Consider the following 63,055-nt stretch of genomic DNA (forward strand, 5'->3'; position numbering starts at 1 on the left):
GTGTCTAATCAGGTAAAATAAACTAAAGGTGTGTCTAATCAGGTAAAATAAACTAAAGGTGTCTAATCCAGGTAAAAATAAACTAGATTGTCTAATCAGGTAAAATAAACTAAAAAGGTGTCACAATCAGGTAAAATAAACTAAGGTGTCTAATCAGGTAAAATAAACTAGGGGTGTCTAATCAGGTAAAAATAAACTAGAGGTGTCTAATCAGGTAAATAAACTAAAAGGTGTCTAATCAGGTAAAATAAACTAAGATGTCTAATCAGGTAAAAATAAACTAGAGGTGTGTAATCAGGTAAAATAAACTGGGAATACAATGGGTAAATAAACTAAAGGTGTAATCAAGTAAAATAGCTGAGTGTCAAAATCCCGAATTGGAAAATAAACTAAGGGTGTCACAATCAGGTAAAAGAATAGGCGGGACATTGTCCGAATTGGAAATAAAACTAGGGATTGTCTGTCGGGTAAAATAAAACTGGGGAATTGTCACAATCAGGTAAAATAAGAAGCTAAAGAGGTGTCACAATCGGGTAGAATAAGCTAGGGGTGTCTGTCAGGGTAAAATAAAACACAAAAGATTATTACCAATCAGGTAAAATAAACTAGGGGTGTCTAATCGGGTAAAAATAAACTAGGGTGTCTAATCAGGTAAAAATAAACTAAAAAGGTGTACAATCACAGGTAAAAATAAACTAGGGTGTCCTAATCAGGTAAAAATAAACTAAGGGTGTCTAATCCCAGGTAAAATAACTAGGGAGGTGTCTAATCAGGTAAATAAACTAAAGGTGTCTAATCAGGTAAAATAAGCTAAGAGATTGTCTAATCCAGGTAAAATAAACTAGAGGTGTCTAATCCCGGGTAAAACCAAACTAAGGTGATATAATCAGGTACAAAATAAACTAAGGGTGTCTAATCAGGTAAAATAAACTAGGGAATTTAATCAGGTAAAAATAGAAAGCTAGGGGTGTCACAATCAGGTAATGGCTAAAGAAATTGTCTAATCAGGTGAAATAAACTAAAGATTGTCTAATCAGGTAAATAAACTAGGGGTGTCTCTATTCAGGTAAATAAACTAGGGGTGTCACAATCAGGTAAAATGACTAAAGGTGTCTAATCAGGTAAAATAAACTAAAGGTGTCTAATCAGGTAAATAAACTAGGGTGTCTAATCAGGTAAATAAGCAGGAGTGTCTAATCAGGTAAAAATAAACTAAAAGGTGTCTGAAATCAGGTAAAATAAGCTAAAGGTGTCTGTCCAGGTAAAAATATAAACTAAGGTGTCTAATCAGGTAAATAAACTAAGGTATACAATCAAGGTAAATAAACTAAGGTGTCTAATCAGGTAAAAATAAACTAGTGGTGTCTAATCAGGTATTAAAATAACAAACTAGAATTGTCTAATCAGGTAAAATAAACTAGAATTATCTAATCAGGTAAAATAAACTAGTAGTGTCTAATGTCCGGTAAAACAAGCTAAAAAGGTGTCTAATCGGGTAAAATAAACTGGGTGTCTAATCAGGTAAAATAAACTGGTAGTATACAATCAGGTAAAATAAACTAAAGGGTATCTAATCAGGTAAAATAAACTAGGGTGTCTAATCAGGTAAAATAAACTAGGGTGTCTAATCAGGTAAAATAAACTAGTGGTGTCTAATCAGGTAAATAAACTAAAGGGTATACAATCCAGGTAAAATAAACTAGAATTGTCTAATCAGGTAAAATAAACTGGTGGTGTCTAATCAGGTAAAATAAACTAAAAAGGTGGTGTCTAATCAGGTAAAATAAACTAGGGTGTCTAATCAGGTAAATAAACTAAAAGGTATCTGTCAGGTAAAATAAGCTAGGGTGTGTACCAATCAGGTAAAATAAACTAGGGTGTCTGTCAGGTAGGCAAGCTTTGAAAGTACGAAAGAATTGTCACAATCAGGTAAAATAAACTAAAGGTGTCTAATCAGGTAAAATAAACTAGTGAGGTGTCTAATCAGAGTAAATAAGCTAAAAGTGTCTAATCAGGTAAAATAAACTAGAATTGTCTAATCAGGTAAAATAAACTAGGGTGTCTAATCAGGTAAAAATAAACTAAAAAGGTGTCTATCCAGGTAAAATAAACTAAAGGTGTCTAATCCAGGTAAATAAACTAGGGTGTCTAATCCAGGTAAAATAAACTAGTGGTGTCTAATCAGGTAAAATAAACTAAAGGTGTCTGTCAGGTAAAATAAACTAGGGTGTCTAATCAGGTAAAAAATAAACTAGGGTGTCTAATCCGGGTAAAATAAACTAGTGGTGTGTCACAATCAGGTAAAATAAACTAAGGTGTCTAATCAGGTAAAAATAAACTGAGGTGTCACAATCAGGTAAAAATAAACTAGTAATTGTATCAGGTAAAATAAACTAAAAGGTAATACAATCAGGTAAAATAAACTGGTGTCACAATCAGGTAAATAAACTAAAAAGGTATCTAATCCAGGTAAAATAAACTAGGGTATCACAATCAGGTAAAAATAAACTAGAATTGTCTAATCAGGTAAAATAAACTGAAGAATTGTCACAATCAGGTAAAAATAAACTAAAGGTGCTAATCCAGGTAAAATAAACTAGGGGTGTCTAATCAGGTAAAATAAACTAAAGTGTCACAATCAGGTAAAATAAACTAAAAGGTGTCTAATCAGGTAAAAGTAAACTAAGGTGTCACAATCAGGTAAAAATAAACTGGTAATTGTCTAATCAGGTAAAAAATAAACTAAAAAGGTGTCTAATCAGGTAAAATAAACTAGGGGTGTCTAATCGGAGTAAAATAAGCTAAGGGGTGTCTAATCGGGTAAAAAGGCAGCTAGGGGTGTCTGAAATCAGGTAAAATAAACTAAAAGGTGTCACAATCGGGTAAAATAAACTAGGGGTGTCTAATCAGGTAAGCCAAACTAGGGGTGTCTAATCAGGTAAAATAAGCTAGGGTGTCTAATCCAGGTAAAATAAACTAAGAATTGTCTAATCAGGTAAAATAAACTAAGGGTGTCTAATCAGGTAAAATAAACTAAAGGTGTCTAATCAGGTAAAATAAACTAAGGTGTCACAATCAGGTAAAATAAACTAAGGGTGTCTAATCAGGTAAAATAAACTAGGGGTGTCTAATCAGGTAAAATAAACTAAAAAGGTGTCTTATCCAGGTGGAAAATAAACTAGGGGTGTCTAATCAGGTAAATAAACTGAGGTGTCTAATCAGGTAAATAAACTAGGGTGTCTAATCTAGGTAAAATAAACTAGGGTGTCTAATCAGGTAAAATAAACTAGGGGTGTCTAATCAGGTAAAATAAACTAAAGGTGTCTAATCAGGTAAAATAAACTAGGGGTGTCTAATCAGGTAAAATAAACTAAAGGTGTCTATCCAGGTAAAATAAACTAGGGGTGTCTAATCCCAGGTAAAATAAACTAAGGGTGTCTAATCAGGTAAAAATAAACTAAAGGTGTCACAATCAGGTAAACAAAATAAACTAGAGGGTGTCTAATCAGGTAAAATAAACTAGGGGTGTCTAATCAGGTAAAATAAACTAGGGTGTCTAATCCAGGTAAAATAAACTAGAGGTGTCTAATCAGGTAAAATAAACTAAAAGGTGTCTAATCAGGTAAAATAAACTAGAAATTGTCTAATCAGGTAAAATAAACTAGGGTAATACAATCAGGTAAAATAAACTAAAGGGTGTCACAATCAGGTAAAATAAACTAGGGTGTCTAATCCAGGTAAAATAAACTAAGGTGTCTAATCAGGTAAATAAACTAGGGGTGTCTAATCAGGTAAAATAAGCTAGGGTGTCTAATCCAGGTAAAAATAAACTAAAGGTGTCTAATCAGGTACAAAATAAACTAGGGGTGTCTAGTAGGTAAAAAATAAACTAAAAAGGTGTCTAATCCGTCAAAATAAACTGGTGTCTAATCAGGTAAAATAAACTAAGGTGTCTAATCAGGTAAATAAACTAGGGGTGTCAATCAGGTAAAATAAACTAAAAAGGTGTCTAATCAGGTAAAATAAACTAGGGTGTCACAATCAGGTAAAATAAGCTAAAAGGTGTCTAATCAGGTAAAATAGGCTAGGGGTGTCTAATCAGGTAAAATAAACTAAAAGGTGTCACAATCCAGGTAAATAAACTAGGGGTGTCTAATCAGGTAAAATAAACTAGGAGTGTCTAATCAGGTAAAAATAAACTAAAGGTGTCTAATCAGGTAAAAATAAACTAGGGTGTCTAATCAGGTAAAATAAACTAAAAGGTGTCTAATCAGGTAAAATAAACTAGGGGTGTCCTAATCAGGTAAAATAAACTAAAAAGGTGTTCTAATCAGGTAAAATAAACTAAGGGTGTCTAATCAGGTAAAATAAACTAAAAAGGTGTCACAATCAGGTAAAATAATAAACTGAGGTGTCTAATCAGGTAAAAATAAACTAAAAGGTGTCTAATCAGGTGTTAAAAATAAACTAGGGGTGTCTAATCAGGTAAATAAACTAGGGTATCTAATCCAGGTAAATAAGCTAAAGAGTGTCTAATCAGGTAAAATAAACTAGGGAATTGTCTAATCAGGTAAAATAAACTAAAGGTGTCTAATCAGGTAAAATAAACTAGGGGTGTCTAATCCAGGTAAAATAAACTAGGGGTGTCTAATCAGGTAAAATAAACTAAAAGAGTGTCTAATCAGGTAAAATAAGCTAAAAGTGTCTAATCGCAGGTAAAATAAACTGAAAGGGGTCTAATCGGGTAAAATAAAGCTAGGGGGTGTCTGAAATCCAGGTAAATAAACTAAAAGGTGTCTGTCGGGTAAAATAAGCTAAAAGGTGTCTGTCAGGTAAAATAAACTAAAGGTGTCTAATCAGGTAAAATAAACTAGGTGTCACAATCAGGTAAATAAACTAAAAGGTGTCTGTCAGAGTAAAATAAACTAAAAGAGTGTCACAATCAGGTAAAATAAACTGAGTGTGTCTAATCAGGTAAAATAAACTAAAAGGTGTCTAATCAGGTAAAAACAAGCTAAAAGGTGTCTATCCAGGTAAAATAAACTAGAAGTGTCTATTGAGTAAATAAACTAAAAAGGTGTCTAATCAGGTAAATAAAACTAAGAATTGTCTAATCAGAGTAAAATAAACTAAAGGTGTCTAATCAGGTAAAATAAACTAAGAGGTGTCTAATCGGGTAAAATAAGCTAGGGTGTCTAATCAGGTAAAATAAACTAAGGGTGTCTAATCAGGTAAAATAAACTAGGGGTGTCTAATCAGGTAAAATAAGCTAAAGGTGTCTAATCAGGTAAAATAAACTAAAAGGTGTCTAATCAGGTAAAATAAACTAAAAAGTGTCTAATCAGGTAAAATAAAAACTAGGAATTGTCTAATCAGGTAAATAAACTAAGTGTCTAATCAGGTAAAAATAAACTAAGAATTGTCTAATCAGAGTAAAATAAACTAAAAGGTGTCTAATCCAGGTAAAATAAACTAAGGGTGTCTAATCAGGTAAAATAAACTAGGGAGGTGTCTAATCAGGTAAAATAAACTAAGGTGTCTAATCAGGTAAAATAAACTAGGGTGTCTAATCAGGTAAAATAAACTAAGGTGTCTAATCAGGTAAAATAAACTAAAGGTGTCACAATCAGGTAAAATAAACTAAAAGTGTCTATTCAGGTAAATAAACTAGGGGGTGTCTACAATCCAGGTAAAATAAACTAAGGGTGTCTAATCAGGTAAAATAAACTAAAGGTGTCTAATCAGGTAAAATAAACTAGAAATTGTCTAATCAGGTAAAATAAACTAAAAGGTGTCACAATCAGGTAAAAAAATAAACTAAGGTATCACAATCAGTAAAAAAAATAAACTAGGGGTGTCTAATCCAGGTAAATAAACTAAGGTGTGTCTAATCAGGTAAATAAACTGAGGGTGTCTAATCAGGTAAAATAAACTAAAGGTATCTAATCAGGTAAAATAAACTAAGGAGGTGTCCTAATCAGGTAAAATTAAACTAGGGGTGTCTAATCAGGTAAAATAAACTAGGGTGTCTAATCAGGTAAAATAAACTAAGGTGTCACAATCCAGGTGCAAATAAACTAAAGGTGTCTAATCAGGTAAAATAAACTAAAAGGTGTCACAATCAGGTAAAATAAACTAAAAGAAAGTGTCTATTCAGGTAAATAAACTAGGGTGTGTCTAATCAGGTAAATAAACTAAGGTGTCTAATCAGGTAAAATAAAGCTAAGGTATTCTAATCCAAGGTAAAAATAAACCCCGCTAGAATTGTCTAATCCAGGTAAAAATAAACTAAAAGGTGTCATCAGGTAAAATAAACTAAAAGGTGTCACAATCAGGTAAAATAAACTAAAGGTGTCTAATCAGGTAAAATAAACTAGGGGTGTCTAATCAGGTAAATAAACTAAGGGTGTCTAATCAGGTAAAATAAACTAGAAATTGTCTAATCAGGTAAAATAAACTAAGAGTGTCTAATCAGGTAAAATAAACTAAAAGGTGTCTAATCAGGTAAAAATAAACTAAAAGTGTACAATCAGGTAAAAATAAACTAGGGGTCACAATCAGGTAAAATAAACTAGGGGTGTCTAATCAAGGTAAAATAACTAAAGGTGTCTAATCAGGTAAAATAAACTAAAGGTGTCTAATCAAGGTAAAATAAACTAAAAGGTGTCACAATCAGGTAAAATAAACTAAGAATTGTCTAATGGTAAATAAAGCTAAAAGGCAATGCAATGAGTAAAAATAAACTAAAAGGTGTCTAATCCCAGGTAAAATAAACTAGAAATTGTCTAATCCGGTAAAATAAACTAAAAGAGTGTCTAATCAGGTAAAATAAGCAAAAGTGTATCCAGTAAAATAAACTAGGGGTAATGTGGTAAAAAATAAACTAAAAGGTGGCCATCAGAGTAAAATAAGAAACTAGGGTGTGTCTAATCAGGTAAAATAAACTGGTATACCATTCCAGGTAAATAAACTAGGGGTGTCTAATCCAGGTAAAATAAACTAAGGTGTCTAATCCCAGGTAAAATAAATAAGGTGTCTAATCAGGTAAAAAATAAACTAAAAGGTGTCTAATCCAGGTAAAATAAACTAGGGGGTGTCTAATCAGGTAAATAAACTAAAAGGTGTCTAATCAGAGTAAAATAAACTAAAAGGTGTCTAATCAGGTAAAATAAAACTAAAAGGTATAATCAGGTAAAATAAACTAAGGTGTCTAATCAAGTAAAATAAACTAGTGGTGTCTAATCAGGTAAAATAAACTAGTGTGAATTGTCTAATCAGGTAAAATAAACTAAGGTGTCTAATCAGGTAAAATAAGCTAGGGGTGTCTAATCAGGTAAAACCAACTAAAGGTGTCTAATCCCAGGTAAAACCAACTAAGGGTGTGTCTAATCAGGTACAAATAAACTAAAAGGTGTCTGTCAAAGTAAAATAAACTAGAGGTGTCTAATCAGGTAAAATAAACTAGTGATAATTGTCTAATCAGGTAAAATAAACTAAAGGTGTCACAATCAGGTAAAATAAACTGAGGGTAAATACAATCAGGTAAAAATAGCTGAGAGTGTCACAAGTAGATGGAAAATAAACTAGAAAGTGTCTAATCAGGTAAAATAAGCTAAAAGTGTCTAATCAGGTAAAATAAACTAGAAATTGTCTAATCAGGTAAAATAAACTAAAAGGTGTCTAATCAGGTAAAAATAAACTAAAATTGTCTAATCCAGGTAAACAACTGAGTGTCTAATCAGGTAAATAAACTAAAGGTATCTAATCAGTAAAATAAACTAGAAATTGTCTAATCAGGTAAAATAAGCAGGTAATACAATCAGGTAAAATAAACTAAAGTGTCTAATCAGGTAAAATAAACTAAAAGATTGTCTAATCCCAGGTAAAAATAAACTAAAGGTGTGTGTCACAATCAGGTAGAATATTTAAAGGTGTCTGAAATCCAGGTAAAATAAACTAGGGTGTCACAATCAGAGTGGAAAATAAACTAAAGGTGTCTAATCAGGTAAAATAAACTGAGGTGTCTAATCAGGTAAAATAAACTAAGGGTGTCTAATCAGGAGTGGAAAATAAACTAAAAGGTGTCTAATCAGGTAAAATAAACTGAGGTGTATTAATCAGGTAAAATAAACTAAAAGTGTCTAATCAGGTAAAATAAACTAAAAGTGTCTAATCAGGTAAAAATAAACTAAAGGTGTCTAATCAGGTAAAATAAACTAGGAGTGTCTAATCAGGTAAAATAAACTACAAAAGTGTCTAATCCAAATTAGAAATAGGCTAAAGGGGTAAATGCAATCGAAGATTAAAAGGAATGAAGCTAAGGTGTCACAATCGGGTGCAAAATAGGCTAAAGAAGTGTCTGAAATCGGGTAAGATAGAGCTAAGAAGTGTACAATCGGGTAAAATGAAACTGGGATTGTCACAATCGGGTGGAATAGAGCTAAGATTGTCACAATCGGGTGGAAATAAACTAGGGGTGATACAATCGTTAAAATAAACTAGGGGTGTCTGTCAGGTAAAACCGAAGCTAAAAGTGTCTAATCCGGTAAAATAAACTAAGAAAGTGTCTAATCAGGTAAAATAAACTAAGAGGTGTCTAATCAGGTAAAATAAACTAAAAGTGTCTAATCAGGTAAAATAAACTAAAAGTGTCTAGTATCAGGTAAAAATAAACTAAAATTGTGTCTAATCAGGTAAAATAAACTAAAGGTGTCTAATCAGGTAAAAATAAAACTAAAAGTGTCACAATCAGGTAAAAATAAACTAGAAGATTGTCTAATCAGGTAAAATAAACTGAGTGTCTAATCAGGTAAAATAAACTAAAAAGTGTCTTAATCAGGTAAAACCAAGCTAAGGGTGTCTAATCAGGTAAAATAAACTAAAGGTGTCTAATCAGGTAAAATAAGCTAAGGTGTCTAATCCCAGGTAAAAATAGAAGCTAGGGGTGTCCTAATCAGGTAAAATAAACTAAGGTATACAATCAGGTAAAAATGACTAGGGGTGTCTAATCAGGTAAATAAACTAGAGAGGAGGTGTCTAATCAGGTAAAAATAAACTAGGGTGTCTAATCAGGTAAAATAAACTAGGGGTGTCACAATCAGGTAAAATAAACTAAAAGGTGTCTAATCAGGTAAAATAAACTGAGGTGTCTAATCAGGTAAATAAACTAAAAAGGTGTCTAATCAGGTAAAATAAACTAGGGGTGTCTAATCAGGTAAAATAAACTAGAGGTGTCTAATCCAGGTAAAATAAACTAGGGTGTGTCTAATCAGGTAAATAAGCTAAAGGTGTCTAATCAGGTAAAATAAACTAGAGTCTAATCAGGTATTAAAATAAACTGAGGGTGTCTAATCAGGTAAATAAACTAAAAGATTGTCTAATCCAATTATAAATAAACTAAAGGTGTCTAATCAGGTAAAATAAACTAGGGGTGTCTATTGAGTAAAATAAACTAAGGTGTCTAATCAAGGTACAAAAATAAACTAGGGTGTCTAATCAGAGTACAAAATAAACTAGGGTGTCATCAGGTAAAATAAACTAGGGGTATCCTAATCAGGTAAAATAAACTAGGGTGTATCCCTAATCAGGTAAATAAACTAAAAGGTGTCTAATCAGGTAAAATAAACTAGGGTGTCTAATCAGGTAAAACCAAACTAAAAGGTGTCTAATCAGGTAAGAAGAAATAAACTAGGAATTGTCTAATCAGGTAAAATAAACTGGGGTGTCTAATCAGGTAAATAAGCTAAAAGGTGTCTAATCAGGTAAAATAAACTAGGGGTGTCTAATCAGGTAAATAAACTAGAGGTGTCTAATCAGGTAAAATAAACTAAAGGTGTCTAATCAGGTAAAATAAACTGAGAGTGTCTAATCAGGTAAAATAAACTAGGGGTGTCTAATCAGGTAAATAAACTAGAATTGTCTAATCAGGTAAAATAAACTAGGGTGTCTAATCAGGTAAAATAGAAAACTAAAGGTGTCTAATCAGGTAAATAAACTAAAGGTGTCTAATCAGGTAAAACCATTAAAGGGTGTCTAATCAGGTAAAATAACTAGGGGTGTCTAATCAGGTAAAATAAACCTAGGGTGTCTAATCATCAGGTGGGCCCAAGCTACCACCACAACTCACACGCACTGTGCGTGTTTTAGCAGCCAAGCGTCATTTGTCCCATCACACATGAGGGCAGTGTAGCCAAGACTCTTATAGGCCGTGATCACGGAACTCCTTTGTTTAGAACCCATGAACACCTTCACGTAGGCAGATCTCCAGAAGAATTTCGGATGCGTGACTTTTAACCACGAAAGACCTAAGGAAAAAATTCATATAGGGTATTAGATAAAATATTCACGGATATTGACACGAAACGATATTTTCCACGGTGATGTAGGTAAGTAGACCACGAATGGCGTATTTGCAGAATTTTGCTTTGTGGATCACGTGAAGATTCTCCCCCACCCCCCTCTCACACCCGCAAGGTTAATCACCTGAAATACCTGGGTTTAGAGGAGAGGAGGCTAATGTTCAGATAACCCATAAGACCTAATTAATACCCAACCACCTCGTTCTCTTTCTCATGTCGCCCTTACTCTATTGTATGGTATGTAACTGGTTTATTTAGTTATGAATAGTAATTTAGTGGTTTAGGTGGGTTTAAGATGCTTGTGTAGTCTATGTATGGTTTATTATTTATCTGTAAAGTGAGTTAGGTGTGTGTGTGTGTGTGTTCAGGGTGTTCCTCTCACCACCTGGACAAGTAAACTAGTCCCAAGCCTTCATCTGTATTTATATTTCGCCATTGTGTGTGTGTGTGTGTGTGTGTGTGTGTGTGTATCTTACTCACAAGTGACACAAGACAGCTATAGAAAACAAAACAACTTATTTTACTGAAGGACAAAACTCACCTCTCCTGTGATGCAAAAGTCGTCGTTCTGAAGAAATCGCCAACACCTCCGACTGTTGGCGGGGGCAGCGGAGATCTTGGTGCTCGTCAATCTCTCCAGCCCCAGGTATCGTCTCCGTAGTTCTGTGTGACGGAGACAGTAATAAACGTGTCAATATATATAGTGTTAACGGAGACACATCATTTGATGTGGTGTGTGTGTGTGTGTGTGTGTGTGTGTGTGTGTGTGTGTGTGTGTGCGTGTGTGTGTGACAAAGAATATAAAAATGGCAGGAATTTAATCAATAACTTTCTGATAATATAAATACTGTACTGTACATCTCCTCCTTATTTGTACTTACTGGGTGTAACTAACACACACACACACACCATAATTGTATGACTTATGACACACCCTGTACAGAACAAACAATTATCAACAGTATCGACTTATGACACACCCTGTAGAGTGACCCCTTAACGAGGAAGCAGCATGATCAATAATCACTCACCTGAAGTATTAAGTCGTTTTCTTCTGAGTGAATCTTAATTCCTTGGCCACGTGGCAGGCTGTCAGCCCAGTTATCTCCTGTAATCATGACAGCCTGGGGACATACAGAGATATTAAGATCTTACATTTATTATCCTGTCTGTGTGTGTCTGTCTGTGTGTGTGTGTGTGTGTGTGTGTGTGTGTGTGTGTGTGTGTGTGTGTGTGTGTGTGTGTGTGTGTGTGTGTGTGTGTATGTGTGTTCCCATACAAATGGCTCTCCACCACCTGGGCTGTTAATTAAACTAGTCCCAAGCCTTCTTGTTATATTTCCCCAAATTATGTGTTATGTACAGCATTTGAACTAACTCTCTTTCTATATACTAACACAACCCCTAGTGTTACCTACAGCATGTGAACTTGCTTAGAATCTCATGATGACCTCTTTGGAACTCTCTTCAGTGGACAAGATGATCATGAATCCCAAAAGGTCAGGTCATTCGAGGCTGTCACGCGTCGTCTCCACACCTACAGGAGGGCAGAGTCTGAGATTACTGTCAGTAGATGACACTGTGGGCCAGGGAGGCCAGGGTAGGTCAGGAGAGGAGAGAGCCAGGGGTAGGTCAGGAGGAGAGAGGAGAGCCAGGGTCAAGGAGAGGAGAGAGCCAGGGGTAGATCAAGGAGGAGAGAGAAGCAGGGGTAGGTCAAGGAGGAGAGAGAGCCAGGGGTGGGTCAAGGAGGAGAGGAGGGAGAGCCAGGGGTCAGGGAGAGGGTAAGCCAGGGGTAGGTCAAGGAGGGAGAGGAGAGAGCCAGGGGTAGGTCAAGGAGGAGGGAGTAAGCCAGGGGTAGGTCAAGGAGGAGAGAGAGCCAGGGGTACATCAGGAGGAGGGAAGGCCAGGGTAGGTCAAGGAGGAGAGCCAGGGTGGGTCAAGGGAGAGGGAGAAGCCAGGGGTAGGTCAAGGAGGAGAGAAGGCCAGGGGTAAGTCAAGGAGAGAGGAGAGCCAGGGGGTAGGTCAAGGAGGAGGAGAGGAGCCGGGGGTAGGTCAAGGAGGAGAGGAGTAAGCCAGGGGTGGGTCAGGAGGAGAGGAGAGAGAGCAGGGGGTAGGTCAAGGAGGAGAGAGCCGGGGGTAGGTCAGGAGGAGGGAGGAGCCAGGGGTAGGTCAAGGAGGAGAGGGAGAGCCAGGGGTGGGTCAGGAGGAGAGGAGAGAGCCAGGGGTAGATCAGGAGGGAGGAGAGAGCCAGGGGTAGGTCAGGAGGGAGAGGAGAGAGCCAAGGGTAGGTCAAGGAGGAGGCGGGCAGCTTACTTCTCGTCAGAATATTCCCCAACTCCCTTCCTTCGAGGAGCCAAGGCTGGAGCTCCCACTCGATACAACTTAGAGAATGCCTGTCATAATTTAGCGGCAAAGGCGAGAACTGGAAGAAAGGAATCAATCATCTAATCCCTTATCTAAGTCAATCAGAATCCATTAAAAACTCTATAGAATCAGCAGAATCCTTTGAATATCTATAGAAACACAAGTCTACTGAAGATTAACCCCCAAGTGCTTACCTGTGGATTAACCCCCAAGTGCTCACCTGAAGATTAACCCCAAGTGCTCACCTGAGATTAACCCCAAGTGCTCAGAATTAACCCCAAGTGCTCACCTGAAGATTAACCCCCAAGTGCTTACCTGTAGATTAACCCCCAAGTGCTCACCTGAAGATTAACCCCCAAGTGCTCACCTGAAGATTAACCCCCAAGTGCTCACCTGAAGATTAACCCCCAAGTGCTCACCTGAAGATTAACTAAATTAACTCACCTGTAGATTAACCCCAAGTGCTCACCTGAAGATTAACCCCCAAGTGCTCACAGGAATTAACCCCCAAATTAACTCACCTGTAGATTAACCCCCAAGTGCTCACCTGCAGTTAACCCCCAAAGTGCTCACACAGCAGATTAACCCCAAGTGCTCACCTGAAGATTAACCCCAGTGCTCACCTGAAGATTAACCCCAAGTGCTTCACCTGTAGATTAACCCCAAGTGCTCACCTGTAGATTAACCCCAAGTGCTCACCTGGTGCTCTCAAGTGCTCACCTGAAGATTAACCCCCAAGTGCTCACCTGAAGATTAACCCCCAAGTGCTCACCTGAACTCACCCCAAGTTTAACCTAACCTGAAACTATGGTGGGGGGGTAATGTTCAGGTGATCCATAAAGACTAATACAATTGGCCACGTTCTATACAACATCGACCAATAAGAACTCACCATGGGTCTTAGGGTTTCCGGAGCCCCCTTGACAGTTGCCAAGTACACAACGTCGGCTGATCCAGACTGAGTGTAGCCTGTGATGACTGACATTCGCTTCAGCTGTGAGGAGAAGTGGAAGCGGTGGAAGATCTTCATCCCTGGAGCCTTACCCTTCCTGGGGATAACCGCTTCACCTGTAACGATGGAGGTTTAGCATTTCATATTTGGGTTTTTGTTCACTAATCGCTTATCGTTTATTCCACCGTCCCTACAGCTAACTACCACTGATGATCACCGTCCCTATAGCTAACTACCACTGATGATGACCACCGTCCCTACAGCTAACTACCACTGATGATGGCCACCGTCCCTACAGCTAACTACCACTGATGATGGCCACCGTCCCTATAGCTAACTACCACTGATGATGACCACCCTCCCTACAGCTAACTACCACTGATGATCACCGTCCCTATAGCTAACTACCACTGATGATGACCACCGTCCCTACAGCTAACTACCACTGATGATGACCACCGTCCCTACAGCTAACTACCACTGATGATGGCCACCGTCCCTATAGCTAACTACCACTGATGATGACCACCCTCCCTACAGCTAACTACCACTAATGATGACCACCGTCCCTACAGCTAACTACCACTGATGATCACCGTCCCTATAGCTAACTACCACTGATGATGACCACCGTCCCTACAGCTAACTACCACTGATGATGGCCACCGTCCCTACAGCTAACTACCACTGATGATGGCCACCGTCCCTATAGCTAACTACCACTGATGATGACCACCCTCCCTACAGCTAACTACCACTGATGATCACCGTCCCTATAGCTAACTACCACTGATGATGACCACCGTCCCTACAGCTAACTACCACTGATGATGACCACCGTCCCTACAGCTAACTACCACTGATGATGGCCACCGTCCCTATAGCTAACTACCACTGATGATGACCACCCTCCCTACAGCTAACTACCACTAATGATGACCACAGCTTAACGACTATAATCATACTGTTACAACATACAAGTGACCAAGGAATTGAGTCACTGTACTCAAGGGGTTAAATCACTGTACTCAAGGGGTTAAATCACTGTACTCAAGGGGTTAAATCACTGTACTCAAGGGGTTAAATCACTTGCATCAGGTGACTGATCTTACCTTTCGTTAGTGTCCAGTCAATAGCCGCCAAGGTCGCTTTCTCCTGGGGATCACCTACTAGCCCGTCCTCTAGCTGAACTAGCGAGTGGCACGACGCTACCACCTGAAATTAATAGCTGTAATTAATAGCTGTCGGGTTACTATTACCAGACGAACTAGCGAGTGACATTACCACCTGAAATTAATAGCTGTAATTAATAGCTGTCGTGTTACTATTACCAGACGAACGAGCGAGTGACATTACCACCTGAAATTAATAGCTGTAATTAATAGCTGTCGTGTTACTATTACCAGACGAACTAGCGAGTGACATTACCACCTGGAAATTAATGGCTGTCGGGTTACTATTACCAGACGAACTAGCGAGTGACATTACCACCTGAAATTAATAGCTGTAATTAATAGCTGTCGGGTTACTATTACCAGACGAACTAGCGGTGACATTACCACCTGAAATTAATAGCTGTAATTAATAGCTGTCGTGTTACTATTACCAGACGAACTAGCGAGTGACATTACCACCTGAAATTAATAGCTGTCGGGTTACTATTACCACATGAACTAGCTGTAATTAATAGCTGTATTTTGGTAGATGATAAAATGTTTGTCTTATCCAGAAGGCGAGAAGCCATAACTCGGTTAACGAAGGTCGTATTTACAGGTTCGTTACAAGTGATCTATGGTGAAATTAATTAATAAACTCATTGTACCAGTGGAGGTTGATAGTTCGCTCCCGCCCTTAATGGAACAACATCGACCCCTAGTTAGTGATGCTTAGGGATTAAGTGCCTATTAGATAAGGTTATTAACAGCTGTGTTTATTGAATGATAACCTAACCAACCCCTAACCTAACCAAACCCTAACCTAACCTAACTACATACCAGCACCTTCTTACCTGTATAGTGTCCAATGGAGCTTCAGTGACTGGGACCACATCACTCGATCCACTGCAATGTACGAGATATCATTTAATCTGGGGCCTCAAGAAACCTTTTTAAAATCTGGTGTAATAATCTGGAGCCCAGAAACCTTAAAATCTGGTGTGTAATAATCTGGGGCCTCAAGAAACCTTTTAAAATCTGGTGTAATAATCTGGGGCCTCAAGAAACCTTTTAAAATCTGGTGTAATAATCTGGGGCCCCAAGAAACCTTTTAAAATCTGGTGTAATAATCTGGGGCCCCAAGAAACCTTTTAAAATCTGGTGTAATAATCTGGGGCCTCAAGAAACCTTTTAAAATCTGGTGTAATAATCTGGGCCCCAAAAGTAAAATAACTCAATTATACCTACGTCAAAAATGTGAAAATAGACGAAGATTTTTTTTATGTTCGGGTTAAGTCAAGTAATATGAGGTACTGTTGAACCTACTGAGCTGTTATTAGTATTGTTATTATTGTTGATATTATTGTTATTATTATTGTTATTATTATTATTATTATTATTATTATTATTATTATTATTATTATTGTTATTATTATTATTATTATTATTGAATTTTCCAGAGATCTTAAACGATCCTCCTCAAAGGGTTAAACCACCACCGCCAGGTCACACTTACTCGAGACCAGCGACGCCCTCAACGACCAAGTCATCGCTCGTTAAAGTCCCAGTCTTATCAAAACAACAGATGTCGATTTTTCCGGCAAACGGGATGCGGAACGGCTCGGTGCAGTAGACGAACAGCTTGGAGAGTGACAGTAACGATGTGTTAACTGCCAGGGACAGCTCTATGGGTAGTTCAGGTGGGACTACCGAGGTCAGGATCAGTGTACACTCCAGGAAGAGCTATGCGGTTCCTGTTGGGTCTTCCGTGCCTGTAACGACAATGAGGGTAGTTAAACCAAGTGATAACGATGATTAGGGTAGTTAAACCATGCGATAATGATGGTTAAGGTAGTTAAACCAAGTGATAATGATTAGGGTGGCTAAACCAAGTGATAACGATGATTAGGGTTGTTAAACCAAGCGATAACGACTATTAGGGTAGTTAAACCAGACAGATTAATGAAACAATTATCTTCACTATGAAACAATAGTCTACATCCACATTATCCATACAGCATATTCACTCCTACAATAACCTATGGTGTACAGTCCCCTTCACTAGTGTGTTTACAGGGGCTGGTCCTTATAGCCTAGGTACAGTCCCCTTCACTAGTGTGTTTACAGGTGCTGGTCATATAGCCTAGGTACAGCCCCCTTCACTAGTGTGTTTACAGGGCTGGTCATATAGCCTAGGTACAGTCCCCTTCACTAGTGTGTTTACAGGGGCTGGTCATATAAGCCTAGTTACAGTCCCCTTCACTAGTGTATTTACAGGGGCTGGTCATATAGCCTAGGTACAGTCCCCTTCACTAGTTTGTTTACAGGGGCTGGTCATATAGCCTAGGTACAGTCCCCTTCACTAGTGTGTTTACAGGGGCTGGTCATATAGCCTAGGTACAGTCCCCCTTCACTAGTGTGTTTACAGGGGCTGGTCATATAGCCTAGGTACAGTCCCCTTCACTAGTGTGTTTACAGGGACTGGTCATATAGCCTAGGTACAGTCCCCCTTCACTAGTGTGTTTACAGGGGCTGGTCATATAGCCTAGGTACAGTCCCCTTCCCTAGTGTGTTTACAGGGGCTGGTCAAACAGCCTAGGTACAGTCCCCCTTCACAAGTGTGTTTACAGGGGCTGGTCATATAGCCTAGGTACAGTCCCCTTCACTAGTGTGTTTACAGGGGCTGGTCATATAGCCTAGGTACAGTCCCCTTCACTGGTGTGTTTACAGGGGCTAGTCATATAGCCTAGGTACAGTCCCCCTCACTGGGTGTGTTTACAGGGGCTCGTCATATAGCCTAGGTACAGTCCCTTCACTAGTGTGTTCAGGGACTCGTCATATAGCCTAGGTACACTTCCTTCACTAGTGTGTTTACAGGGGCTGGTCATATAGCCTAAATTGCACTCCCTTCACTGGTGTGTGTTTACAGAGGGGCTCGTCATATAGCCTAGTACAGTCCCCTTCACTAGTGTGTTTACAGGGGCTGGTCATATAGCCTAGGTACAGTCCCCTTCACTAGTGTGTTTACAGGGGCTGGTCATATAGCCTAGGTACAGTCCCCTTCACTAGTGTGTTTACAGGGGCTGGTCATATAGCCTAGGTACAGTCCCCTTCACTAGTGTGTTTACAGGGGCTGGTCATATAGCCTAGGTACAGTCCCCTTCACTAGTGTGTTTACAGGGGCTGGTCATATAGCCTAGGTACAGTCCCCTTCACTAGTGTGTTTACAGGGGCTCGTTATATAGCCTAGGTACAGTCCCCTTCACTAGTGTGTTTACAGGGGCTCGTCATATAGCCTAGGTACAGTCCCCTTCACTAGTGTGTTTACAGGGGCTCGTCACTTATAGCCTAGGTACAGTCCCCTTCGCTAGTGTGTTTACAGGGGCTCGTCATATAGCCTAGGTACACTCCCTTCACTGAGTGTGTGTTTACAGGGGCTCGTCATATAGCCTAGAGTACAGTCCCTTCACTAGTGTGTTTACAGGGGCTCGTCATATAGCCTAGGTACAGTCCCCTTCACTAGTGTTTACAGGGGCTCGTCATATAGCCTAGGTACAGTCCCCTTCACTGGTGTGTTTACAGGGGCTCGTCATATAGCCTAGGTACAGTCCCCTTCACTAGTGTGTTTACAGGGGCTCGTCATATAGCCTAGGTACAGTCCCGTTCACTAGTGTGTTTACAGGGGCTCGTCATATATCCTAGGTACAGTCCCCTTCACTAGTGTGTTTACAGGGGCTCGTCATATAGCCTAGGTACAGTCCCCTTCACCAGCGCGTTTACAGGGGATCGTCATATAGCCTAGGTACAGTCCCCTTCACTAGTGTGTTTACAGGGGCTCGTCATATAGCCTAGGTACAGTCCCCTTCACTAGTGTGTTTACAGGGGCTCGTCATATAGCCTAGGTACACTCCCCTTCACTAGTGTGTTTACAGGGGCTGGTCATATAGCCTAGGTACAGTCCCCTTCACTAGTGTGTTTACAGGGGCTGGTCATATGGCCTAGTACAGTCCCCTTCAATAGTGTGTGTTTACAGGGGCTGGTCATATAGCTAGAGTACAGTCACTTCACTAGTGTGTGTTTACAGGGAGCTGGTCATATAGCCTAGGTACAGTCCCTTCACTAGTGTGTTTACAGGGGCTGGTCATATAGCCTGGAGTACAGTCCCTTCACTAGTGTGTTTTACAGGGGCTGGTCATATAGCCCTAGGTACAGTCCTTTTTACAGGAGCTGGTCCATAGCCTAAGTGCAGTCCCTTCACTAGTGTGTTTACAGAAGCTCGTCTAGCCCCTGTCCATGCTAACCTCCCCACTCACTCATTTACACCCCAAGCTGGATCTGTCCAGCTGCCACTCCTCATCAAGCTGGATCTGTCCAGCTGCACTCACTCGTTACACCCCAAGCTGGATCTGTCATGACTGCCACTCACTCATTACACAAGCTGGATCTGTCATGACTGCCACTCTCGTTACACCCCAGCTGGATCTGTCATGACTGCCACTCACTCGTTACACCCCCAAGCTGGATCTGTCATGGCTGCCACTCTCCCGTTCTTAAGCTGGATCTGTCATGACTGCCACTCACTCGTTACACCCCAAGCTGGATCTGTCTAGCTGCCACTCACTCGTTACACCCCAAGCTGGATCTGTCATGGCTGCCACTCACTCGTTACACCCAAGCTGGATCTGTCATTGCTGCACCCTCTCGTTACACCCCAAGCTGGATCTGTCCAGCTGCCACTCACTCGTTACACCCCAAGCTGGATCTGTCATTGCTGCCACTCTCGTTACACCCCAGATTCCACTCTCGTTACACCCAGCTGGTCTGTCATCTGCCACTCTCATTACACAGCTGGATCTGTCATGACTGCCACTCACCTCTACACCCCAAGCTGGATCTGTCATGACTGCCACTCACTGTTACACCCCAGCTGGATCTGTCATGGCTGCCACCACCACACACCCCAAGCTGGATCTGTCACAGCGCCACTCACTCCGTTACACCCCAAGCTGGATCTGTCATGACTGCCACTCACTGCTACTACCCCAAGCTGGATCTGTCATGGCTGCCACTCACTCGTTACACCCCAAGCTGATCTGTCATGACTGCCACCACTGTTACACCCCAAGCTGGATCTGTCATGACTGCCACTCACTGCTACACCCAAGCTGGATCTGTCAATGACTGCCACTCACTGCTACACCCCAAGCTGGATCTGTCATGACTGCCATCACTGTTACACCCCAGCTGGATCTGTCATGACTGCCACTCACTCCTGCTACACCCCAAGCTGGATCTGTCATGGCTGCCACTCACCTACACCCCTGCTGGATCTGTCATGACTGCCACTCACCTGTTACACCCCAAGCTGGATCTGTCATGACTGCCACTCACTCAGCTACACCCCTAGCTGGATCTGTCTGCCACTACGACCCTTGCTGACTGCCACTCACTGTTACACCCCAAGCTGGATCTGTCATGACTGCCACTCACTGTTACACCCCAAGCTGGATCTGTCATGACTGCCACTCACCGTGCTACACCCTGCTGGATCTGTCATGACTGCCACCACTGCTACACCCCAAGCTGGATCTGTCATGACTGCCACTCACTCAACACCCCAAGCTGGATCTGTCATGACTGCCACCACCTCGTTACACCCCAAGCTGGATCTGTCATGGCTGCCATCACTCGTTCACCCCTGCTGATCTGTCATGACTGCCACCACTCGTACACCCCAAGCTGGATCTGTCATGACTGCCACCACTGTTACACCCCGCTGGATCTGTCATGACTGCCCTCACTCCCTTACACCCCAAGCTGGATCTGTCATGACTGCCACTACCAGTTACACCCCAAGCTGGATCTGTCATGACTGCCACTCACTCTGTTACACCCCAAGCTGATCTGTCATGACTGCCACTCACTCGTTACACCCTGCTGGATCTGTCATGACTGCCACTCACTGCTACACCCCTAGCTGGATCTGTCATGGCTGCCACTCACTGCTACACCCCAAGCTGATGCTGTTGCCACTCACTGTTACACCCTCAGCTGGATCTGTCATGACTGCCACTCACTGCTACACCCCAAGCTGGATCTGTCATGACTGCCACTCACCTGTTACACCCTAGCTGGATCTGTCGACTGCCACTCATCGTACACCCCAAGCTGGATCTGTCACGACTGCCACTCACTGCTACACCCCTAGTGGATCTGTCATGACTGCCACTCACTCGTTACACCCCAAGCTGGATCTGTCATGACTGCCACCTCACTGCCACACCCCAGCTGGATCTGCATGGCGCTGCCACTCACTGTTACACCCCAGCTGGATCTGTCATGACTGCCACTCACCTCGTTACACCCCAAGCTGGATCTGTCATGACTGCCACTCACTGTTACACCTCAAGCTGGATCTGTCATGACTGCCACTCACTGTTACACCCCAAGCTGATCTGTCACCACTCACTGCTACACTTCAAGCTGATCTGTCATGACTGCCACCACTCGTTACACCCCTAGCTGGATCTGTCATGGCTGCCACTCACTGCTACACCCCGCTGGATCTGTCATGGCTGCCACTCACTCGTGTACACCCCAAGCTGGATCTGTCATGACTGCCACTCACTGTTACACACCCCAAGCTGGATCTGTCATGACTGCCACTCACTGTTACACCCCAGCTGGATCTGTCATGACTGCCACTCACCGTTACACCCCAAGCTGGATCTGTCATGACTGCCACCACTGCTACACCCCAAGCTGGATCTGTCACGACTGCCACTCACTCGTTACACCCCAAGCTGGATCTGTCATGACTGCCACTCACTGCTATAACTCCCTAGCTACCCACCACCACTGCTACACCCCTAGCTGGATCTGTCATGACTGCCACCACCGTTACACCCCTAGCTGGATCTGTCATGACTGCCACCACTCTGCTACACCCCAAGCTGGATCTGTCGCGACTGCCACTACCTGTTACACCCAGCTGGATCTGTCATGGCTGCCACTCACTGTTACACCCCAAGCTGGATCTGTCATGCGACTGCCACTCACTGCTACACCCCTGCTGGATCTGTCATGGCTGCCACTCACTGCTACACCCTCAAGCTGGATCTGTCATGACTGCCACTCACCCGTTACACCCCTAGCTGGATCTGTCATGACTGCCACTCACCTCGTTACACCCTAGCTGGATCTGTCAGCTGCCACCACCTGTTACACCCCAAGCTGGATCTGTCATGACTGCCACTCACCCCTGTTACACCCTGCTGGATCTGTCATGACTGCCACTCACTCGTTACACCTTAGCTGGATCTGTCATGACTGCCACTACTGCTACACCCCTAGCTGGATCTGTCATGGCTGCCACCACTGTTGCTACACCCCAGCTGGATCTGTCATGACTACCACTCACTGTTACACCAAGCGATCTGTCATGACTGCCACTCACTGTTACACCCCAGCTGGATCTGTCATGACTGCCACTCACTCGTTACACCCTGCTGGATCTGTCATGACTGCCACCACTCTCAGACACCCCAAGCTGGATCTGTCATGGCTGCCACTCACCGTTACACCCTAGCTGGATCTGTCATGACTGCCACCACTGCTAACACCCCTAGCTGGATCTGTCATGACTGCCACTCACCAGTACACCCCAAGCTGGATCTGTCATGACTGCCACTCACCGTTACACCCCAAGCTGGATCTGTCATGACTGCCACTCACTGTTACACCCTTAGCTGGATTCCTCAGACTGCCACTCACTCATACCTTAGCTGGATCTGTCATGACTGCCACCACTGCACACCCCTGCTGGATCTGTCATGGCTGCCACTCACTGCACACCCCTAGCTGGATCTGTCATGACTGCCACCACTCGTACACCCCAAGCTGATCTGTCATGACTGCCACCACTCACACACCCCAAGCTGGATCTGTCATGACTGCCACTCACTCGTTACACCCCAAGCTGGATCTGTCATGGCTGCCACTCACTGCATACCCCTAGCTGGATCTGTCATGACTGCCACTCACTGCACACCCCAAGCCGGGATCTGCCACTCACTGCTACACCCCAAGCTGGATCTGTCATACCACCCACCTCAGACACCCCTGCTGGATCTGTCATGACTGCCACCACCTGTTACACCCCTGCTGATCTGTCATGACTGCCACTCACTGCTACACCCCAAGCTGGATCTGTCATGGCTGCCACTCACTCGTACACCCCAAGCTGGATCTGTCATGACTGCCACCACCTGTTACACCCCTAGCTGGATCTGTCATGGCTGCCACTCACTCGTTACACCCTGCTGACTATGACTGCCACTCACCTTTACACCACCCTGCTGGATCTGTCATGGCTGCCACTCACTCGTTACACCCCAGCTGGATCTGTCATGGCTGCCACTCACCTGCTACACCCCAAGCTGGATCTGTCATGGCTGCCACTCACTGTTACACCCCTAGCTGGATCTGTCATGACTACCACTCACTGATTACACCCCCAAGCTGATCTGTCATGACTGCCACCACTACACCCTGCTGGATCTTCGACTGCCACTCACTGCTACACCCTGCTGGATCTGTCATGCTGCCACTCACTGCACACCCCAAGCTGGATCTGTCATGACTGCCACTCACTGCTACACCCCAGCTGATCTGTCATGGCTGCCACCACCTGCACACCCCCAAGCTGGATCTGTCATGACTGCCACTCACCTCGCACACCCTGCTGGATCTGTCATGGCTGCCACTCACTCGTTACACCCTCAAGCTGGATCTGTCATGACTGCCACTCACTGTTACACCCGCTGGATCTGTCATGACTGCCACTCACTGCTACACCCGGATCTGTCACACGCCACCACTCACACCCCAAGCTGGATCTGTCATGACTGCCACTCACTCTCGTTACACCAAGCTGGATCTGTCATACTGCCACTCACCTGCTACACCCCAAGCTGGATCTGTCATGACTGCCACTCACTCGTTACACCCCAAGCTGGATCTGTCATGGCTGCCACTCACTGTTACACCCCTAGCTGGATCTGTCATGGCTGCCACTCACCTGTTACACCCCAAGCTGATCTGTCATGACTGCCACCACTCGTTACATCCCAAGCTGGATCCGTCATGACTGCCACTCACTGCACACCCCAAGCTGGATCTGTCATGACCACCACTCATAACCCCTAGCTGGATCTGTCATGACTGCCACTCACTCGCACACCCTGCTGGATCTGCCTGCGACTGCCACCACTGCACACCCCTAGCTGGATCTGTCATGGCTGCCACTCACCTGTTACACCCCAGCTGGATCTGTCATGACTGCCACCACTGCTACACCCCAAGCTGGATCTGTCATGACTGCCACCACTCGCTACACCCCAAGCTGGATCTGTCATGACTGCCACTCACTCGTTACACCCCTAGCTGGATCTGTCATGACTGCCACCACTGCTACACCCCAAGCTGATCTGTCATGACTGCCACTCACTGCTACACCCCAGCTGATCTGTCATGGCTGCCACCACCGCATAACCCAGCTGGACTGTCATGACTGCCACCACTGCATACCCCTAGCTGGATCTGTCATGACTGCCACTCACTGCTACACCCCTAGCTGGATCTGGTTACATGCCACTCACTGCTACACCCCTAGCTGGATCTGTCATGACTGCCACCACCGTTACACCCCTAGCTGGATCTGTCATGACTGCCACCACTGCACACCCCTAGCTGGATCTGTCATGGCTGCCACTCACTGTTACACCCCTAGCTGGATCTGTCATGACTGCCACTCACTGTTACACCCCTAGCTGGATTCGTCACTGCCACTCACCTCGTTACACCCCTGCTGGTCTGTCATGACTGCCACTCACCGTTACACCCCGCCGGATCTGTCATGGCTGCCACCACTCGCTACACCCCCAGCTGGATCTGTCATGACTGCCACTCACTGCTACACCCCAGCTGGATCTGTCATGACTGCCACCACCGCTACACCCCAAGCTGGATCTGTCATGACTGCCACTCACCCTCGTTACACCCCTAGCTGGATCTGTCATGACTGCCACCACTCGTTACACCCCCAGCTGGATCTGTCACGAGCGCCACTCACTGCTACACACCCTGCTGGATCTGTCATGACCCACTCACTCGTTACACCCCTGCTGGATCTGTCATGGCTGCCACTCACTCGTTACACCCTAGCTGGATCTGTCATGACCCACTCACTCCTGTTACACCCCTAGCTGGATCTGTCATGACCCACTCACTGCTACACCCTAGTTGATCTGTGCTGCTGCCACTCACTGCCACACCCCCCAAGCTGGATCTGTCATGACTGCCACTCACTGTTACACCCCTAGCTGGATCTGTCATGACTCCACTCACTTCACACCCTACGGATCTGTCATGGCTGCCACTCACTGCTACACCCCCAAGCTGATCTGTCATGACTGCCACTCACCTGTTACACCCTAGCTGGGTCTGTCATGACTGCCACTCACCTCGTTACACCCCAGCTGGATCTGTCATGGCTGCCACTCCACCTGTTACACCCCTAGCTGGATCTGTCATGACTGCCACTCACTGTTACACCCCGCTGGATCTGTCATGGCTGCCACTCACCACTGTTACACCCCTAGCTGGATCTGGCTGCTGCCACTCACTGTCACACCCTGCTGGATCTGTCATGACTGCCACTCACCTGACACCCCAAGCTGGATCTGTCATGACTGCCACCACTCGTTACACCCCTAGCTGGATCTGTCATGACTGCCACCTGTGACACCCCTGCTGATCTGTCATGACTGCCACTCACTGTTACACCCTGCTGGATCTGTCATGACTGCCACCACTCGTTACACCCCTGCTGGATCTGCCTGACCGCTACCACACACCCTGCTGATCTGTCATGACTGCCACCACTCGTTACACCCCAAGCTGGATCTGTCATGACTGCCACTCACTCGCTACACCCCCAAGCTGGATCTGTCATGACTGCCACTCACCTGTTACACCCCAGCTGGATCTGTCATGACTGCTGCACTCACTGCTACACCCTGCTGGATCTGTCATGACTGCCACTCACTCGTTACACCCCAAGCTGAATCTGTCATGACTGCCACTCACTCTACACCCTCTAGCTGATCTGTCATGACTGCCACTCACTGCTACACCCTCAGCTGGATCTGTCATGGCTGCCACTCACTGCTACACCCCTGCTGATCTTCATGACTGCCACTCACTGCTACACCCCAAGCTGGATCTGTCATGACTGCCACTCACTGCTACAACCTCAAGCTGGATCTGTCATGGCTGCCACACTCGTTACACCCTCAAGCTGGATCTGTCATGACCACCACTGCTACACCTCAAGCTGGATCTGTCATGGCTGCCACTCACTCACATAACCTCAAGCTGGATCTTCATGACTGCCACTCACCGTTACACCCTAAGCTGGATCTGTCATGACTGCCACTCACTGCTACACCCAAGCTGGATTCACAAGCACTCACTGCTACACCCTGCTGGATCTGTCATGACTGCCACTCACCTGTTACACCCCAGCTGGATCTGTCATGACTACCACTCACTGCTACACCCCTGCTGGATCTGTCAGACTGCCACTCACTGCACACTAGCTGGATCTGTCATGACTGCCACCACTGTTACACCTCAAGTTGATCTGTCATGACTGCCACTCACTGCTACACCCCCAAGCTGGATCTGTCATGACTGCCACTCACTGCTACACCCTGCTGGATCTGTCATGGCTGCCACTCACTGCTACACCCCAAGTTGATCTGTCATGACTGCCACTCACTCTGTTACACCTCAAGCTGGATCTGTCATGACTGCCACTCACTGTTACACCCAAGCTGGTCTGTCATGACTGCCACTCACCGTTACACCCCTGCTGGATCTGTCATGACTGCCACTCACTGCTAACCCCAAGCTGGATCTGTCATGACTGCCACTCACTGCTACAACCTCTAGCTGATCTGTCATGACTGCCACTCACTGTTACACTTGCTGATCTGTCATGACTGCCACCACCTGCTACACCCCAAGCTGGATCTGTCATGACTGCCACTCACTGCTTACACCCTGCTGGATCTGTCATGACTGCCACCACCTCACACCCCAAGCTGGATCTGTCATAACTACCACTCACCAACACCCCTGCTGGATCTGTCATGACTGCCACTCACCTGCTACACCCCAAGCTGGATCTGTCATGACTGCCACTCACTGCTACACTTGCTGGATCTGTCATGACTGCCACTCACTGCTACACCCCAAGCTGGATCTGTCATGACTGCCACTCACTGCTACACCCTGCTGGATCTGTCATGACTGCCACCTCACCACACCCCTGCCGGATCTGTCATGACTGCCACTCACTGCTATAATCTCTGCTGGATCTGCATGACTGCCACCACTGCTACACCCCAAGCTGGATCTGTCATGACTGCCACCACTGCTACACCCTCAGCTGGATCTGTCATGACTGCCACTCACCAACACCCTGCTGGATCTGTCATGACTGCCACACTCACTGCTACACCCTGCTGGATCTGTCATGACTGCCACTCACTGTTACACCCCAAGCTGGATCTGTCATGGCTGCCACTCACCTGTTACACCCCTGCTGGATCTGTCATGACTGCCACTCACCATAATCTTCAAGCTGATCTGTCATGACTGCCACTCACTCAGCACACCCTGCTGGATCTGTCATGACTGCCACTCACTCATTACACCCTGCTGGATCTGTCATGACTACTGCCACTCACTGTTACACCCCTGCTGATCTGTCATGACTGCCACTCACTCATTACACCCTGCTGATCTGTCATGACTGCCACTCACTGCCATAACTCTCAAGCTGGATCACACTGCCACTCACTGCTACACCCTGCTGGATCTGTCATGACTGCCACCACTCGCACACCCCTGCTGGATCTGTCATGACTGCCACCACCTGACACCCCAAGCTGGATCTGTCATGACTGCCACTCACCTGCTACACCCCTAGCTGGATCTGTCATGACTGCCACTCACTGTTACACCCTAGTTGATCTGTCATGACTGCCACTCACTGCTACACCTCAAGCTGGATCTGTCATGACTGCCACTCACTGCTACACCCCTAGCTGGATCTGTCATGACTGCCACTCACTCACAAATCTCAAGCTGGATCTGTCATGACTGCCACTCACTCAGCACACCCTGCTGGATCTGTCATGACTGCCACCACTCGTTACACCCTGCTGGATCTGTCATGACTGCCACTCACTCGTTACACCCCAAGCTGGATCTGTCATGACTGCCACTCACTCTGCTACACCCCAAGCTGATCTGTCATGACTGCCACTACCTGCTACAATCGTGATCTGTCATGGCTGCCACCACTCTACACCCCAAGCTGGATCTGATCAGCTACCACCTGTTACACCCCAGCTGGATCTGTCATGACTGCCACTCACTGTTACACCCCTGCTGGATCTGTCATGACTGCCACTCACTCGTTACACCCCTGCTGATCTGTCATGGCTGCCACTCACTGCTACAACCCCTAAGCTGATCTGTCATGACTGCCACTCACCGTTACACCCTGCTGGATCTGTCATGACTGCCAACACCCTGTTACACCCTCAGCTGGATCTTCATGACTGCCACTCACTCGTTACACCTCAAGCTGGATCTGTCATTGCTGCCACTCACCGCTACACCCCAAGCTGGATCTGTCATGGCTGCCACCACTCAGTCATACACCCCAAGCTGATTCATGGCTGCCACTCACCGTTACACCTCAGCTGGATCTGTCATTGCCACTCACTCGCTACACCCCAAGCTGATCTGTCATGACTGCCACCACTCGTTACACCCCAAGCTGGATCTGTCATGACTGCCACTCACCTGTTACACCCCTAGTTGATCTGTCATGATCCACTCACTCGCTACATAATCCTAGCTGGATCTGTCATGACTGCCACTCACCGTTACACCCAAGCTGGATCTGTCATGCTGCCACCACTGTTACACCCCAAGCTGGATCTGTCATGACTGCCACTCACCGTTACACCCCTAGCTGGATCTGCCTGCCACTTCCACACCTAGCTGGATCTGTCATACTCACTCGTTACACCCTGCTGGATCTGTCATGACTGCCACTCACTCGCACAACTCTAAGCTGGATCTGTCATGGCTGCCACTCACTCGTTACACCTAGCTGGATCTGTCAGACTGCCACTCACTCGCTACACCCTGCTGGATTCATGACTGCCACCACCTGCTACACCCCTGTTGCGATCTGTCATGGCTGCCACTCACCACATAATTCCCAAGCTGGATCTGTCATGACTGCCACTCACCCATAACCTCAGCGGATCTGTCATGACTGCCACCACCGTTACACCCCTAGCTGATCTGTCATTCCGCCACCACCACACCCCAGCTGGATCTGTCATGACTGCCACCACCCCGTTACACCTCAAGCTGATCTGTCATGGCTGCCACTCACTGTTACACCCCAAGCTGGATCTGTCATGTGATGCCACTCACTCGTACACCGCTGGATCTGTCATGACTGCCACTCACTCGTTACACCCAGCTGATCTGTCGCCACTCACCGTTACACCCCTAGCTGGATCTGTCATGGCTGCCACCACCTCGTTACACCCTGCTGGATCTGTCGCTGCTACTCACTCATATACACCCTAGCTGATCTGTCAGACTGCCACTCACTCGTTACACCCCAAGCTGATCTGTCATGCATGCCACTCACCGTTACACCCCTGTTGATCTGTCATGACTTCACCACCGTTACACCCTAGCTGATTCGTCACAGGCTGCCACCCCTCGCTGCTAAGAAACGCTGGATCTGTCATGACTGCCACCACTCGTTACATAACCAAGCTGATCTGTCATGACTGCCACTCACCGTTACACCCCAAGCTGGATCTGTTTGACTGCCACTCACCAGCACAAGCGTGGATCTGTCATGACTGCCACTCATCGCTACACCCTGCTGGATCTTCAGGCTGCCACTCACCATACACCCTGGATCTGTCGCGACCGCCACTCACCGTACACCCCAAGCTGGATCTGCGACTGCCACTCACTGCTACACCCTGCTGGATCTGTCATGACTGCCACTCACCGTTACACCCCAAGCTGGATCTGTCATGACTGCCACCACCATTACACCCCCAGCTGGATCTGTCATGACTGCCACCACTCGTTACAACCCTAGCTGGATCTGTCATGACTGCCACTCACCATTACACCCTAGCTGGATCTGTCATGACTGCCACTCACTCGTTACACCCCAAGCTGGATCTGTCATGACTGCCACCACCTGTTACACCCCAAGCTGGATCTGTCATGACTGCCACTCACTCGTTACACCCCTAGCTGGATCTGTCATGGCTGCCACTCACCAGCACACCCCAAGCTGGATCTGCTGGACTGCCACTCACCGTTACACCCCGCGCTGGTCTGTCATGACTGCCACTCACTCGTTACACCCTGCTGATCTGTCATGACTGCCACTCACTCGACACCCCTGCTGGACCTCATGACTGCCACTCACTTACACCCCAGCTGATCTGTCATGACCGCAATCACCTCGTTACACCCTGTTGATCTGTCATGACTGCCACTCACTCATACACCCCTGCTGGATCTGTCATGGCTGCCACTCACTGTTACACCCCGCTGGATCTGTCATGACTGCCACTACCTGCTACACCCCAGTTGGATCTGTCATTGCTTACACCACTCACACACCCAGCTGGATCTTGTCATGACTGCCACTCACCTCGTTACACCTGCTGGATCTGTCATGACTGCCACCACCTGTTACACCCCAGCTGATCTGTCAATACTGTCACCACCATCACACCCTGCCGGAGCCCAAACTTACTCCTTAACCCAGACGACATGCAGCAGAGCTATCGCAAATATCAACAGGAAGAGATAAACGCGGTTTCTAAATTGTTGGCAGGACGCGCCGACACAGAGTATGGTCCTAAGCAGCTTCCCCAGCGGTAAGTTGAAGTTTTCAGCGCAGGACGTAGAACACACAGCCGCTATCAGGCGCCAGTAATCTAGGTTAATTATCAGTTGTGTCGGCTAGATTTACTGTTTGCTATAGTTGTATTAGGGTGTCCTTCATTTAATAGTGGGGTTGTGTTTCTGACCTGACCTAACCTAACATGACCTGACCTGACCAAACCCAACGTAACATTAAATGAACCAAAATTGCTATGATAAACAATAACACTCAAACACAATATAACAAACTACAATAGAACAATAATTTATGTACAAAAATTAGCTGCAATCACATCAATAAAGGAATATTATCACATGAAAGGAATCCAATCACATGAAAGGAATCCAATCACATGAAAGGAATCCAATCAAGAAAGGAACCAATCACATAAAAGAAACCAATCACATAAGAACCAATCACATGAAAGGAAAAAACTCGATAAACAAACAGGAAAAACAAAAAAAAAAAACTAACCTCAAGACCAGTGACCGCCTTGTTGGGGTGTTGAACCATCTTGGTGCCCCCAAACAAGACGCAGCTTATGCCGGTAGTTAAATCCAGGTAGCGGTCCAACTCACGGCTTCCAGACTCTCCTTCATCTGCGTACTGACTCTCGGCTGGTGAGAGAGAGAGAGAGAGGAGAGAGAGAGAGAGAGAGAGAGAGAGAGAGAGGTGTTTATATTAGGCAGACTACTAGTATATTTAACCTGTGGGGTTGGTTAGGTTAGGTTTGCTTTGCTAGGGGTTAGGTTTGGATAAGTTAGGTTTGACTAAGATAAGTTACATTAGGTTAGGGAAGTGTTAGGTTGCTGAATTAGGTTAGACTAAATTAGGTTTGTCGTATAGATTATGTTATACTTGGTTAGGTTAGGTTATATTTTTTGTTAGTTAGTGAACTGGGTACCAACCAGGTGATCCATCCGACATAATTCATCACCAACACAGAAGCTTAATATACCTTAACATACACCAGTAAATCAATGTGTACAGTCGCCCAAAAACTATTCACAAGGAGAGGTGTGTGTGTGTGTGTGTGTGTGTGTGTGTGTGTGTGTGTGTGTGTATGGCTAGGAGGGCGGTGCGATGAATTCACAATGAACGCTACGACTCATTGTCTCGTAGTGTTGTCAAAGCCATTGCTGTATCATATTGTCGAAAGCAACTTTTATTTTTTTTTTTTTGGAGCCACTGTATGTAAATAATTTCACCTCTAGCCAAGATTCAACCCCTGATCACCATGGAGGGGGTAAGGTAGTTAGCCAGAACCACAATGGGCTGAAACTTAGCCATCGTTAGAGTGCGAGGTTAAACGCTAGCACTGCTCAGCCGACACACACACACATATATATATATATATAATATATATATATATATGCAAGTAACAAAGTAGGTGGGTTCTAAGAAAGAAGCGAGAAAGTTTCAGCGCGTACCATCCACTTCAGGGAGTACAGACTGAAGATGTGAATTACACCTAAAGCGCTTTGGGAACTTCTGTGTTTTCTTTCTTTCCTTGTATATATATATATATATATATATATATATATATATATATATATATATATATATATATATATATATATATATATATATATATATATATATATATATATATATATATATATATATATATATAAAGTCTCTCTCTCACGTGAGTCATTAATCAAACTCCTCACTACAACACAAACATACACCCACGATACACCCAGGTTCCCCAGACCACCAGTACCCACCTGTCAGCATACTCTCATCCACAACACAGGGTCCTCAGAGAAGGAGTAGGTCGAGGGGACCAGATTGTCGTTTGGGCTGCCCACGCTTAACCATGTCTCCGAACGAGCTGGTCCGATTATGACCAACGCTAACCATGTTCCGTATACCTGAAGAAACGCAACTACAGTAATAATAATAATAATAGCATTAATTGGTCCAGAAAATAGACTCTGCAGGTAAAGTATAAACAGTTAGAAGTCAGAGTAAGTCAAGGTAAGTCAGGGTAAGTCAAGGTAAGTCAAGGTAAGCTCAGGTAAGTCAGGCTAAGCTGCCTCTTTCCCCACTGTACAGATCACAGAGGTATTATAAATAACATAGTTAACTACTTTGTCCCATTCTTTCTTCTCCCTGATGAACCCGGGATTCACATTCAGAACCCGGCATTTATGACAGAATTATGCATCAGTTAACTGGTCCGGGTTCATGAGCTCTGAATCCTGAGGTTTGTGACAGAAGAGGAGACAGGATTTTAGCACTGTATTTTAAGCTATATAAGGTGCATGCCATATACACATGGCCATATAAGACACGGGCCATATAAGACACATGGCCATTTAAGACATTGCACATATAAGACACACACCCCATTTTACCAGGGAATATGAAGAACAAATTTTGGTATGTATTTTCCTCTTGTAGTCATAGTTTTCTTAAAATAATATATACAAAATGTGAGGAATAAATACAAAAATAACACCAATAAATAAGTTACAACAAATATACTGTATTGCCGACACAGTAAATAAAAGACAAATGCAAGTTTAACACAGTCGTCATTGGTATATACTCCCCTGGTTCACCATAGCAACGGTGATGCTAACCTCCGCTGATTTAGCGACTATCACCACACTGCCGACATCCCAGTCGCCCACCTGTTCCTCCCACTAAGACAGCTAACTCGTGTAAATAAATGTATATTACCTTTATGTGTTTGCCTGAAGGTGTGTGTGTGTGTGTGTATGAAGGAAGATGTGTGTGTGTGTGTATGAAGGAAGGTGTGTGTATGAAGGAAGGTGTGTGTGTGTGTGTGTGGTGAAGGATGTGTGTGTGTGTATGAAGGAAGGTGTGTGTGTGTATGTGAAGGAAGGTGTGTGTGTATTAGTCAAGAAAGTATTTATATCAGCCTGTAAATACAAGATGATAAACAAACCATAACGTCACAGCTCTGGCCCAGTAGCCTGCTACAGGAGTCTAACTTGGCTGCAAATGATGATAACAGATGTAATGGAAGAAAGTTATCTATAAATCTTCATTTGTTTCAGGTGTTAGTAGATTTAAAATAAATGTTGCAGGTATGGCATTAATAGATTGTAATGCTTATAAGAGTTCAGAAATGGTCACTGCTTAGCTGCCTCTGAGGAGTTGGGTGTCTGTCAGACGATGCACCGGCTAACAACAGTCGCTATAAACCCAGCTTTTATATTACTAAAATTATTTTTCGTTAAATAAAACTAATACAACATTTAAGTAGGCAATAACAAATTTATTATTCTAGAGTTGTGTTAGGTAGAATTAATCCTACTGAGACACCAACTGGAGGAATCATCAGCTTACAGGAGACTACAGCCACATATAGGACACAGGAGGATTTTGGAGCCATTTATCAGAGAAATGTCCTTATATGCTGTAAATAAGGTTACGTTAACTGTAATTTTTTTTACGAATTAGCCCACCCGGCACAGGTCAAACGACCCACAACGGAGCCTGGGGTGAAAAAGAAGAACGGAAAGAAATTGTAAATATAGAAAGTTATAGTACTGTACACCTACACCACGAAGATGCCGAAACCAGCTTTTAAAGTGAGACAGATTGTAAGAGCATGGAAACACAGAAGAAGGTAGAGCATTCCACAGCTTGGCTGTGGAGGAAAGAAGGAGGTACTATAACGTGGATTCTCGTGTGACCGACATCCACAGAGAAAGGTGGCAACCACGGGCAAGACGGTAAGTTACGAACTCCACGCCTGTACAGATGCCAAACCACTGAACATTGTCCGTTAAAGTACCTGTAAAGAGAGAGTGAAGCAACATTGTGGTGAGGAGAAAGGAAGAAAGATTATCAACTAAAGGAGGAGTAATAAGACGAAATGCCTTTGATTCCACCCTATCTAACAGAGCACCCCTAGATAAGAGAGCAGTACCCAAGTTAGGACGAATGAATCCCTTTATATACTTGAACCAACTGCTCAGGAGTGAAGTAGATCTGTACAGTATTCCCAGCTTTCAGAGGCAGCTTTAGCAATGTTGAGGATGTGTGGGTTTGTGACATATTAGAGATATGGTGAGGCCTAACATATTTATTTCAGAATTTGGGAGGATGATAGCATCCTGAAATGTAATTGGTGGGAGATTGTTTGTACACCTAACGATCTATGTACAGCAGGGGAGAAAAGTCTTCCTCACGGAACCCACACACAGGATGACCTCTGAGATGACTCACCCTGACCCCACCTACCTGTAAAACCAAACCTAACCCCACCTACACCTGTAATATGTAAGGCTTGCCCCCATCTTTATGGATCTCGATATTTCTCAATTGTTGCTGGACTAGAGTACACTCAAAGATGACCAACATGAAGAGCGTGAAGAGGCTATAGTACCAGTACTCATCCAGACACCAGAGTCCCACACAAAATACCTAAGAGAATAATGCTTCATCAATCATGTACCAACCTAATCCCAACCAAAAAAAAAATATCTGACCGCCAATTTCACCACCACGACCACTTCTCTGCCTTCATAGGGTAGGACGCGAAGTCAGCGCCACACTGCCGTGGCTCTTGATCATGGAGACAGCTGCCAGTCCGTCGTCAGCCGCCTCCATCTCCTTCCCATCTGATTTATCAACATCCTCACACCAACAGTACAGTGCAAAGATTGACGATCAACCCACAAGTGATATACAAAAGTGCCAATTTTAACCCCGAAGAAAACACACAAACACAGCAATACTGAGGCTGGATCTAACCCAACCTGACCTGACTACGGCTTCACCTGACCTAACCTGAAGGATGGAGCCACCTGCATTGCCCTTGCTACAGATTCTGGCCACGCATAACACCTGCCCAACCGCATCCAGCCCATACGATGTTACTAAACTGATTGCTACAAGAACAGCCCAGTCCCAACCATTGTAAAAATTATCAACACCTTACTATTATGTATCATATTTGTATTACTATGTTACTTGTACATCATTTGTAAATCAAGAAACCATTCCCCGATTATGTAATTGTATATTAGCCTCCGCCGCTATGCTCTTTCAATAAACCGTTAAATATTATTATTATTATATACTAGTATCATATCCTAGGTCATCATCATATAACTGAGCAAGCACTGTACAAGGTAGTTACATGGTCGAGAAGGACAGGTAAGGAACACAAGTAACACTAATCAACTCACCTGGAACACAAAGAAAGGCTAGTAGCTTCTTTGAATAGCTCCATGAATTGCACGCCCATCTGAAGACTGAACACAAAACACACAAGTAACTCGTAGTGTATCTAAGTAACTCATAAGTGTATCTAATTCTAACCTATGTCAGCATTGTTAGGTTAGGTTAGGTTATGTTAGCATTGTTAAGAAGAACATAAGAATGGATGAAACAGTAACTATTGGCCCATACTAGGCAGGGGGCCCCATCTACACCCAACCCCTATGGTCCATACTAGGCAGGGGGCCCCATCTACACCCAACCCCATGGTCCATACTAGGCAGGGGCCCCATCTACACCCAACCCCTATGGTCCATACTAGGCAGGGGCCCCATCTACACCCAACCCCATGGTCCATACCTGCAGGGGCCCCATCTACACCCAACCCCATGGTCCATACTAGGCAGGAGGCCACATCTCACACCCAACCCCATGGTCCATACTTCAGGCAGGGGCCCCATCTACACCCAACCCCATGGTCCATACTGGGCAGGGCCCATCTACACCCAACCCCTATGGTCCATACTGCAGGGGCCCCACTCACACCCAACCCTGTGGTCCATATCGCAGGGGCCCCATCTACACCCAACCCCTATGGTCCATACTGGCAGGGGCCCCATCTACACCCAACCCTATGGTCCATACTCAGGCAGGGGCCCCATCTACACCCAACCCCATGGTCCATACTGGGCAGGGGCCCCATCACACCCAACCCTCATGGTCCATACTCGGCAGGGGCCCCATCTACACCCAACCCCTATGGTCCATACTAGGCAGGAGGCCCCATCTACACCCAACCCCTATGGTCCATACTAGGCAGGGGGCCCCATCTACACCCAACCCCTATGGTCCATACTTGTATGAAGTGAAACCTCAATATAATGAACTATTGGATGAAAGTCCATTATATCGAGCCCACATCTAACAAACCCTTGATATAACGACTTAATCTCCATATAGTTTATTATATAGAGGTTTCATATCTAAGGACCCTAATATAATGAACATTCCTTCCACAGTCCATTAAACAGAAATATCACCCTAACGACCTGTTTACCTTCAACGACGTGGTTTAATCGCCACTCACTTGTTCTTCCCCAGATCTCTGCTCCGCCGCCGAGAGGTCAGCCCTCCTGGTACCTCCACTCACAGACGTCTGAACTGGAGGTCGAGGGGAACTGGAGGCCGATTTGGCTGCTTTTTACCATCGCCCCAGAGGTACTTTCTGGCCTTTGAAATGTGAACCAGACGCTTCCTGGAGTTGTGATCTGAGAGAGAGAGAGAGAGAGAGAGAGAGAGAGAGAGAGAGAGAGAGAGAGAGAGAGAGAGAGAGAGAGAGAGAGAGAGAGAGAGAGAGAGAGAGAGAGAGAGAGAGAGAGAGAGAGAGAGAGAGAGAGAGAGAGAGAGAGAGAGAGAGAGAGAGAGAGAGAGAGAGAGAGAGAGAGAGAGAGAGAGAGAGAGAGAGAGAGAGAGAGAGAGAGAGAGAGAGAGAGAGAGAGAGAGAGAGAGAGAGAGAGAGAGAGAGAGAGAGAGAGAGAGAGAGAGAGAGAGAGAGAGAGAGAGAGAGAGAGAGAGAGAGAGAGAGAGAGAGAGAGAGAGAGAGAGAGAGAGAGAGAGAGAGAGAGAGAGAGAGAGAGAGAGAGAGAGAGAGAGAGAGAGAGAGAGAGAGAAGAGAGAGAGAGAGTTACATCATATATATTTATCATATACCGTAACTTCACTCACACCACACCCAACACACCCACACAACCCAACAACCTATACAAATTATAACCACATTAACCTGTACTGTACAAATATAACCACTACATTAACCTGTACTGTATAATATAACGAACCACATTAACCCATAATATAACAAACCAAATTAACCTATACTGTACAATATAACCCACCACATTAACTCTGTACAATATAACGACCAAATTATCACATTTACATATGTCTTGTGCACTGTGACGAAGTTCTGGGGAGCCATTGTTGCGCGTTGGCACCACTCATGCATCGTCAGCTACAGGGTCCCTTTCCTCATGCAGCAAACAAACAATAAATATAACATTTTAGTATTTATTTTTGTGTGGGGAAGGTATGGGGGTGGGTGGGAAGGTGGGGGTGGGGAAGGTGAAGGTGGTGGGAGGGTGGTGGATTGTCTGAAGATTCACCCAGCAATCTTATATCATCTAAAGATTAAATTTCCTAATGCTAACCTAACCTAACCTAACCTGACCTGACCTAACCTGACAAAATGTAACGAACCCAACAGTTTGGCTGTGTGAGGAAAGAAGGAGGTAATGTAACGGGTTATTAAATGTGACCAAGTCCACAGAGAAACGGTGGGCACCAGGTAAGACGCGGTGTTACGAGCCCACGTGCACAACAGGCTGCCAACCATAAAGTACCTAAAAGAGAGAGAGAAGCAACATTGTGGTGAAGAGAAAGGGAAGAAAGATTATCAACTAAAGGAGGAGAGTTAATAAGACGAAATGCCTTGATTCCACCCTATCTAACAGAGCCACCCCAGATATGAGAGCAGTACTCCAAGTATTCTGTTATATAGCCTAGTACAAAAAGTTTGGTAATACTTCAAACAGTGCTACTCAGTGTGGTCCGCGATCGAGTGCCGGTCCGTGAGCCATCGCCCGCCGTACGCCGAGAGTTTTCAGAAAAGAAAGAAACGAAAGTCACGCTCCACACCACGTGACACTCGCCGACATCTGACTCGTTTTTTTTTTTTTACAATTTATTGTAGTTTTTATATTTATTATGGCTATATTTTTCATTTACTCACTCATTATAAGTCATTGCTATGCTATATACGCCATATAATGAACAGCAAAACAGCTTAACTGAAATACGATAACAACACCTTCATGATGATGTGCGTTGACTCTGGGAACCACACCTGTATAATAATAGGGCGATCACCTTGTGTTGCCAGAATTGCCACGCCGCCACAGTTACCATATCCACCCAAACATAAATTCTTTATTTTAAGTATGGTAGTTATTTAATTTTGGATAAAATAAAATGTATGCATCCCATTAAAAAAGAAATGGCCGATTTTTATTATGCACAGCCGAAGGGTGTCACACAGCTGGCAACTGCTATTACACACGTGGATCAGCAGCTTGATGTCAGGTCACAGGTCATGGTTAGTTACCATCAACAAGTGAACAGAGAGCATCATACCGTATCTGAGTGTTTGTCATTTGGGGACCCCATCCCAAACCCACTGATCTGAAAAATGTAAGTACAATAATCTTAAAGGTCGTTCACACTATTCCTGTGTAAATTTGAAAAAAAAATTATTGTGGACATATCTCAAAAGATTTTCCTGGGGTGGGGGCCTATAGGTCTGGGATTGGCTTCGCTCACGGCCGTCCGGCACATTGAAAAAACCGCCAGGTCGGCCACATCAGATAGTTTGAGAAGCTGTTTCACTAACACTTGCACAGTTAGGTTAGGTTAGGTTTTGCTGTTACATTGTTAGGTGGAAACATTTAATAGATGTGAACTATTATACAGCAAAAACAGTTTTTTTGCATGAATTTGCTGCTTTTTTATTGGATATCATTTTTGGGAAAACCATAATACTAATATTTTTTCCTTATTTAACCTAACCTACCCTGGCCTGACCAACATTAACCTGACCTAACCCACCCAAACCTGACCTAACCTGACCTGACCCAACCTACCCGGCCTGACCCAACATTAACCTCGACCCAACCCTACCCAAACCTGACCTAACCTGACCTGGACCTAACCTACCTGGCCTAACCTAACATTAACCTGACCTGACCTAACCTGACCTGGACCTAACTCCCGCCTGACCTAACATTAACCTGACCTAACCCACCAAACCTGACCTAACCTGACCTGACCTAACCTACCCTGGCCTGACCTAACATTAACCTGACCTAACCCACCAAACCTGACCTAACCTGACCTGACCTAACTCTACCCTAACCCTGCCCAACCTAACATTAACCTGACCAACCCACCCAAACCCGACCTAACCTGACCTGACCTAACCTACTCCCGGCCTAACCTAACATTAACCTGACCCAACTCTACCCAAACCTGACCTAACCTGACCTGACCTAACCTCCCCTGGCCTAACCTAACATTAACCTGACCTAACCTACCCAAACCTGACCTAACCTGACCTGACCTAACCTACCCTGGCCTAACCTAACATTAACCTGACCTAACCTACCCAAACCTGACCTAACCTGACCTGACCTAACCTACCCTGGCCTAACCTGACCTGACCTAACCTAACCTACCCTGACCTGACCTGACCTAACATTAACCTACCCTGACCTAGCATTAACCTAACTCTACCCTAACGTACCCTAACTAACCTAACCCCCTGAGTCTACACAGTGTTACCATCATAAAATATTCCCATTGAACAAACGCTATTTTTTCAGAGTCGGGGTCATGATAATGTGATCCAGGCTACCCGTGGACTACATTCCCCATGACTCACCGACGCAGGTATTGTTACGTTTTGTGAGATAATTACTGTCCCACAGGTGAGGAGACAGTGAATATGGACAGGTAAGAGACAGAAGATACCAGGTGAGATAATTACTGTCCAACAGGTAAGGAGAAGTGATCATGGACAGGTAAGAGACAGAAGAGACACCAGGTAAGGGAGACAGTGATCATAGACAGATAAGATACACCAGATGAGATACTTACTGTCCCACAGGTAAGGAGACACCGAACATGGACAGACCAGTGACAGAAGAGACAGGTCAACACATGGAGACATCCGATGGCCGCCAACACAATCAGCCCGCCTCGAAATATTCCTCCCAGCCGTATATAACCACCCACGCCCACGCCCACGCCCCATATAACTATAAAAGGGCAAACGTAGCCATGTAGGAGCAGTGGTCGGGGTACATAAAGGCCTACAGACTGGACTAGGTCGTCAATACAGCTGCTAAGCTATAATGCCTCTCTCTATCAGATACGACAACACTATCCGATTACTTTTAAAAACCTATTATATAAACTTATGCCCAGAAAATCATTATTAATTAACCTACAAAGAATTAAATTTAGTATATATATATAAAATATGTAAAATAAATAACTTTTTTCCTATTTTTGAGTAATTTTTAGTATTTTTTAGTTGTGTAATTAATTAGCCACAGCCAGACATCCGAACATAACATAATGGACAAGAGAAGACCAGATGGCGCAACTGACAGAAGACTGTGTTCGAATGGCTTCATTAACTATTCTATTTTCTAACAGGTATATCTTATATTATTATCAATATTAAATAAATTTATTAACTATGTGAGCAAAATAAATAAAAGTTTTATATTTCTTCTACATTATTACTTAAATAAATTAAAAAATATATAATAATATATTTCTTCACCTAAATCATCAACCAAAGCCAGAGCCAATTATCCGAACAGTCACCATGGCCTGAACATATTCCATAGAGAATTTTTATTTTTTTTATCGCCACTAATAGTCATCAGTATAAGGCAGTATAAGAGTATAATGACTAAATACATAAGTAGCTTTAGATAATATACACAGTTGCTTTCAGTAATAGTTGCAAGAAAACATGACACAACACAAAAATATAGAATTCTGTCTATCTATCTATCTTTCAATCTATCTGTCTTCTAACTGTCCATCTATCTGTCTTTCTAACCGTCTATCTCTTCGTCTTCTAACTGTCCATTCATCTGTCTTTCTAACTATCTCATCTGTCTTTCTAACTGCCTTCTAACTGTTCATTCATCTGTCTTTCTAACGTTCATCTATCTGTCTTTCTAACTGTCTATCTATCTGTCTTCTAACTGTCCATCTATCTGTCTCTTTCTAACTGTCTATCTATCTGTCTTCTAACTGTCTATCTATCTGCTCTTTCTAACTGTCTATCTATCTGTCTTTCTAACTGCTCATCTATCTGTCTTTCTAACTGTCTATCTATCTGTCTTTCTAACTGTCTATCTATCTGTCTTTCTAACCGTCTATCTATCTGTCTTTCTAACTGTCTATCTATCTGTCTTTCTAACTGTCTATCTATGCTCCTTCTAACTGTCTATATCTGTCTTTCCGTCTATCTATCTGTCTTCTTCTAACCGTCATCTATCTGTCTTTCTAACTGTCTATCTATCTGTCTTTTCTAACTCTATCTATCTGTCTTCTAACTGCTCATCTATCTGTCTTTCTAACCGTTCATTCATCTGTTCCTTCTAACCGTCTATTTATCTGTCTTTCTAACTGTCTATATCTGTCTTCTTAACTGTCTATCTGTCTTTCTAACTGTCTATCTATCTGTCTTTCTAACTGTCTATCTATCTGTCTTCTAACTGTCTATTTATCTGTCTTTTCTAACTGTCCATCTATCTGTCTTCTAACTGCTCACTCCATCTGTCTTTCTAACTGTCTATTTATCTGTGTTTCTCATTCATCTGTCTTCTAACCGTTCATTCATCTGTCTTCTAACTGTCTCTTATCTGTCTTTCTAACTGGTCTCTATCTGTCTTTCAACTGCTCATTTATCTGTCTTTTCTAACCGTTCATCTATCTGTCTTTCTAACTCATCTATCTGTCTTTCTAACTGTTCATCCATCTGTCTTTCTAACCGTCCATTCATCTGTCTTTCTAACCGTCTATCTATCTGTCTTTCTAACTGTTCATTCATCTGTCTTCTTCTAACTGTCTATATTCATCTGTCTTTCTAACTGTCTATCTATCTGTCTTCTAACTGTCTATCTATCTGTCTTTCTAACTGTCTATCTGTCTTTCTAACTGTCTATCTGTCTTTCTAACTGTCCATCTATATCCGTCTTCTAACCGTCTATCTATCTGTCTTCTAACCGCTCCATTCATCTGTCTCTTCTAACTGTCTATCTATCTGTCTTTCTAACTCCATCTATCTGTCTTTCTAACGCTCCATCTATCTGTCTTCTTCTAACTGCTCATCTATCTGTCTTTCTCTAACGTCTATCTATCTGTCTTTCTAACTGCTCATCTATCTGTCTTTCTAACTCTATCTATCTGTCTTTCTAACTGTCTATCTATCTGTCTTTTCTAACTGTTCATCCATCTGTCTTTCTAACTGTCTATCTATCTGTCTTTCTAACTGTCTATCTATCTGTCTTTCTAACCGCTATCTATCTGTCTTTCTAACTGTCTATCTGTCTTCTTCTTCTAACTGTCTATCATCTGTCTTTCTAACTGTCTATCTGTCTTCTAACTGTCTATCTGTCTTTCTAACTGTCTATCTATCTGTCTTCTAACTGTCTATCTATCTGTCTTTCTAACTGTTCATTCATCTATCTTCTAACTGTCTATTCATCTTCTTTCTACCTGTTCATCTATCTGTCTTTCTAACTGTTCATTCATCTGTCTTCTGTTCATCTATCTGTCTTCCTAACCGGTTCATCCATCTGTCTTTCTAACTGTCATCTATCTGTCTTTCAACTGTCTATCTATCTGTCTTCTTCCGTCTATCTATCTGTCTTCTAACTGTCTACATCATCTGTCTTTCTAACTGTCCTACCATCTGTCTTCTAACTGTTCATTCATCTGTCTTTCTAACTGTCTATCCATCTGTCTTTCTTAACTGTCTATCTATCTGTCTTCTAACTCTATCTATCTGTCTTTCTAACTGCTCTATCTATCTGTCTTCTCTAACTGTCTACATTCATCTGTCTTTCTAACTGTTCATCTGTCTTCTTCTAACTGTCTATCTGTCTTTCTAACTTGCTCATCTATCTGTCTTCAACTGGTTCATCTATCTGTCTTCCTAACTGCTATCTATCTGTCTTTTCTAACCGTTCATCTATTTTCTTCTAACTGCCCATCTATCTGTCTTCCTAACTGTCTATCTATCTGTCTTTCTAACTTTATTCTATCTTTCATCTTTCCTATGTCTATCTATATCTGTCTTTCTAACTGTCCTATCTACTCTGTCTTTCTAACTATCTCTATCTGTCTTTTCTAACTGTCTATCTATGTCTTTCTAACTTCTATCTACTCTGTCTTTCTAACTGTCTATCTATCATCTTTCCTAACTGTCTATCTATCTGTCTTTCTAACTGTCTATCTATCTGTCTTTCTGTCTATCTATCTGTCTTTCTAACTGTCTCTATCTATCTGTCTTTCTAACTATCCTTCTATCTGTCTTTCTAACTCTGTCTATCTATCTCTTTCTAACTGTCTATCCTATCTGTCTTTCTAACATCTATCTGTTCTTTCTAACTGTCCTATCCTGTCTTTCTAACTGTCTATCTATCTGTCTCTGCTGTCTATCTGTCTTTCTAACTGTCATCTGTCTTTCTTCCATCTATCTATCTGTCTTTCTAACTGTCCATCTATCTGTCTTTCTAACTGTCTATCTATCTCTATCTTCCCTATGTCCTCATCTGTCTCTTTCTAACTGTCTATCTATCTGTCTTTCTTTGTCTATCTATCTGTCTTTCTAACTGTCTATCTATCTGTCTTTCTAACTGTCTCTATCTGTCTTTCTAACTGTCTATCCTATTCATCTTTCCTAACTGTCTTCATCGTCTTTCTAACTGTCTATCTATCTGTCTTTCCTAACTGTCCTATCTATCTGTCTTTCTAACTGTCAATCTATCTGTCTTTCCTAACTGTCTATCTATCTGTCTTTCACTTTCTATCTGTCTTGTCTTTCTAACTGTCTATCTATCTGTCTTTCCTAACTGTCTATCTATCTGTCTTTCTAACTGTCTGTCTATATGTCTAGCCAGGGTCAATTTAGCAGCAGGGGTGGACATAAAGTACCGAGTGAAGGATCTTTTTCAACACAGGATGACTCCTGGCAGAACAAAGGTGTCGGCAGCTTCCATGACTGAACTTCAGTATGCAGGACGACCTCACCCTTGTTGCTCACTGAACACGACCTACAGGAGATCCTGAACACCTACACAGATGCGTCACACACACTTCGGCCTTGAGGTGAATGTACGTAGATTCATTCTCTTTAGCCTGCCCGGTTCAGCCACACCTCCAGCCATCCAGTTTTAAAGTGCTACCCCTCTCTAATGTTACCCTTTCAGTATCTCGCTCCCACCTGTCCCACCACCACAGACATCGATGAAGAGATTCAACATCGGATCAGATATGCATCTCAAGCCTTTGGCAAACTCTGTAATATCAACAATATTTACCTAGATTTGCCAAGGCTTTTGGCAGTATACTCCAAGAAGGCTGAAAAATTAAACTGGAAAGATGCGGTTAGAAATGTCCAGAGTGGATAGTAGACTTCCTACATGACCGCAAGCAGTGTGGTGATTAATGGCACGAAATCATCATCTGTACCTGTACTAGCGAGGTACCACAGAGCGTATATGGGACCCTGTTGTTTTGATTGTTTCATAAATGACATCCTGACGTTGTACACTCCTCCACAAATGTTTTGCGATATGGCCCGAGTTATTTGAAATCAAGAACCAAGTGGACTGTGAAGAGCTGCAGAAGGACCTCTGTTGGCCCAAGAATGGTCAAGAAATGGCTGCCGAGATTCAATGTCGCAGTGTAAGGATGCACCTGGGGTGATAAGCAGTAGAGGCGTATCATATGTCCCCAAGGATGAAGAAACTGCACTAAGGTGAGGCTGAATGTGAGAAGGACCTAGGAGTGTATGTTGACAATGAGCTGAACAAATTAATGCCTAGTTGGCATCCTTGTTACATGAGAAACAAATATTATTTTTTTTAGAGTATAATGTGGCATAATTGTGTAGTGCCGTGTGGTGTAGTGTATGTGTGTAGTGAAAGAATGCTAGAGGTGTTGACATTATATCAAGTGTTTCAAAAATCATATCGAGAAGTCATATAAATCAATTAAAATATACAAATCTATAAAACAAATAATCCGATTTACTGACAAAAAACTACTCATCATTGTGTGAGTCACACAAAACATCACACGGTCATTGTTACTCATTATAAAAATTATTCATGGCAAAATAAATCAGCAATCATTATTTTTTTATTTGTTACAAAGTTTCCCACGAGTAAGTGAATAATGAGAAAATTGGTAAAATAATTGAAATACAAAATAGGTAATTCATTATAGTTATATTTGACTCATTTGCCCCAAAGGTTCAGTTCGGTTAGGTTAGGCTGGAAAATCTCAAGAATCCGGGAAAATGAAGCCCAGCAAGTATGACCTTCCTAAATGTTTAATAGTGTTGGAACCTTATTAAACATTTATAAGGTAGCATTGAACCTTCTAAACATTAATAAGGAAGCATTGAAACCTTCTAAACATTAATAAGGAAGCATTGAACCTTCTAAACATTTACAAAGGTAGCATTGAAACCTTCTAAACATTTACAGGTAGCAACAATGAAACCTTCTAAACATTCATAAAAGATAATATTGGAACCTTACTAAATATATACAAGGTAGCATTACACTTTACAGCCAGGAGGCCACTTCATCTGCGGCCCCTAGTATGTGGAGGTGCAGGTGGTAGACTGACTGTGCCCCATCACGACCATTGTTGATAACTGTAAAATAGTTATTATACTTTGACATAATCTATTAATATTTTAAATAGTTATTATACTTTGACATAATCTATTAATATTTAAATAGTTATTATACTTTGACATAATCTATTAATATTTAAAATAGTTATTATACTTTGACATAATCTATTAATATTTAAAATAGTTATTATACTTTGACGTAATCTATTAATATTTAAATAGTTATTATACTTTGACATAATCTATTAATATTTAAATAGTTATTAAACTTTGACATAATCTATTAATATTTAAAATAGTTATTATACTTTGACATAATCTATTAATATTTAAATAGTTATTATACTTTGACATAATCTATTAATATTTAAATAGTTATTATACTTTGACATAATCTATTAATATTTAAATAGTTATTATACTTTGACGTAATCTATTAATATTTAAAATAGTTATTATACTTTGACATAATCTATTAATATTTAAATAGTTATTATACTTTGACATAATCTATTAATATTTAAATAGTTATTATACTTTGACATAATCTATTAATATTTAAATAGTTATTATACTTTGACATAATCTATTAATATTTAAATAGTTATTAAACTTTGACATAATCTATTAATATTTAAAATAGTTATTATACTTTGACATAATCTATTAATATTTAAATAGTTATTATACTTTGACATAATCTATTAATATTTAAATAGTTATTATACTTTGACATAATCTATTAATATTTAAAATAGTTATTATACTTTGACGTAATCTATTAATATTTAAATAGTTATTATACTTTGACATAATCTATTAATATTTAAAATAGTTATTATGCTTTGAAAGCATAATCTATTAATATTTAAAATAGTTATTATACTTTTGACGCAATCTATTAATATTTAAATAGTTATTATACTTTGGCGTAATCTATTAATATTTAAAATAGTTATTATGCTTTGTATAATCTATTAATATTTAAAATAGTTATACTTTGACATAATCTATTAATATTTAAATAGTTATTAGACTTTGACATAATCTATTAATATTTAAAATAGTTATTATACTTTGACATAATCTATTAATATTTAAATAGTTATTATACTTTGACATAATCTATTAATATTTAAAATAGTTATTATACTTTGACGTAATCTATTAATATTTAAATAGTTATTATACTTTGACATAATCTATTAATATTTAAAATAGTTATTATACTTTGACATAATCTATTAATATTTAAATAGTTATTACACTTTGACATAATCTATTAATATTTAAATAGTTATTATGCTTTGACATAATCTATTAATATTTAAATAGTTATTATACTTTGACGTAATCTATTAATATTTAAATAGTTATTATACTTTGACATAATCTATTAATATTTAAATAGTTATTATACTTTGACATAATCTATTAATATTTAAAATAGTTATTATACTTTGACATAATCTATTAATATTTAAATAGTTATTATACTTTGACATAATCTATTAATATTTAAAATAGTTATTATACTTTGACATAATCTATTAATATTCAAAATAGTTATTATACTTTGACATAATCTACTAATATTTAAAATAGTTATTATACTTTGACATAATCTATTAATATTTAAAATAGTTATTATACTTTGACATAATCTATTAATATTTAAATAGTTATTATACTTTGACATAATCTATTAATATTTAAAATAGTTATTATACTTTGACATAATCTATTAATATTTAAAATAATGATTCATCTAACAAGAAAAATCACTAAAAAATAAAAAATAAATCCCCCCAAAATTAACAAGTGATTCATAAAAATCCCTAAAATATAACAAGAAAAATCCCTAATAAAATAAAAATGATTCATCTAACGAAAATTCCTAAAAATAGTAAACTATTAATTTTCACTCAATGCCACCCCAATCCCTAACGACACAACGACTTACCTGCGATAACCATGTAAACTCTCCCACCAAACTGCGACTTTCTTGACGCCACCCAATAACCGTCCCAACAACTGAAAATAAATACAAATTAGCAAATCATTAAAATCACCTGCTTAGCCCCCTATGGCTCACCTGAACGATAGCCCCCCCCTGAGGTGGGTCCTAGTACACCAGATCCAATTTAGTCTTTTATTTCTCCAATTTATTTATTTATTACTGTATAATTTACTTTATTATTGTATTATAACCTAACATAACATAACATAACCGAACCGAACCTAACCAAACCCAACCCAACCAAACCTAATCTAACCAAAACCTAACCTAACCAAAATCTAACCTAACCAAAACCTAACACACTATATATATAAATGGGATGTAAACTCCTATAGCTAGATCATTTCTCTTCATTTACCGCCACATCCTCTTCACCGGCATCGCTCAACATCGTGATCCGCTGTTTGGGAATCACGAGAATGTGCGTCGGCGCCTGGGGGTTGACGTCGCGGAAGGCCAAGCAGGAGCCGTCTTCGTAAACAATGTCCGCAGGTATGGAACGGTCGATGATTTTGTCGAATATCGTCGGCTGGAGTTTCTGCGTCTCAGTTGCCGACCGCGCCTTAGAGACTTCATCGCTCATCGATTGTTTGGGCTGAAAGTAAATAAACAGATAAAACACAGATAAATAGGATATAAGTAAACAAAGAGATAAGGCAGAAGAGGAATAAATAGAAGAAATTAATTAAACGAGAAGTAAAATCTTAAAGAAAGCAAAGAGGCAGATTAGAAATACCATAGTTATATAAAACCTCCTTTCCTTAATATAGAATGGATAAATAACACCAAAACGGCAATAAATTAAAGAATAACTGTAAAAAAAACGATAAATAACAAAAAAAATGGTAATAATAACATTGAATATCACATCTCGAGCTCCACATGTATCTCCATATAGGCTTAATTTAGCAACAATTATATAATAACAAGATTAAAATTCCCTCACAGGATTAGAGAGACTTACAATCAACCAGTTAGAGGACTTGACACCATACACAGCGGGGTAAAATAAGCGATAACTACCATTAACCTTTGAAATATTCCTCACTAATAACGCCATGTTTATCATTTGATCCATGACGTCATTAATGTATAAGTAAAGAAGAATTGAATCCTTTATTTAATTGAACTTATGAAAAATAAAGAAATCAAAGTAAATTATAAAGTATCAAAGACTCTTATATTGATGCTTTTGTTTATACTGTGACTCAAGGCAAGGTACCTGGTCTTATAGCCAGCTGGTCCATGAGTGAGAATAATAATGTTAAGGAATTACGACGACATGATCGCCCTTTATCTATTAATTTAAGCAAAAACTAATTAATCTCAACTAATCTTTAATTAAATAATAACAAATAATCTTTCAATAATCGAATATAATTAATTCCAACTAATCCTGCCTTAATCCAACTTATTTGACCTATTCCTAATATGATCCTAACTAGAAATAACATGATAGAAACATATTTAGTTAATTAAATCTGATAGATAGATGAATGAATAGATACATAGATATAATATGGATAGATAGACATATAGAGATAGATAAATAAAAAATAAAAAATAATTGAAAATATTTTAGGCAAGTGTTGGTGTTCGTGGTAGTGAGTCAACCTTGGCCCACCGCCGCCCAGTATGTCGTGGTTTTAGCTGCGGCTTCTTAGTAATTATTCCGTCAAGGTCGCGGAAATTTCTTCTAGTCACCTCCTAACTTCCTCCACAGGTAGGTATATATATTTCCTCCCCGAGTTATAGGTGGAGTTATACCTCAATACCTTACAATTAATGAGAAATATGTATAGAGGGTAACCACACAACTACCCTCACATTGTTTATATTATGTGACCTTTAACGAGCCATATTGTTATTTTCTAATATATCTAACTAATATATCTCTCTATGTATGATAAAAGAGTTAATATAATCTGTATATAACACGTATTTTTATTATAACGTTTATGATGTATTAAGTTGAAGAGGTCATAGTTCACCACACCTCTATGACGTCACTCTAGCTTGTTATCTCCTGTCAGTAATTACCACAAATTTATCTTTTTTTTATCTGTGGTGAGAGGTGATGGTCAGGTCAGGTCAGGTCAGGTCACATGTTGTTACACAGGAGTTATTATTTTATGTATATTTAGATTATGTATGTATGTATGTATGTATTTATGTATGTATGTATGAATGAATAGTGAAAAAATAATATAATAATTTTTTTTATAATGGCTGTGTATTCCTGAGACATAAATGAATATAATCGACTAAATTTTTAATAGTTTCCGAGAACATTACAGGTTTGGTAGTAGAGTGATTAATTTTATATAGGGTGTATATGAAACAAGTAATACACCTTGCTAGTGATGTTTTTATGTGACCCTATAGGTAGAAATGAAGTTGGTTTATGTGAGGTAACTGTAGGTTTTATTACTACCAGACCTGTCATGTGCCGTAGGTCAGAAACTATTGAGAATTTGGTTATTTAATCGTTTATCTTGACAGGTATGCCTCGACTTACGACCGCCTCAGTCGTACCTAAATTTTGTTAAATTACGTATTTTCGAGTCCCGACGTCAGTGATTGCGCTGTGTACTGACAATTTTCGTTTGTAGTTCCCTTTAAAATGGCTGGTAAGCTTAAAAGTGAGAGTTTTGTGGTGTTGAGAAGGAAAAGAGACACCCATTTTAGATTTTATATGTATTATTTAAGCATTTTCGACTTAGGACCTGGATTTGGGTCCCTAACTCCGTCGTAAGTCGGGGAGGGGCTGTATTTGTGTCTCGGGAACACGCACCTTGATTTATGAAAGGTATTTATGGACCACCCTGTATGTAAGGGAACTATTCTGCACCCCCCCCCATACTAGACTAGCGATGGGCCACTATATTGTACCTCATTATATTACGGCTCTATGACGACTTACATCTCATCGGAGGTCACAAATGATATATTACCGGAAGATTACCAACTCTAACCAAATTCTAACCTAACATAACAATTCTAACCTAACCTAACCTAACTTAACCCAACCCAACCTAACCTAACCTAGCCTAACCTAACCTAACCTAAATATCTTGTAGACTGTGCCCCATACATACATACAGTAGTCCCTCGGTAAACGAGCACAATTCGTTCCAGAAGGTTGCTCGTTAACCGAAAAATTGTTTCAATGGGTTTTTGGGTAATTGGTCCCAGCTCACCGAAAATTACATAAAAACTAAAAATAAATGCAGTAAAGTACACTTACTTTGAGGTGTGCATGTAGAAGGCTCCTGGTTGATGATGATGGGAATTAGAATGGGGGTGGAGGAGAAGGGAGAAGAGAAGGCATTGGGGTGGAAGAGAAGTCACCCCATGGTGCCATTTCACCCATAAAATTATAGTTCACTTGGTTTAATTCAAGATTATTTTCTTTAAATCAACACTGTACTGCGGTATATATTATCAATATGTAAAATATATTTCAAAATGACCAATAATTTGACTGGAAACACAGAAAAAAGTGTTAATGTTGAAGAGTCTCAAACAAGATGTTCCTTCCATAGGTGGAAAGATTCAGTGTATATGAGGTTAAGATTAGGATATAAATATTATTGGGAACTTGGAGCTGAGAGAAGTGAACAGGATAAAGAATGTAGAGTTTGTAGAACATCCAGATCCCATACCCTGCCACATTATATACTGGAATGCCCATTGCTTAATGTATATAGAAATGCCCATATAAATAATGTCTCCAAGCAAATAGAGTGGATGTTTGGAAATGGGAAAATAGATGAAATATTAAAGAAATATAGAAATTTTGCATCTAGAATATAACTATGTATTATAACTAATTATATGAAATATTAGGGATTTATGTGAGTCCTGAGAGGGACATTCCTGGACTGGGGTGAGGATGACTTATGTCACTTCATCCCTTTGAGATGTATTAATGTTTTTTTGTATCTCAATAAACGTATCAATCAATCAATGTTCCTTCCTCTGAACCTGTAAACAAACTGACGCCAAGCTTGGTGTGTTGAGTGGCTGTTTGGCGAGCAAAAAATAGTTTCCTGTACTTTAATTATGTTCAATAATTGTTAAAATGACTAAAAAATGTATTGTAAAACTTTTAAAATTATTGAATAGTACAACCTTCTTGATATTTACTAAAATGGTAAGGAATTTAAGCCCTAAAACCGATTACTGTATTGGCGGACTAATACGACAGCTGGTGAGCAGGCGAAAACATGTTGTGAAAAATTCGAAAGGAATTTGTTAACCGAAGTGAAGAATCTTATGGAAGGTAATTCGTTAACCGAGGGATCACTGTACATACATACATACATACATACATACATACATACATACAGTACCAGTGTTTTATAAGTTATGTGATTTCTCCAATTTACCTGAAGATTAGACACCCTAATACGACCTGGTTAGGTTAAGTTATGTTAGGTCGGGTTATGTTGTGTTAGGTTAAGTTAGGTTAGGTCGGGTTATGTTGTGTTAGGTTAAGTTATGTTGTGTTAGGTTAAGTTATGTTAGGTCGGGTTATGTTGTGTTAGGTTAAGTTATGTTAGGTCGGGTTATGTTGTGTTAGGTTAAGTTATGTTAGGTCGGGTTATGTTGTGTTAGGTTAAGTTAGGTTAGGTCGGGTTATGTTGTGTTAGGTTAAGTTATGTCAGGTCGGGTTATGTTGTGTTAGGTTAAGTTATGTTAGGTCGGGTTATGTTGTGTTAGGTTAAGTTAGGTTGGGTTTGGAGAAGTTAGGGTTTTTTTTAAGTTAGGTACAGTACTGTAATTAAGTTAAGTTCACAGATAAACAGAGACAGACAGACACATAGACAGGGAGACACAAAGACAGACAGACAGGGAGACAACCAGACAGACAGACAGCCAAACAGACAGACAGACAGACAGACACATGACAGGGAGAGACAATGACAGACAGACAGGGAGACAACCAGACAGACAGAAGACACACAGCCAACCAGATAGACAGACAGACAGACAGAAAATGGACAGCCAAACAGACAGACAGACAGACAGACACAAACTCACACAAATCAAGTAACACTTTGTACTCTGTCTGTGGCCTTACTCATAAACTATTTTAATTGAGTCAAATTAAACCCAAACTTATATTGTATTTTTAAGTGGGGGAAATGAGGGCCACTTATGTCAGAGGTTAAGTTAAGTAAGGTTAAGTTAAGTGAGGTTAGGTTAAGTGAGGTTAGGTTAAGTTAGGTTAGGTTAAGTGAGGTTAGGTTAAGTGAGGTTAGGTTAAGTTAGGTTAGGTTAAGTGAGGTTAGGTTAAGTGAGGTTAGGTTAGGTTAAGTTAGGTTAGGTTAAGTTAGGATTAAGTTAAGTTAGTTTAGAATGGATAATTTAACTAACAGTCTTACGAATAAAAAAAATCTTATTGGCTACATCGATATAAACAAACGAATGGTATAAAAAATAATAACATAACAAAAGAACATCAACATAAACAAAAGAACAACATAACGAAACAACATCGACAATATGTGACAGGATTTGTATTCACTTCCTAAACTAGAGAATATGTAGGGCTGGATGTGTCTGGCCTTGAACCAACAACAGAGCCACTACATATTTGCTACACCGCTACATCCACTGCATATTACCACCAATACCACCACATATCCACTCCATCCACCACATATCCACTCCATCCACCACATATCCACTCTATCCACCACATATCCACTCCATCACCACATATCCACTCCATCCACCACATATCCATTCCATCCACCACATATCTACTTCATCCACCACATATCCTCCTATCCACCACATATCCACTCCATCCACCACATATCCTCCATCCACCACATATCCTCCATCCACCACATATCCACTCCATCCACCACATATCCCTCCATTCCACATCCACTCCACCCACCACATATCCACTACATATCCACTTCATCCACACATATCCACTCTATCCACCACATATCCACCAGGTAAACATAACAGAACCCACGGTCTGCTGAGCTGCACTATAACAAAAATTATCAAAACAGACGAGCCCTCAAGGTTACCTCCTGGGTCCTGCTGTTACTGCTGGATCCTGTTATTACTGCTGGGTCCTGCTGTTACTGCTGGGTCCTGCTGTTACTGCTGGTCCTGCTGTTACAGCTGGGTCCTGCTGTTACTGCTGGGTCCTGTTATTACTGCTGGGTCCTCTGCTGTTACTGCGGTCCTGTTATTACTGCTGGTCCTGCTGTTACAGCTGGGTCCTGCTGTTACTGCTGGGTCTCGTTATTACTGCTGGGTCCTGCTGTTACTGCTGGGTCCTGTTATACTGCTGGGTCCTGCTGTTACTGCTGGGTCCTGCTGTTACTCCTGGGTCCTGTTATTACTGCTGGGTCCTGCTGTTACTGCTGGGTCCTGTTATTACTGCTGGGTCTGTTATTACTGCGGTCCTGCTGTTACTGCTGGGTCCTGCTGTTACAGCTGGGTCCTGCTGTTACTGCTGTCCATTTTACTGCTGGGTCCTGCTGTTACTGCTGGATCCTGTTATTACTGCTGGGTCCTTGTTACTGCTGGGTCCTGTTATTACTGCTGGGTCCTGCTGTTACAGCTGGGTCCTGCTGTTACTGCTGGGTCCTGTTATTACTGCTGGGTCCTGCTGTTGCTGCTGGGTCCTGTTATTACTGCTGGGTCCTGCTGTTACTGCTGGGTCCTGCTGTTACTGCTGGGTCCTGTTATTACTGCTGGGTCCTGCTGTTTACTGCTGGGTCCTGCTGTACTGCTGGGTCCTGTTATTACTGCTGGGTCCTGTTATTACTGCTGGGTCCTGCTGTTACTGCTGGGTCCTGTTATTACTGCTGGGTCCTGCTGTTACTGCTGGGTCCTGCTGTTACTGCTGGGTCCTGTTATTACTGCTGGGTCCTGCTGTTACTGCTGGGTCCTGCTGTACTGCTGGGTCCTGTTATTACTGCTGGGTCTGTTTTACTGCTGGGTCCTGCTGTTACTGCTGGGTCCTGTTACTCCTGGGTCCTGCTGTTACTCCTGGGTCCTGCTGTTACTGCTGGGTCCTGCTGTTACTCCTGGGTCCTGTTATTACTGCTGGGTCCTGCTGTTACTCCTGGGTCCTGCTGTTACTGCTGGGTGCTGTTACTCCTGGGTCCTGCTGTTACTGCTGGGTCCTGCTGTTACTCCTGGATCCTGTTATTACTGCTGGGTCCTGCTGTTACTGCTGGATCCTGCTGTTGCTAACTGGTCCTGCTGTTACTGCTGGGTCCTGCTGTTACTGCTGGATCCTGCTAACTGCTGGGTCCTGCTGTTACTGCTGGGTCCTGCTGTTACTGCTAGGTCCTGCTGTTACTGCTGGGTCCTGCTGTTACTGCTGGATCCTGTTATTACTGCTGGGTCCTGCTGTACTGCTGGATCCTGTTTTACTGCTGGGTCCTGCTGTTACTCCTGGGTCCTGTTATTACTGGGTCCTGCTGTTACTGCTGGATCCTGTTATTACTGCTAGGTCCTGCTGTTACTGCTGGGTCCTGCTGTTACTCCTGGGTCCTGTTATTACTGCTGGGTCCTGCTGTTACTGCTGGATCCTGTTATTACTGCTAGGTCCTGCTGTTACTGCTGGGTCCCTGCTTTACTGCTGGATCCTGTTGTTACTGCTGGGTCCTGTTATTACTGCTGGGTCCTGCTGTTACTCCTGGGTCCTGTTATTACTGGGTCCTGCTGTTGCTGGATCCTGTTATTACTGCTAGGTCCTGCTGTTACTGCTGGATCCTGCTGTTACTGCTGGATCCTGTTATTACTGCTGGGTCCTGCTGTTACTGCTGATCTGTTTTACTGCTGGGTCCTGTTATTACTGCTGGGTCCTGTTACTCCTGGGTCTGTTATTACTGCTGGTCTGCTGTTACTGCTGGATCCTGTTATTACTGCTAGGTCCTGCTGTTACTGCTGGATCCTGTTATTACTGCTGGGTCCTGCTGTTACTGCTAGGTCCTGTTATTACTGCTGGGTCTCATGTACTGCTGGGTCCTGCTGTTACTGCTGGATCCTGTTTTACTGCTGGGTCCTGTTATTACTGCTGGATCCTGTTATTACTGCTGGGTCCTGTTTTACTGCTGGGTCTTATTACTGCTAGGTCCTGCTGTTACTGCTGGGTCCTGTTATTACTGCTAGGTCCTGCTGTTACTGCTGGATCCTGTTATTACTAGGTCCTGCTGTTACTGCTGGGTCCTGTTATTACTGCTAGGTCCTGCTGTTACTGCTGGATCCTGTTATTACTGCTGGGTCCTGCTGTTACTGCTGGATCCTGTTACTCCTGGGTCCTGCTGTTACTGCTGGGTCCTGTTATTACTCCTGGGTCTGTTATTACTGCTGGGTCCTGTTATTACTGCTGGATCCTGCTGTTACTGCTGGGTCCTGTTATTACTGCTGGGTCCTGCTGTTACTGCTGGGTCCTGTTATTACTGCTGGGTCCTGCTGTTACTGCTGGATCCTGTTATTACTCCTGGGTCCTGTATTACTGCTAGGTCCTGTTATTACTGCTGGGTCCTGTTATTACTGCTGGATCCTGTTATTACTGCTGGGTCCTGTTACTGCTGGTCCTGTTTACTGCTGGGTCCTGTTGTACTCTGGTCCTGTTATTACTAGGTCCTGCTGTTACTGCTGGGTCCTGTTATTACTGCTAGGTCCTGCTGTTACTGCTGGATCCTGTTTTACTGCTGGGTCCTGCTGTTACTGCTGGATCCTGTTATTTGCTGGGTCCTGTTATTACTGCTGGATCCTGTTATTACTGCTCCCAGGTCCTGCTGTTACTGCTGGGTCACTGCTGTTACTGCTAGGTCCTGTTAGTTACTGCTAGGTCCTGTTATTACTGCTAGGTCCTGTTATTACTCCTGGGTCCTGTTATTACTGCTGGTCCTGTTATTACTCCTGGGTCCTGTTACTGCTAGGTCCTGTTATTACTCCTGGGTCCTGTATTACTGCTAGGTCCTGCTGTTACTGCTGGGTCCTGTTAACTGCTAGGTCCTGTTGCTGCTGATCCTGTTATTACTGCTAGGTCCTGTTAATACTGCTAGATCCTGTTATTACTGCTAGGTCCTGTTATTACTGCTAGGTCCTGTTATTACTGCTAGGTCCTGTTATTACTGCTGGGTCCTGTTATTACTGCTGATCTGTTATTACTACTAGTCCTGTTATTACTGCTAGGTCCCCTGGATCCTGTTACTGCTGAATCCTGTTATTACTGCTGGGTCCTGTTATTACTGCTGGATCCTGTTATTACTGCTAGGTCTGTTATTACTGCTGATCCTGTTATTACTGCTGGGTCCTGTTTTACTGCTGGATCCTGTTATTACTGCTAGGTCCTGTTATTACTGCTAGGTCCTGTTATTACTGCTGGATCCTGTTATTACTGCTGGGTCCTGTTATTACTGCTGGATCCTGTTATTACTGCTGGGTCCTGTTATTACTGCTCTGGATCCTGTTATTACTGCTGGGTCCTGTTACTGCTGGGTCCTGTTATCTACTGGGTCCTGTTATTACTGCTGGATCCTGTTGTTACTGCTGGATCCTGTTAACTGCTAGGTCCTGTTATTACTGCTGGATCCTGTTACTGCTGGATCCTGTTTACTGCTAGGTCCTGTTATTACTGTAGGTCCTGTTATTACTGCTGGATCCTGTTATTACTGCTGGGTCCTGTTATTACTGCTGGATCTGTTATTACTGCTAGGTCCTTTGACGCTGGATCTGTATTACTGCTGGGTCCTGTTAACTGCTGACCTACGGTCCTGTTATTACCCCCCCACCTGGGTCCTGTTATTCTGCTGGATCCTGTTATTACTGCTGGGTCCTGTTATTACTGCTAGGTCCTGTTATTACTGCTGGGTCCTGTTATTACTGCTAGGTCCTGTTATTACTGCTGGGTCCATTACTGCTAGGTCCTGTTATTACTGCTGGGTCTGTTATTACTCTGGTCCTTATTACTGCTTCTGTTATTACTGCTAGGTCCTGTTATTACTGCTGGGTCCTTATACTCCTGGTCCTGCTATTACTGCTGGGTCCTGTTATTACTGCTGGTCCTGTTATTACTGCTAGGTCCCTATTATTACTGCTAGGTCCTGTTGTTACTGCTGGGTCCTGTTATTGCTGCTAGGTCCTGCTGTTACTGCTGGGTCTGCTTATTACTGCTGGGTCCTGTTGTATTACTGCTAGGTCCTGTTATTACTGCTGGGTCCTGTTATTACTGCTGGGTCCTGTTATTACTGCTGGGTCCTGTTATTACTGCTGGGTCCTGTTCTGCTGTACTCTGGTCTGTTATACCTAGGTCCTGCGTATTACGCTGGGTCCTGCTGTTACTGCTGGGTCCCTGTTATTACTGCTGGGTCTGTTATTACTGCGGTCCTGCTGTTACTGCTGGGTCCTGCTATTACTGCTGGGTCCTGTATTACCCTTACTGCTGGGTCCTCTGTTACTCCCTACTGCTGTTCTGCTGGTCTGTTGCACTGGTCTGCTGTTACTGCTCTGTTATACCGGGTCCTGCTGTTACTCTGGGTCCTGTTTTACTGCTGGGTCCTGCTGTTGCTGCTGGGTCCTGCTGTTACTGCTAGGTCCTGTTATTTACTGCTGGGTCCTGCTGTTACTGCTGGGCCCTGCGTACTGCTGGGTCCTGTTATTACTGCTGGGTCCTGTTATTACTGCTGGGTCCTGCTATTACTGCTGGGTCCTATTGTACTGCTGGGTCCTGCTGTTACTGCTGGGTCCTACTGTTACTGCTGGGTCCCCTGTTATTACTGCTGGGTCCTGCTGTTACTGCTGGGTCCTGTTCTGCTGGGTCCTGTTATTCGCCTACTGCTGGTCCTGCTGTTACTGCTGGGTCCTGTTACTCCTGGGTCCTGCTGTTACTCTGGGTCCTGCTATTACTGCTGGGTCCTGCTGTTACTCCTGGGTCCTGTTATTACTGCTGGGTCCTGCTGTTACTCCTGGGTCCTCTGTTACTGCTGGGTGCTGTTACTCTGGGTCCTGCTGTTACTGCGGCTGCTGTACCCCGTTACTGCTGGTCCTGCTGTTCTGCTGACCCCACCCCCACCGGTCCTGCTGTTACTGCTAGGTCCTGTTGTTGCTGCTAAGTCCTGCTGTTACTGCTGGGTCCTGCTGTTGCTGCTGGATCCTGTTATTACTGCTGGGTCCTGCTGTACTGCTGGATCCTGTTGTACTGCTGGGTCCTGCTGTTGCTCCTGGTCCTGTTACTGCCTGCCCTGGATCCTGTTATTACTGCTGGGTCCTGCTGTTACTGCTGGGTCCTGTTGTTACTCCTGGGTCCTGTTATTACTGCTGGGTCCTGTTATTACTGCTGGATCCTGTTATTACTGCTGGGTCCTGCTGTTACTGCTGGGTCCTGCTGTGTTACTGCTGGATCCTGTTGTTACTGCTGGGTCTGTTATTACTGCTGGGTCCTGCTGTTACTCCTGGGTCTGTTATTACTGGGTCTGCTGTTGCTGGATCCTGTTATTACTGCTAGGTCCTGCTGTTACTGCTGGATCCTGTTATTACTGCTGGATCCTGTTATTACTGCTGGGTCCTGCTGTTACTGCTGGATCTGTTTTACTGCTGGGTCCTGTTATTACTGCTGGGTCCTGTTTACTCCTGGGTCTGTTATTACTGCTGGTCTGCTGTTACTGCTGGATCCTGTTATTACTGCTGGGTCCTGCTGTTACTGCTGGATCTGTTATTACTGCTAGGTCCTGCTGTTACTGCTAGGTCCTGTTATTACTGCTGGGTCTCATGTACTGCTGGGTCTGCTGTTACTGCTGGATCCTGTTTTACTGCTGGGTCCTGTTATTACTGCTGGATCCTGTTATTACTGCCAGGTCCTGTTGTACTGCTGGTCTGTATTACTGCTAGGTCCTGCTGTTACTGCTGGTCCTGTTATTACTGCTAGGTCCTGCTGTTGCTGCTGGATCCTGTTATTACTAGGTCCTGCTGTTACTGCTGGGTCTGTTACTGCTAGGTCCTGCTGTTACTGCTGGATCCTGTTATACTGCTGGGTCCTGCTGTTACTGCTGGATCTGTTGTACTCCTGGGTCCTGCTGTTACTGCTGGGTCCTGTTATTACTCCTGGGTCCTGTTATTACTGCTGGGTCCTGTTATTGCTGCTGGATCCTGCTGTTACTGCTGGGTCCTGTTATTACTGCTGGGTCCTGCTGTTACTGCTGGGTCCTGTTATTACTGCTAGGTCCTGCTGTTACTGCTGGATCCTGTTACTCCTGGGTCCTGTTACTGCTGGTCCTGTGTACTGCTGGGTCCTGTTACTGCTGGATCCTGTTATTACTGCTGGGTCCTGTTGTGCTGGGTCTGTTACTGCTGGTCTGTTGTACTGCTGGGTCCTTGTCTATAGTCCTGCTGTTGCTGGGTCCTGTTATTACTGCTAGGTCCTGCTGTGCTGCTGGATCCTGTTGTACTGCTAGGTCCTGCTGTTGCTGCTGGTCTGTTATTACTGCTGGGTCCTGTTATTACTGCTGGATCCTGTTATTACTGCTAGGTCCTGCTGTTACTGCTGGGTCACTGCTGTTACTACTGAAGTCCTGTTAGACGCTAGGTCCTGTTATTACTGCTAGGTCCTGTTACACTCCTGGGTCCTATTACTGCTGGTCCTGTTATTACTCCTGGGTACTGTTAGTACTGCTGGGTCCTGTTATTACTCCTGGGTCCGTAGCCCTGCTAGGTCCTGCTGTTGCTGCTGGGTCCTGTTATTCCTGCTGGGTCCTGTTTTACTGCTGGATCCTGTTATTACTGCTGGGTCCTGTTTTACTGCTGGGTCCTGTTATTCCTGCTAGGTCCTGTTATTACTGCTAGGTCCTGTTATTACTGCTGGGTCCTGTTATTACTGCTGGGTCCTGTTATTACTGCTGGATCTGTTATTGCTGCTAGTCCTGTTATTACTGCTAGGTCCTGTGTACTGCTGGATCCTGTTATACTGCTGGATCCTGTTATTACTGCTGGGTCCTGTTATTACTGCTGGGTCCTGTTATTACTGCTAGGTCTGTTATTACTGCTGGATCCTGTTATTACTGCTGGGTCCTGTTGTACTGCTGGATCCTGTTATTGCACTGCTAGGTCCTGTTATTACTGCTAGGTCTGTTATTACCTGCTGGATCTGTTATTACTGCTGGGTCCTGTTATTACTGCTGGATCCTGTTATTACTGCTGGGTCCTGTTATTACTGCTGCTGGATCCTGTTATTACTGCTGGGTCCTGTTATTGCTGGGTCCTGTTGTACTACTGGGTCCTGTTATTACTGCTGGATCCTGTTATTACTGCTGGATCCTGTTACACTGCTGGGTCCTGTTATTGCTGCTGGATCCTGTTACTGCTGGATCTGTTACTGCTAGGTCCTGTTATTACTGCTGGGTCTGTTATTACTGCTGGATCCTGTTATTACTGCTGGGTCCTGTTATTACTGCTGGATCTGTTTACTGCTGGTCCTGTTGCACTGCTGGATCTGTTATTACTGCTGGGTCTGTTACTGCTGATCCTGTGTACTGAGGTCCTGTTATTACTGCTGGGTCCTGTTATTACTGCTGGATCTGTTATTACTGCTGGGTCCTGTTATTCTGCTGGATCCTGTTATTACTGCTGGGTCCTGTTATTACTGCTAGGTCCTGTTATTACTGCTGGGTCCTGTTATTACTGCTAGGTCCTGTTATTACTGCTGGGTCCTGTTGTACTGCTAGGTCCTGTTATTACTGCTGGGTCTGTTATTACTCTGGTCCTGTGTTATTCTGCTGGTCTGTTATTACTGCTGGGTCCTGTTATTACTGCTGGGTCCTCATTGTCTCCTGGTCCTGTTATTACTGCTGGGTCCTGTTATTACTGCTGGTCCTGTTATTACTGCTGGTCCTCTGTTATTACTGCTAGGTCCTGCTGTTACTGCTGGGTCCTGTTATTGCTGCTGGGTCTGCTGTTGCTGCTGGGTCTGTTATTACTGCTAGGTCCTGTTTATTACTGCTAGGTCCTGTTATTACTGCTGGGTCTGTTATTACTGCTGGGTCCTGTTATTACTGCTGGGTCCTGTTATTACTGCTGGTCCTGTTCCTGCTGGCCTGTTGTACTGCTAGGTCTGTTATTACTGCTGGGTCCTGCTTGCTCCTGGTTATTACCTGCTGGGTCCTGCTGTTACTGGGTCTGTTATTACTGCTGGGTCTGTTGTACTGCTGGGTCCTGTTATTCTCCTGGTCATATATTACTGCTAGGTCCTGTTATTACTGCTGGGTCTAGTTATTACTGCTGGGTCTGTTATTACTGCTGGTCCTGTTACTGCTGGGTCCTGTCTGCTGGTCTGTCTCTGGATCCTGTGTTACTGCTGGTCCTGTTGTACTGCTAAATTCTGTTGTGCCTGCTGGGTCTGTTATTACTGCTAGGTCCTGTTGTGTA

General features: G+C 42.8%; 1 protein-coding gene and 1 pseudogene across 1 annotated transcript; both read right to left on the minus strand.

Moving 5' to 3' along the window:
- Positions 1-10,126: 10,126 nt before the first annotated feature.
- On the minus strand, positions 10,127-45,510 carry LOC121856516 (annotated as a pseudogene).
- A 136-nt stretch (positions 45,511-45,646) lies between these two features.
- LOC121856517 (uncharacterized HIT-like protein Synpcc7942_1390) lies at positions 45,647-49,718 on the minus strand. The gene is made up of 4 exons (XM_042352116.1): positions 49,605-49,718; positions 48,999-49,235; positions 48,584-48,654; positions 45,647-45,671 (listed from the first exon to the last, which is right to left on the minus strand). The coding sequence occupies exons 1-4, from the start codon at positions 49,716-49,718 to the stop codon at positions 45,647-45,649; spliced, it is 447 nt and encodes a 148-aa protein (XP_042208050.1).
- Between the last annotated feature and the right edge of the window lie 13,337 nt (positions 49,719-63,055).

The sequence above is a fragment of the Homarus americanus genome, unplaced genomic scaffold (genome assembly GCF_018991925.1).
Source record: "Homarus americanus isolate GMGI-L3 unplaced genomic scaffold, GMGI_Hamer_2.0 scaffold48252, whole genome shotgun sequence".
In the NCBI taxonomy this organism is placed as follows: domain Eukaryota; kingdom Metazoa; phylum Arthropoda; class Malacostraca; order Decapoda; family Nephropidae; genus Homarus; species Homarus americanus.

What these genes read in the sequence shown, in the direction of transcription:
- LOC121856517 (XM_042352116.1), bottom strand. Translation starts at nt 49,718, where the DNA reads ATGGATCAAATGATAAACATGGCGTTATTAGTGAGGAATATTTCAAAG. An exon ending in CCGGTGAAGAGGATGTGGCG is followed by an intron (nt 48,655 to 48,998) that starts GTAAATGAAGAG and finishes ATTTATTTTCAG; the next exon opens with TTGTTGGGACGGTTATTGGG. An exon ending in AGTTTACATGGTTATCGCAG is followed by an intron (nt 45,672 to 48,583) that starts GTAAGTCGTTGT and finishes TTATCACCCCAG; the next exon opens with GTGCATCCTTACACTGCGAC.